The 71784-nt window shown below is 42.1% G+C and overlaps 2 protein-coding genes across 5 annotated transcripts; both read left to right on the top strand.

The window, feature by feature from the left end:
• Window positions 1-13844: 13844 nt before the first annotated feature.
• Window positions 13845-54266, top strand: LOC144681555 (interferon-related developmental regulator 2-like). 3 transcript variants are annotated; one of them, XM_078543228.1, is made up of 13 exons: window positions 13845-14161; window positions 22814-22873; window positions 34106-34216; window positions 35578-35662; window positions 35752-35876; window positions 36400-36557; window positions 42455-42505; window positions 44496-44674; window positions 45683-45791; window positions 46855-46989; window positions 49690-49818; window positions 50627-50722; window positions 51736-54266. In XM_078543228.1, exons 1-13 carry the CDS (start codon window positions 14125-14127, stop codon window positions 51814-51816), a joined length of 1356 nt encoding a protein of 451 aa, XP_078399354.1. In that variant the 5' UTR covers window positions 13845-14124; the 3' UTR covers window positions 51817-54266. The 3 variants fall into 3 exon arrangements, with proteins under 3 accessions (XP_078399354.1, XP_078399355.1, XP_078399356.1); XM_078543229.1 differs by lacking the exon at window positions 22814-22873 and having other exon boundaries at window positions 13849-14161; XM_078543230.1 differs by lacking the exons at window positions 13845-14161; window positions 22814-22873 and adding an exon at window positions 22931-23029.
• A 1943-nt stretch (window positions 54267-56209) lies between these two features.
• On the top strand, window positions 56210-71120 carry LOC144681301 (uncharacterized). Of its 2 annotated transcripts, XM_078542903.1 has the most exons (5): window positions 56210-56375; window positions 58949-59104; window positions 65666-65810; window positions 67676-67939; window positions 69742-71120. In XM_078542903.1, exons 2-5 carry the CDS (start codon window positions 58958-58960, stop codon window positions 69921-69923), a joined length of 738 nt encoding a protein of 245 aa, XP_078399029.1. In that variant the 5' UTR covers window positions 56210-56375; window positions 58949-58957; the 3' UTR covers window positions 69924-71120. The 2 variants fall into 2 exon arrangements, with proteins under 2 accessions (XP_078399029.1, XP_078399030.1); XM_078542904.1 differs by lacking the exon at window positions 58949-59104.
• Window positions 71121-71784: the final 664 nt, after the last annotated feature.

Below are 71784 nucleotides of genomic sequence, written 5' to 3'. Positions count from 1 at the left end.
AAACCATGGCAGATCTGATCGTAGTCTCTATTCCACTTTCCTGCCTGACCCCATAACACTTGAACCCCTTGTACATCAAAAATCTAATATATATTCAATGTCCCAGCCTCCACGAGGTACAGAATTCTGGAAATTCATGACCCTATGAGAAAAGAAATTCCTGCTTAGATGAGAGACTCTTTATTCTGAAACTGTGTCCCCTAGTTCTAGATTCCTGCACAAGGGGAAACATCTCTCAGCATCTACCCTGTCAAGTTCTCCCAGAATTTTAATTTGTTTCAATAAGATCACCTTTCATCTTCTAAACTCCAGTGAGTATCGGCCCAACCGGCTTAACATTTCCTCATAAGACAATCCCTTCATCCCTGAAGTCAGCCCAGTGAACCTTCTCTGAATTTCTTCTAATGGAATTACGTTCCTCCCTAAATAAGGAGACCAAAACTGTGTACAATACTCCAGGTGTGGTCTCCTCAATGGCCTGTACAGTTACAGCAAGACTTCCCTACTTTTATAGTACATCTCCCTCCCAGTCAAGGCCAATATTCCATTTGCTTTCCGAATTACTTGCTGAATCTGCATGCTACTTTTTTGTGAATCATGTTCAAGGATATCCAGATCCCTCTGTACTGCAACGTTCTGTAGTTGCTCCACATCTAAATAATATTCAGCTTCATGAGTCTTTTATGTCCACCTTAGAGGGTGTGTAGGTTCTCAGTCTCATCCAAAAGCTGGCACTTCTTATAGTGCAGCGCTCCCTCAGTATTGCACCAGTGTATTACCTTTGCTTTTGTACTCAAGTCCCCAGACTATGACTCTGAACCTACAATCTTCTGACTCAGAGGCAGGTTTGCTACTGCTGACCCATGGCTAAGGATAGCTTCAAGGGAGAAGGAACATTACAAAATACTTTGTGCCTTCAAACTGATCCAAAGTCTCATCAAGACAGCTTTTTGTATTCATTCATGGGATGTGGGCATTGCTGATTAGGCCAGCATTTACTGTCCATCTCTAATTGCCTTTGAGAAGGTGGTGGTGAACTGCTTTCTTGAACCACTGCAGTCCAGGTGGTGTAGGTACACCCACAGTGCTGTTGGGGAGGGAGTTCCAGGATTTTGACCCAGTGACAGTGAAGGAACAGTGATATATTTCCAAGTCAGGATGGTGAGTGATTTGGAGGGGAACTTCCAGGTGGTGGTGTTCCCATGTGTCTGCTGCTCTTGTCCTTCTAGATGGTAGTGGTTCTGGGTTTGGAAGTGCTGTCTAAGGAGCCTTGGTGAGTTCCCGCAGTGCATCTTATAGATGGTAACACTGCTGCCACTGCGTGTCGGTGGTGGAGGGAGTGGGATGCCAATCAAGCAGGCTATTTAATCCTGGATGGTGTCGAGCTTCTTGAGTGTTGTCGGAGCTGCACTCATCCAGGTAAGTGAAGAGTATTCCATTACACTCCAGACTTGAGCCTTGTAGATGGTGGACAGGCTCTGTCAGGAGATGAGTTGCTCGCTGCAGGATTCCTAGCCTTTGACCTGCTCTTGTAGCCACAGTACTTTTTTGGCTTGTCCAGTTCAGTTTCTAGTCAATGGTAACCCTCAGAATGTTGATGGTGTGGGAAATTCAACGATGGTAATGCCTTTGAATGTCAAAGGGCAATGGTTAGGTTCTCTCTTGTTGGAGATGGTAATTGCCTGGCACTTGTGTGGCACTAATATTACTTGCCACTTATCAACCCAAACCATAATGTTGTCCAGGTCTTGCTGCATTTGGACATGGACTTTTTCAGTGTCTGAGGAGTCGCAAATGGTGCTGAACATTGTGCAATCATCAGCGAACATCTCCACTTCTGACCTTATGATGGAAGGAAGGTCATTGATGATGCAGCTGAAGATGGTTGGGCCTAGGACACTACTCTGAGGAACTTGCAGGGAACATAAATGCAGACTGTAAAAGCTTTTATAAGCATGTATACAGTCTGAAACAGGAAAATTTATAATAGAAAACAAGGAACTGGCAGAGAAATTGAACAACCACTTTAGTTCTGTCTTTGCAGAGGAAGACACAAATAACTTTCCAGAATTACTAGGGAACCAAGGGTCTAGCGAAAAGGAGGAATTGAAGGAAATTAGTATTACTAAAATAATAGTGCTGGAGAAATTAATGGGACTGAAAGCCAATAAAATGCCAGGGCCCAATAATCTTCATCCCAGGGCACTAAAGGGGGTGGCCATGGAAACAGTGGATGTGTTCATTGTCATCCTCCACAATTCTGTAGATTCTGGAACAATCCCGGCAGATTGGAGGGTGGCAAATGTAACCCCACTATTTCAAAAGGGAGGGAGAGTGAAAACAGTGAATTACAGACTGGTTAGCCGAACCTCAGTAGTAGGGAATATGCTAGAGTGTATTATAAAGGATGTGATAACAGGACACTTAGAAAATATCAACAGAATTAGATAAAGTCAAATGTATTTATGAAAGGGAAATCATGTTTGACAAACCTTCTGGAGTTCTTTGAGGACGTAACTAGCAGAATAAATAAGGGAGAACCAGTGGATGTGGTGTATTTGGATTTTCAGAAAGCTTTTGATGAAGTCCCACCTAAGAGGTTTGTGTGTAAAATTAAAGCACATGGGATTGGGGGTAATATATTGTCATGGATTGAGAATTGGTTAGCAGATAGGAAACAGAGAGTAGGAATAAATGAGTCTTTCTCAGAGTAGCAGGCAGTGACTAGTGGGTACTGCAGGGTGTTATGACCCCGCAGTTGGTAAAGCTGACTTCTTTAAAAATCCCGGAGGGAAACTTTAAACAACTGTCATAACCTATATTTTAAGTGATATGTTTGAGATGCAACTCTAAATTCAGGGATCAGATCACCAGTTCTCAAGAAGTTTTATATGAAACTAAATGAAACATTTTATTAATTTACACAAGTTAAATATATACACATAGCTACAAATTACTGCAATCATAACTTTTAACAAATTCCCAAACTGATCTCCATTAAGGCAACAGCAACCCATTGACTTAACCAGACACCAGGCAAAGCATTTTCACCTTACAAATTCAAAATGAGGTTCCTTCCACTTTGGTTCCTGTGTAGATAGATGGAGGCTTACAGCTACTTTGATCTTACATTGCATCTGCCCTGCACACACAAAATTGCTGAAGTGATACTTTGCCCATCTCATTGAATGTAAATTCTCATTGTATCACCAGTCTCTTTGAACTCCACCTCTTCTAACAAAAAACCCCTTTCATTGTATCAATTTTATTAGTCTTCTTCTTATCGTGTCCACAGCCAAAACTGGACACACATTTTTGCGCCTTATTGTTGAATTCGGCAAGATCTGCAACAGTGCAGGGTTCCTCTAGCGATAGACATTGCAGGAGATGTTGCATAGTCTGTGGCTCAGTTCCACATTCACAAGTTGTCGGGCAGGTTATATATCCCCATTTGCTTAGTGACACCTTTGAACGACCTACACCAGTCCTAAGTCTGTTAAGGCACTTCCAGGTTGCCCAGTTGCAATTAGCTCCTGGGGAAGGCTTTCATCTGGTAGAATTTCCATCGCTGGGGGTTGTTCGAGACTGGCGAGCCGGTCTTTCCACAAGGTGATGCGGACTTCAGATGGGGTTGATTGTAATGGAACAACACTGTTCCCGAAGCTCTTCCCTGACTTTAGGCGGCTGGGTGTAGGTGTATGACCATGTAGAGGGTGCCTCTCATCTGATGTTTGACGGAGTTGCTCTTTCTTGCTGGCTACCGTTCTTCTTATATCAGGGGGAGCGATACCCGCCAGGATATATAGGCTGTTGGTGTTTGTTGGTTTTAAGCAACCTGTGACAAGTCGGCAGCTTGCATTCAGAACGGCATCCATCTTCTTAGCATGAGTAGATCTTTCCCATGCAGGGCAGGCGTATTCGGCAGTGGAATAGCAAAGAGCAAGTGCACTGGTTCGCAATATTTTCGAGCTTGCTCCCCATTTTGTGTTAGTGAGCTTATTCAGGATGTTGTTTCGTGCGCTCACTTTTGCCTTTGTCTTTTTGATGTGGTTCTTGAAGGTGAGGCATCTGTCAAGGGTGACTCCTAAGTAGATAGGGTGCTCGCAATGCGTCAGTGTTGCTCTGCACCAGGTTACTTTAAGCTGGCGTTTGGCTTCACGGTTTCTGAGGTGGAATGCACAAACTTGCGTCTTTGATGGGTTTGCGCGAAGGTGGTTTTCTTCATAGTAGGATCTTAGTCCCTCCAAGGCCACAGAAAGCGTTTTCTCCATGGTGTTAAAAGCAGTCCTTTGGGCAGTGACGCATAAGTCATCAGCATATATAAAACGGCATGTGACACCGTCTATAGGTTGGTCATTCGTGTAGATGTTGTACAGCAGCGGTGAAAGCACGCTTCCCTGAGGAAGACCATTCTTCTGAATATGCCACCTGCTGTGCTTCCCACCTAGTTCAACATAGAACCGGCGATTTTGAAGCATGCTTTCTAACAGCTCTGTTAAGTGAATATCTTTTGTCATCTCTAGGATCTTGCAGAGAAGACATCTATGGTTCACTGTATCGTATGCTACTGACAGGTCTACAAAATCAGCACCTGTTATCATCCCTTGCTCAAAATCATCTTCGATACATTGTGTGAGGTTGAGCAGTTGGCTTGTTGATTTGCCGGGGCGGAAACCTGCTTGCTCTGGAATGATCTTCTCATCTACAGTTGGTGCTATCCTATTGAGTATCAGGTGTTCAAACAGCTTATTGGTGTGGCAAAGCAGTGAAATTGGCCGAAAACTCTTAGGATCTGAGGGATCTTTTCCCGGCTTTAATAGTGCTATTACATGTGCCTTCTGCCAAATATTAGGTAGCTTGTGTGTTGCCAGACAGTGGTTGAACAATTGTAGGAGCCATTTCTTTGCTTGCTGTCCAAAATGCTTTATCTGCTCCGTTGCTGTGTTGTCAAGTCCAATTGCTTTCCCGTGTTTTAGACTACATATACCCGTTTCCAGCACTTCCATGGTGCATGGTCCAGTGAAGACAGGGTCATTGCTGTACTTCTTCCTATCTAGTTGTGCTCTTGGTTGTTTCTTGTTGATTTTTCCATTTAGGAGCAACTGGTGTGCAACTTGGTTTGCAGACACATTTGGATGTTGGGCAGCTTTCTTGGGATCGCTTCCAAGTTTGTGTATGAGAGACCATGCCTTCTTGCTGTTTTTTGTAAAATCTGTTGTCTCTATCAAGGTGTCCCAGGTGTTTTGATGCTCTTGAGAGATACTTAACATCACCCTCTCACCGGTAGATATTGTTTCCTCTGAGAAGGGGTCAGATTCAAACATTGAGACATACTCCCAGTAGAGTTCAGCATTCTCTTTGGTGAGACCAGAGATGTAGTGTGCTCTACAACCTCGGGGGATCTTCCTTCTGGCTGTTTTCTGGACAGCTTTTGCAAACAGGTTGTAGCACTCAGGTAATGGTTTAATGCATTTGAGCTTACGGTCAAGTGCTCATATGAACCCATTCCAATCGGCCTTCTTGAAGTTGAAGAGCCTTTTGAATGGTATGACGGTTGGTAACACTGCTGCATTTACCTGGATACCAATAGGACGGTGTTGTGTCTGTGGTATTGGGTCTGTGACAAGCTTCTTGCAGAGGTCAGCGATGTTGTTGCTGACAATGGCAAGATCTGGGTTATAACTACACTTCCAGCGGGCACTGTGGAAGGAGGCTGGCACTTTAGGATCGTGGATGAGACTAAGCTGGTTAGCGTCCATCCATTCTTCGACTGCTTCTCTGTCGTTGTTAGACTCCTTGTACCCCCATTGGGTACTGTGGCTATTAAAGTCTCCAATGATGATCTGCGGTTTACTGTGCAGGTTGGGTACAGGGTTAGAGAAGCTGAAACCTGTGCCAGGTGGCTTGTTCACTGAGGTCACTACTACTTTGCTCAGCTCTACAGTTAGAATTTTGATGTTGTCCTCCTCTGTTTTAGAAGTGGCTTCTACAACTGAACCAGCTCTAACAAATACAGCACTGCCATATTGTCGATGAGGTCTTTCAATAACCAGGAACATTCCTGGTATTTTTGGGCGGTTGTTCTCACTTCCTCTGTGTGTCTCCTGCAGGCAGAGGACATCACACTGCAACTTATTGCATAATGTAGCGAGGATGTTTTGTTTAGCTACAGAGAACCCTTCAACGTTAGCAGATATAACAGTCAACGCCGGTCTTGAAAAAGACCCGTGTTTCTGACATCGACGACTTCCGTCTTCAGGCATGATGTTGGTACTTGACCAAATCAGCGGTACGAAAATGTTGTATACACTACTTGCTGTGCGTGGTGGTGGTAGAATTGGTTGAAACAGGGCCGCGACGTGAACGCTTCTACCTTGACCCCAATTTTATTAGTAATCTAAACATATTGCTTGGTCTCTGCTAGCTAGGTGCCAGAATTCACCCCACTTCTTGAATACTGTATTCAGAAAATGCAAATGCACTTTAGCTCTCTTACATCTCAAAACTAGTACACATCAAAGCACCCAGACTAGCTGGCTTTAATCCAATTAAGACACACCCACAGACTAAACCTCTATTTTAAAAGAAAAATATTTTCCAATAATATATATATTAATAGCTTCATGACAAGGGATAAATGCTTGGGACCAGCTATTCACAATATATATCAATTATTTAGATGAGGGAACTAAATGTAATTTTTCCAAGATTGCTGACGACACGAAACTTGGTGGGACTGTGAGCAGTGAGGAGGGTGTTAAGAGGCTTCAAGGTGATTTAGACAGGTTAAGTAAGTGGCCAAATACATGGCAGATGCATTATAACGTGGATAAGTGTGAAGTTATCCACTTTGGTAGGAAAAACAGAATGGCAGAGTATTATTTAAATGATGATAGATTGAGAAGTGTTGATGTACAAAGGGACTTGGACGTCCTTGTACACCAATCACTGAAAGCAAGCATGCAGTTGCAGCAAGCAGTTAAGAAGGCAAATGGTATGTTGGCCTTCATTTTGAGAGGACATGAGTACAGGAGCAAGGATGTCTTACTGCAGCTGTACAGGGCCTTGGGGAGACCACACCTGGAGTATTGTGTGCAGTTTTGGTCTCCTTGCTTAAGAAAGAATATACTTGTCATAGAGGGAGTGCACCAAAGGTTCACCAGACTGATTCCGGGATGGCAGGATTGTCGTATGAGGAGAGATTGGGTTGACTAGGCCTGTATTTGCTGCAGTTTGGAAGAATGAGAGGACATCTCATTGAAACATATAAAATTCTGATAGGGCTGGACAGACTGGATGTAGGTATGATACTTCCTGTCTGAGGGGGTTCTAGAACAAGGGGTCACAGTCTCAGGATACAGGGTGGTCCATTTAGGACGAGATGAAGAGATACTTTTTCACTTTTGGGGATGGTGAACCTATGAAATTCTCTACCACAGAGGGCTGAGGAGGCTAAGTCACTGGATATATTTAAAAAGGAAATAGATAGATTTCTGGACTCTAAAGGTGTCAAGGGGTATGGGGAGAGTGCAGGAGTATGGCGTTGAGATAGAGGATCAGCCATGATCAGACTGAATGGCGGAGCAGGCTCAAAGGGCCAAATTACCTCCTCCTGCTCCGATTTTCTATGTTTCTCTGTTTCCTGCAGTGTTGTCCTGGGACTGGGAAGATTGACCTCCAACCAGCACAACATCTTCCTTTGTGCTAGATATGACTCCAACCAGTGGAAAGTTTTCTCCCTGATTCCCATTGACTCCAGTTTTGCGAGGGCTCCTTGATGCCACACTCTGTCAAATGCTGCCTTGATGTCAAGGGCAGTCACTCTCACCTCACCTCAGGAGTTCAGCTCTTTTGTCCACATTTGAACCAAGGCTGTAATAAGGTCAGGAGCTGGGTGGCCCTGGCGGAACCCAAAGTGAGCATCAGTGAGCAGGTTATTGCCAAGCAAGTGCCACTTAACAGCACTGTTGGTGACCTCTTCCATTACTTTACTGATGATCGAGAGTAGACTGATGGGGCGGTAATTGGCTGGGTTGGATTTGTCCTGCTTTTTGTGTACAGGACATACCTGGGCAATTTTTCACATATCTGGGTAGATGCCAGTGTTGTAGCTGTACTGGAACAGCTTGGTTAGGGGCGCAGCAACTTCTGGAGCACAAGTCTTCAGTACTATTGCCGGAATATTGTCAGGGTCCATAGCTTTTGCAGTATCCAGAGCCTTCAGCCGTTTTTTGATATCACATGGAGTGAATCGAATTGGCTGAAGGCTGGCATCTGTGATGCTGGGGACCTCTGGAGGAGGCTGAGATGGATCATCCACTCGGCACTTCTGGCTGAAGACTGTCTCAAATGCTTCAGCCTTATCTTTTGCACTGATATTCTGGGCTCCTCCATCATTGAGGATGGGAATATTTGTGGAGCCTCCTCCTGCACTGAGTTGTTTAATTGTCCACCACCATTCATGACTGGATGTGGCAGGACTGCAGAACTTAGATCTGATCAGTTCGTTGTGGAGTCGCTTAGCCCTGTCTAACACTTGCTGCTTATGCTGTTTGGCAGGCAAGTAGTCCTGTGTTATAGAATGACCAGGTTGACACCTCATTTTTAGGTATGCCTGATGCCGCTCCTGGCATGCCCTCCTGCACTTTTCATTGAACCACGCTTGATCCCCTGGCTTGATGGTAATGGTAGAGTGGGGGATATGCCGGGCCATGAGATTACAGATTGTGTTCGAGTACAACTCTGCTGCTGCTGATAACCCACAGCGCCTCATGGAGGCCCAGTCTTGAGTTGCTCGATCTGTTCGAAATCTATCCCATTTAGCATGGTGGTAGTGCCACCATTCTGCTTGAGGGTACATGAGGGTATCCTCAATGTGAAGCCAGGATTTCGTCTCCACAATGACTGTGCGATGGTCACTCCTACGATACTGTAATGGACAGATGCATTTGCAGCGGCTAGGTTGGTGAGAATGAGGTCATGTATGTTTTTTGCTCTTGTTGGTTCCCTCACCTCCTGCCGCAGACCCAGTCTAGCAGCTATGTTCTTTAGGACTTGGCCAGCTCGGTCAGTAGTGGTGCTACCGAGCCACTCGTGGTGATGGACATTGAAGTCTCCCACCCAGTGTACATTCTGCACCCTTGGCACCCTCAGTGCTTCCTCCATGTGGAGCACTGATTCATCAGCTGAGGGAGGGCAGTATGTGGTACAGCAGGAGGTTTCCTTGCCCATGTAATAATCTCAGGATTACTACCTGGGCCACGGGCAAACAGGCATAGGGGAAATAAAGTCAAGCAGTTAAATGTGTGGCTCAAAGATTGGTGTGGGAGGAATGAGTTTCAATTCATGGGGCACTGGCACCAGTACTGGGGTAGAAGGGAGCTGTTCCGGTGGGATGGGCTGCACTTGAACCATGCTGGGACCAGTGTCCTGGCGAATTGAATAATTATGGCTGTAGAGAGGGCTTTAAAATAAATAGAGGGGGGAGGGTTTTAGGGAGGGTTACATAGGCTTACAAAGCAAAGGGATATGGCAGTATTGCAGGGCAGCTATTTAAGTAATGATACCTAGAGTGTGACAGGAAGGGACAGAATGTACAAACATAGAAAACAGCAGCAAATAGAGTTAAAGGTGGAAAAAATGGTAAAAAAAAACTAAAATTAATGGCTCTATACTTAAATGCACGTAGCATTTGGAATAAAATAAATGAATTAACGGCACAAATAGAAGTTAATGGGTATGATCTTATCGCCATTATGGAGACATGGTTACAAGGAGATCTAAGCTGGGAACTAAATATTCAGGGGTATGACTTTTCAAAAGAACAGGCAGGAAGGAAAGGTTGGTGGGGTAGCTTTGTTAGTATGAGATGGAATAAGTATAATAGCAAGAAATGACCTTGGATTGGAAGATGTTGAATCCATATTGGTGGAGGTAAGAAATAACAAGGGGAAGAAGGTAGGAGTACTCTTTAGGCCTCCTAACAGTAGCTATACTGTAGGACAGAGAATAAACCAGGAGGTAATGAGGGTATGTATAAAAGGCAGTACATTAATCATGGGTGACTTTAATCTTCATGTAGATTAGGAAAATCAAATTAGCAGAGGTAGCCACAAGCGAGAATTCATAGCGTATTCGGGACAGTTTCCTGGAGCAACATGTTGTGGATCGAACCAGGGATCAGGCTATTTTGGATCTGGTAATGTGTAATGAGGCAGTTTAATAAATGATCTCAGAGTATAAGATCCCTTAGGAAAGAGTGGCCACAACATGGTAGAATTTAGCACTCAGTTTGAGAGTGGGAAACTTGGGTCGGAAACAATTGGGCTAAACTTAAATAAGGGAAATTACAAAGAAATGAGGGCAGAGTTGGCTGGAGTGGACGGAGAAAGGAGTTTAGCAGAAAATGGCAGACGTTTAAGAAAATAGTTCATGACTCACAACAAAGATGTATCCCAGTGAGGAAGAAGGATTTTAGGAAGGGGATAAATCAACCATGGTTAACCGAGGAAGTTAAAGATAGTATCAAATTGAAAGAAAAAAACATACAATGTAGCAAAGATTAGTGATAAGCCAGAGGATTGGGAAAGTTTTAAAAACCAACAAAAATTATCAAAAAAAATAAAGAGGGAGAAAATAAACTTTGAGGGTAAAGTAGCAAGCAATATGAATACAGACAGTAAGAGCTTCTTTAAATATATAAAAAGGAAGAGAGAGGCCAAAGTGAACATAGGCCTCTTAGAGAATGAGGTGGGGGAAATAATAATGGGGAACCACGAAATTGCAGAGGAGCTGAATAAATACTTTGCATCAGTCTGCATGGTCGGAGACACAAATAGCTTTCTAAAAATATTAAATAATCAAGGGGCAAAAGTGGGGCCGGGGAGGAAATAAACACAATAACTATCACTAGAAAAAAAGCATTAGGGAAACTATTGAGGCTAAAGGCCAATAAGTCCCCTGGACCTAATGGGTTGGTTGCATCCTAGGATATTAAAGGTAGTAGCTACAGAGATAGTGGATACACTGGTAGTAATCTTTCAAGAATCCTTAGATTCTGGAAAATTGCTAATGTAACACCCTTATTCAAAAAGGGAGGGAGATGAAAAACAGGTAACTATAGGGCAGTTAGCTTAACATATGTCATTGGAAAATGTTAGAGCCTATTATAAAGGATGTAATAACAGAGCATTTAGAAATGCATAATATAATCAGAGTCAACATGGCTTCATGAAAGGGAAATCATGCATGACAAATTTATTAGAATTATTTGAGGAGGTAACAAGCACAATAGATAAAGGGGAACCAATAGATGTTACCTATTTGGATTCCCAAAAGGCATTCGATAAGGTACCCCCTATAAGGCTATTTAATAAGATCCCATGGTACTGGGGGTAGTATATTAGTGTGGATAGGCGATTGGCTAATTAATCGAAGACGGAGAGTTGGGATAAGGGGGGCATTTTTAGGATGGCAACCTGTAACTAGTGGAGTGCCACGGGGATCAGTGCTGGGGCCACAATTATTTGCAATATATATTACGACTTGGATGAGGGAAGCGAATGTACTATCGCCAAGTTTGCAGAAGACACAAAAATAAGTGGGAAGGCAAGTGGTGAGGATGACACAAAGAGTCTACAGAGGGATATAGCCAGGTTAAGTGAGTGGGCAAAATTTGGCAGATGGAATATAAGATGGGAAAATGTGAGGTTATGTACTTTGGCAGGAAGAATAGAGGAGGCTAATACTATTTAAAAGGAGAAAGACTGCAGAAAGCTGCAACACAGAGGGATTTGGGTGTCCTAGTGCATGAATCACAAAAAGCTAACATACAAGTTCAACAGGTAATAGGGAAAGCAAATGGAATGTTAGCCTTTATTTCAAAGGGGATGATGTATAAAACTATACAAGGCATTTGTTAGAACACACCTAGAATACTGTGAACAGTTTTGGTTCCCTTATCTAAGGAAAGATATATTGGCATTGGAAGCAGTCCAGAGAAGGTTCACTAGGTTGATCCCGGGTATGGAGGGATTTTCTTATGAGGAGAGGCTGAATAGGTTGGACCTGTACTCATTGGAGTTTAGAAGAATGAGAGGTGACCTTATTGAAACATAAGATTCTTAGGGGGCTTGACAGGGTAGATGCTGAGAGGTTGTTCTCCTTGTGGGAGAGTCTAGGGCCAGAAGGCATAATCTCAGAGTAAGGGGTCACCCATTTAAGACAGGGATGAGGAGGAATTTCTTCTCTTAGAAGGTAGTGAATCTGTGGAATTCTTTACTGCAGAGGGCTGTAGAGGATGGGTCATTAGGTATATTCAAGGCTGAGATAGACAGATTTTTAATCAGTAAGGGTATCCAGGGTTATGGGGAAAAGGCCGGAAAGTGGAGTTGAGGATTATCAGATCAGCCATGATCTCATTGAATGATGGAGCAGATTCGATGGGCCGAATGGCTGACTTTGGCTCCTACATCTTATGGTCTTATGGCTTAATTGCACTGTTGATGTCCCCTTCCATCACTGTTCTGATGATCGCAAATATACTAATGGGGCGGTAATTGGCTGGGTTGGATTTGTCCTGCATTTTGTGTACAGGATGTGCCTGGGCAATTTTCCACATTGCCAGGTCGATGCTAATGTACTGGGACAGCTTGGCTGGGGGCACGGCTATTTCTGGAGCACAAGTCTTCAGTACTATTGCTGGAATGTTATCAGGACCCATAGCCTTTACAGTATCCAGTGCCTTCAGTCATTTCTTGATAACACATAGTGTAAATCGAACTGGCTGAAGACTGGCATCTGGGGACCTCAGGAGCAGGCCGAGATGGATCATCCACTCAGCAGTTCTGTTCGAAGATAATTGCAAATACTTCAGCCTTGTCTTTTGCACTGATGTGTTGGGCTGCTCCATCACTGAGGATGGGGGTATTTGTGGTGCTCCCTCCTCCAGTTAGTTGTCTGTCCACCACCATTCATGACTGACTTTTGTCTTGTAGATGGTGGACTGGCGCTGAGGAGTGAGAAGGTGAGTTATTCGCTGCAGAATTCCAAGCCTCTGACTCTTGTAGTTACAGGATTTATATGGCTGGTGGCCCAGTTAAGGGAGGCCTTGTGGCACAGTGGTAGTGTCCTTACCTCTAGGCCAGAAGCTTTGGGTTCAAGTCCCACATCAGGACTTGATCCTAAAGAAGGTGTGCTCATAGTGTGGCCAAACAGATTGATTATCAGACTGTAAGTCCTTCCAATATGCCTGATGTCAGGCAGTAAGAGTGGGAGAGTTGCTTATTCAGCTATACTGCAGAAGGCAAAGGCAAACCACTGCAGGAGTTTGCCAAGTATAATCATGGACCAATCCAATGGAAGTGTATAGTCACCAACACCCTGTTAGGGCATGGTGCCTGAAGGAAGAGGTTCAGTTAAGTTTATAGTCAATTGGGATATTGATGATGGGGGAATTGATGGTAATAATAATGAATGTTAAGGGGAGATGGTTAAATTCTACTTTGATGATGATGGCCATTGCCTGTTTCTGGACAGAAATGATGGGCAAAATGACAATAAGGGATAACAAGAGAAAAAGTTAGTTTAAAAAAAACAGGCAACAGGTGGGCGGAAACTACCAAAGTTTGGAATCCCACATAGTCCCCGGCACGTGACATGTTCCCGCCCTCGCTTGGCGCCGGGGGAGTCACGTGGTCCCGCTGCCCGCCAGGGCCGCGAGAGCGTCAGCCAGGATTGTGAGTCCGCGCCTGCGCCACGCGAGCGGGGCATGCCGGGTGATGTAGTTTCTCCCCGGGGCCGCGGCCGCTGTCCAGGTGGGAGTTCCGGCGCCGGCGCGGACTACAACTCCCGTCAGAGCCCGCGGCGCCGGCCGGCTGGAGAGCACAGTGTGGGAGTGAGAGGAAAGATGGTGGAGGTGTGTGCCTGGTTGTCCCGTCATCATAGCCAGAAATTCCGCAATATTAAGCATTGTAACCAGCGTGGCCGCTCATCTTTAACAGCTCTCGATCGTGTCAAGCCCACTAACCGGTCCCAGAGGCGTTTGCCTTCTGTTGGCTGATACAGGGCCCCGCCAGCGAGAGAACCGTCCCGGCCGAGTCAAAGCGCCAAACACCAAGAGCGGAGATGCCGAAATCCCGGGGCCGGACTGGCCACAAAAAGGGTGAGGGCCAGGCTCGGGGTTCATTAGGGATATAATTCAATGTGTACCAGGGCTGAAAGCTGGGGTCAGGTAGGTATGTTAACGGGGCGAGGGCTGGGATCAGGGGGTTCAGTAACTACGGGGTTGGGGGTGGGAGGTTGGGGGGTGGCGTGAGGGGTAAGATCCAAGCTCGGGGTTTGATATCAACTGTGGATGAGAAATCCCTGGTCTGGGTTAGATATTTACCGAGAGTGAGAGCTGGGGCCTGCGCTCCATGTGTGTGCACCTGGGGGGAGGGGAAGGGGGATGGGGTGAGAGCCAGGGACAGATTGGGCCATCACCCTCCCAAGTTCCCCTCCAAGCCACGTAGCATCCTGACTTGGAACTATATCGCTGTTCCTTCACTGTCACTGGGTCAGAGTCCTTGAACTCCCTCCCTATCAGCACGGTGGGTGTACCTATGCCACATGGTCTACGGTGGTTCAAGAAGGCAGCTCACTACTGCCTTCTCAGGAGCAATTGGGAATGGGTGAAAAACGCTGACCTAGGCAGTAATGCCCATATCCCAAGAAAGATATTTTAGAATCTGTATGTAATGGACTGAGAGCTGGGGTTAGACTTCAATATGAACTGGGGTCAAGGTTTGATACATACCAAGATGTCGGGGTGGTGAGAGCTGGGACCAGAGTTCAATAGGCACTCGTGGCAAATGCTGGGGCTAGTGTCGGTGTAGCATTATGGTCAGAGGTGAACTGGGGCCAACAACTGACTTGTAACAAGGTGATCAAAATATGCAAAGACTTGTATTATAGAGGTGGGAAGACGAGTCCTAAATGTCATTTAATATAGCCAATGCAGAGTCATGGAATAGGGAAAGGATTATTTTTAAAAAAGCAAAGTAAGGTAAAAGTATGACATTCTACTGGTCATAGGAAGAAACTTGCTTTTATGTAGCACTGTTTGGTTTTGAAGTGTAATCAGTGTTAGAGTCAAGGGAAACATGGTGTCCAATTTGCATATAGCAAGGTCCTACAAATGCAATCAAATAAGTAACCAGGTAATAAAAGCAAAATGCTGCTAATGCTGGAAATCTGAAATAAAAACAGAAGGTTCTGGAAAAACTCAAGGCCTGGCAGCATCTGTGGGGAGAGAAACAGAATTAATGTTTTGAGTTCCAATACCTTCGGAACTGGAAAGAGGTAGAAATGTGATGGATTTTGTGCTGTTGAAAAGGTGGGGAGGGGCAGGTGGAGCACAATAGAAGGTAAAGGGATAGGTTAGGTTAGAGGGCAGGAGAGATTAAATGACAAAGGTGCAATGGAACACAAGACAAAGGGAGTGGTAATGATAGTATTAAACAGTAAAGCTTTGGTCCAGAGTAGGTGTTAATAACAGGATAATGGTCAGCGCGGTCTGAAAGCAAAATAGCAGAATGTGTTAATAGCAGAAAAAGGGTCAGCACTGTAAATAACCAGATCGTCTGTTTTAAGGTGTTGGGTTCTTTCCCACACAGGGCCTCGGCTTAATGTCTCATCCAAAAGATAGCGCCTCTGACAGTGGAGCACTCCCTCAGTATTGTACTGCGCTGAAGTGTCAGTTTGTATGATGGGCATGACACTGGAAGGGAGTTTAGATTTACTATTGGAAGGGTAGACCACTGAAGCTATTAGCACAGTGCATGGTAGCAGTAAAGAGAGGACGTAGGTCCTTGGCAAGTACAGATAAAACACAGGAAAACCTCAGGAGGTAATTGTGTTGTATGGAACACTGCTTCAACACTACTTGTGAGCTACATGTACAATTCTGGTTCTTTACACTGAGAAGGTATGTACCCACACATTGAAGGTAGTGCAGTGAAGGGCTGTTAAATTACCTGGATATGGTACTTGAGTTATAATGAGATGTGTTTATATTTGAGAGGGCTTTAAGGGCAATATGATTGAACTATTCAAGATCCTCAGGGATATCGAGAAAATAAATGACTTTTAATACAGTCACATATTCTACAATAAGACCTCTAGCTAGAAGAGGAACATGATAATAAGTATTGACATTGAGCTAAGCAGAGGGCTGCGAATTCTTTGTAATTAATTCTAGGATAGATGCTTAGCTGGCAAGACCAGTATTTATTGCTAATCCCTAAATGTCCTTGAAATGATGTTTGAGTAGGTTTCTTGAACCACGGCAGTGTTGTGTGGTGAAGGTGTTTCCACAGTGCCATTAGGTAGGGACTTTTGTGATTTTGTCCCAGTGAAAACGATAGAATCGTGGAATATGACCACGTCAGGATGATATGTGGCTTGGAAGTACTGATGATTCCATGCACCTGCCTTGACCTTCTAAGTGGTGAGGATTTGGGAAGTCCTGCCATCTTAGTACAGATCGCAGTCGTACACTGGTGGTGGAGGGATTGGATGTTTAGGCTGGCAGATGAATTGGCAATCGAATGGAGTTTGTTGTCCTGAACGATGAGTGTTCTTGCAGCTGCCCATGTTGATGAGCCATTTACTGCAGCCTTTGACTTGTTTCAGTGATCATGCCATTTATGTGGCTGGTGCAGTTAAATTTCTGGGCATTGGTGACCTCAGGATGTTGAAAGTGTGAGTTTTGATGATGGTAATGTCATTGAATGTCTAGGGTAGGTGGTTAGGTGCCCTTTATGGCGATTATCATTGCCTGGTACTTGTGTGGCACAAATGCTCTTTTTCACTTATCTGCCTAGCCCTGGATGTTGATCAGGCTTTGCTGTATACAAGCATTGATTATCTCACAAGTAGAACTGAGTACTGTGCAATCATCAGCAAGCAGCCTCACTTCGTGCAATATTGGTGAGTACATGTCATTTGATCATTAGAAGCCATTATCATTATGATAATGGCTTCTTGCATCACTTGCTAATTAGAGCAGGCTTAAAGGGTGGTGATTGGCCGGTTGAATTTGTCCCGCTTTTTGTGGACAGGATGTACTTGGGCAATTATCCATATTGGGTAGATGCCAGTGTTGTAGCTGTATTAAAACAGTTTAGCAAGGGGCATCATTAGTTCTGGAGCACATAATATCAGCATTACTGCTAGGATGTTGTTGGGCATCCTAGCCTTTACAGTATGTAGTGCATTAGGAATACTGTCTGTACTTTAGGACATATAGTGACAGGAAGGAGATTAAAACGATGGTGTTTGATGTAGGTTCATCGAGTTGATCCCTGGATGAGAAACTAGTTATTAGGAGATGGTAGATTTAAAAACAGAAAGAAATATCACTTGCACAGCAACTGTTTGTATATGCAGGACATCCCAAAGTGCCTATTAACTTTTTTGTGTATTACTGTTGCCACAGCCAATTGTGAGCAGTGAGATCTCAGAAACAGCAAATGAAATAGATGACCAGGTAGCCTGTCTTATAAAAACAAAAAACTACTGCGGATGCTGGAAATCCAAAACAAAAACAGAATTATCTGGAAAAATTCAGCAGGTCTGGCAGCATCGGCGGAGAAGAAAAGAGTTGACGTTTCGAGTCCTCATGACCCTTCAGCAGAACTTCAGCAGTTCTGCTGAAGGGTCATGAGGACTCGAAACGTCAACTCTTTTCTTCTCCGCCGATGCTGCCAGACCTGCTGAGTTTTTCCAGGTAATTCTGTTTTTGTTTTAGTCTGTCTTATAATGTTGGTTGAGTGATCATTGCTACCTGGGACAATAGAAAGACTCTGTACTCTTCCAGTATTTCATGGGACCCATCTGAACAGGCAAAATCAGCCTCTGGGCCATCTGACCATAGGAACAGGGGCAGAACTGTTCAAATTACCCAACAAAAACCCATCAATCTCAGGCTTGTGAGTCAGTTGACCCAGCATTCACAGTCTTTTAGTGAGAAATTTCAGATTTCCAACGCTGTATGAAAAGGTGCTTCCTGATTTCAATCCCAAATGGCCTGATTTTAAGATTATACCTATTTGTTTTGAGCTCCTCTACCAGAGGAAATAATTTGCTTGTGGCTTATTCTCTTTAAACAGCTCGATTAGATCACTTCCCAACCATATCTCAAAGATACACAGTAAATTTTGTGGCACTTCACCAACTGGAATTCTTTCATAACTGGAATTTCTAACAGCTTGATTTTTTTAAAAAGCCGATCACTTTCAGTGTTCAGAAAATGCGTACTTTTTAAAAAAAAACTAATGATACTAACATAGTAAATCTGCAGAAGTTGTTCTTAGCCTTTACATTGAAATTATTAAATTATTGGGTCATTTTTGGTTATTGTGCCTGAACAAAGATATACCACACCTTACTTTGTGTCTGGAGTAATGTAACTCTCCGTTAACTGACACCACCTATTCCCTGAGCATGCTGGATAACAAAGATTTTACTGTATTGGGCTTCAAGGGGGTACAACACAGATTAGCCAGAATGATGCGTGGATGTAATGGTTTAAATTATGACAGATTGCATAGTGTTGCCTTGTATTCCTTGAATGTGGAAGATTACGGCGTGATCTAATTGAGGAATTTAAGGTGATTTAACCAAATAGATTGAGAGAATATAAGAAATAGAGTAGGCAATTTGACACATTGAATCTGCTCTGCTATTGAGCAAGATAGTGACTGAACTTCTGCTTCAACTCCACCTTCCTGTATTTCTCAATTCCCTTTACACCCAAAAATCTAACAACCTCTGTCTTGAATATCCTCAATGGCTGAGCATCTGCAGCTGTCTGGGGTAGAGAATCCCAGAGATTTACAACCCTTTGAGTGAAAAAAATATCTCCTCCTCAGTGCCAAATGGCTGTCCCCCTTTTCCGAGACTATAACCCTGTGTTCTAGATTCCCCAACAAGGGGAAACATTTTCTCAGCATCTGTCAAGCCAGTTAAGAATTTTATATGTTCCAATGCGATCACCTCTAACTATTCTAAACCTTGAGAAATACAGACCTATTCTAGGTAATTTGTCCTTAAAGGGCAATCCCCTCATTCCAGGAACCAGTCTGACGAGCCTTTGTTGCACTCTCTGAGGCAACTATGCAATTCCTTAGATAAGGAGACCAAAACTGCACACACTATTCCAGGTGTTGCCTCACTGTTACAGTTTCTTGTTATCCAAGCTCTGTGTAACAAAAGCTAACATGCTATTTACCTTCCTAACTGCTTGCTGTTATTACAATTGAGATTATGAACATGCATTCGAATTAGGAGCAGGAGTAGGCCACTCGAGTCTGCTCTGCCATTCAATAAGATTATGGCTGATCTGATTTTAGCCTAAACTCCACATTTCCTCCTATCCCTGATAACCTTTCACCCCCTTGCTTATCAAGAATCTATACCTCTGCCTTAAAAATATTCAAAGATTCTACTTCCACCGCCTTTTGAGGAAGACCGTTCCAAAGGCTCATGAACCTCAGAAAAAATTTCTCCTCATCTCAGTCTTAAATGGGCGACCCCTTATTTTTAAATAGTGACCCCTAGTTCTAGATTCTCCCACAAGAAGAAACGTCCTTCCCACATCCACCCTGTCAGGATCTTATATGTTTCAATCAAGTTGCCTTTTGCCCTTCTGAACTCCAGCGGATACAAGTCTGTGATGTAAGCTTGGATACAAACTTATCCAATCTTTCCCAGTAAGACAACCCTCCCATTCCAGGCTATGGCCTAGTAAACCTTCTTTGAACTGCTCTCAACGCATTTACATCCTTCCTTAAATGAGGAGACCAATACTGTGCGCAGTACTCCAGATGTGGTCTCACGAATGCCCTGTATAACTGAAGTATAACCTCCCTACTTTTATTTCCAATTCCCCTCACAACAAACAATAACATTCTGTTAGCTTTCCTAATTACATGCTGTACTTGCATACTAACCTTTGGCAATTCATGCACTGGGGCACCCAGATCCCTCTGAATCTCGGAGCTCTGCAATCTCTCACTATTTAGATAATATGCTTTTTTTATTCTTCCCTCCAAAATGGATAATTTCATATTTTCCCACATTATACTCCATTTGCCAGACCTTTGCCCACTCACTTAACTTATCTATATGCATTTGTAGCCTCCTTATTAATTGGTTTATAAGATTATATTTTGGAACTATGTCTTTAATTTAGGGTAAAATGAAGGGGTTCATGTGATTTGTGCTGAAGTCTGTCTGACATCTGTCTGGGTGGTTTGATTGTTAGAGATTAAAGGGGACCCAAATTGTTTTACTGGGAAAAGGGTACAAGGTGTTTACACTTGGAGACAATGGCAGCAGACTGCATGCTAATAGACCGTGAATCTCCAAAGTCCTAGAAAAGTGCTGAGAATGTCGGGCTGTAAACAGTTGTGCTTTAAACTATACATTTAGTTCCAAGATGTAAGAGAGTTGGACTCTTGTGGATAGTTAAATCAGTATTTTTACCTGGATACAAGGCCGATGTGATTCATGTTGCCATACAGATGGGGTTTGAGAGGGTAAGAGTTTCTAAGATATCCCTGAACACTCACAGACATGGATATTCTGCCAAGGTCCAAGAGCAAGAGTGCAGCATACCTCTATGGTTCACGGCACTGGAAAAATGAAATTGAAAGATTCACCCAGCTTGCACTAGAGGAAGGATTTCCTGTAATGCTATCACTGTGAAGGACAGTTCTGGTGTTAGAAGTTCCCAGGCTGAGAAAGGAAAAGAACAGAAATAAACCCTCAGGAGCTAAGAATCATTTTAGACTGATTTCAGAATATCTCTTTGAAGGACAGTGTAATGTGTACCTATGAGGTGTGTTTTTTTTTTGGTTGTGCTAAAATAACGAGGGTATTCTGTTCTGGGGTTTAAAGTACAAAATACCTGCAAAGATAATCAGTGAATAACTTCACACTCGTCGCATTGTATTCCATCTGCTATTCTCTTTCCCACTCATCTAGCCTGCCTGCTTCTGTTGCCTCTTTGTCCTCCTCACCATTTACTATGCCAGCTAACTTTGTATTGTCAGCAAACTTGGATATATGATACTTAGTCCCTCTCCTCTAAGTCATTAATTACTTCATAGATTAAAAATACGTGAGGCCCAAGTTCTGATCCTTGCGGTACTGCACACGTCAGAGCCTGCCAACCTGAAAATATCCCCATTTATTCCTACTCTTGTTTCCTGCCCTTTAACCAATCCTCAATCCATGCTATTATCCCCAATCCATTAAATCCTGATCTTGTATAACAAGCTCTTGTGTGGCACCTTATCAAATACTTTTGGAAATCCAAATACACTACATCCACTGGTTCCCCTTATCCATTTTATTATTTACATCCTCGGAAACCTTAACAGGTTTGTCAAACACTCTTTCCTTTCATAAATCTGTGCTAACTCTGCTTAATCTGGATGGAAAGTGGCAAACCTGAACGTTTAACATCCGGCTCTTCAGAGGTAATATGACGAAGCACTTCTTCACACAAAGGATATGGAAATGTGCAACTCCTTCCACCCACTCCTGCCCTCCCCCCCCACCCCCTCAAAAAAAAAGCTTTTGTAAATTTTAAAACTGAGATTAATAAATATTTGTTAGGCAAAGGGTATTAAAAGTGGCTAGATGGAAATGAGGTCCTGGCCTAACAGAATGGTAGAACAGGTTAGAGGGATTGAATTATTCAATTTCATTGAACCCTGTTCTCCTCTGATTGTTGTGCTGTCCTGATCAAACCAAGCTACGAGGCATTCCTTCACCACGGTTGAGAATGAAAGCTAATATTTCCTGCTCATGTGCAACTGACTGGCTGGTTGCTGAGGTCCACTGAAGAAACTTTGGCACACCGCAGTCAGAGTGGGGGGTGGGGGCGTTGTTAAAAACAAGGACAAAATCAACTTGAAATGGTCATTCTAATGCGGTGGTATTTGCCTTTTATTCACACACAAAACCATATGCACATTTGGTCACCTTAAAAATGTACTTGTCTTTTTCAGGTAGAAAGCAAGGCAGATAGATATTGCTGCTGGCTTATGCCAGTGAAGCTCCCTTTAAAATTAACTTTGTGAAATGACTGCATAAAGGAATAATGTAACGAGGTGTCACTTACTGACATTTTTGTTCCTGAAAAGTTACTATCACTGAGTTTCTTGAAAGATGAAGTGTAAAACAATGCAAAATTAATGGAAATGGCCTCGGTTGTAAGACTACATTTTGCTGGATGCCAAAACACCAGGTGTTTGGCAGGACTTTATCCCAATTCATATGGCAGTGTGCTGGGAACCTCCGTACTTGCCCTCTGTCTTATGTATAATCTGCTTGATGACAGCAATAGTGTGTGGAGATGGGTAACCTTAAATGATGTGCTCTAACAGACAGTCACCCCAATCCAGAGAGGAATAGCATTGAGATTCAAGGATAAGGATAATCTGATGTCAGTGGTAATGTTTATTTGATAGAAATCTAAGGGATAGATAAGTTGGCATGAGTAAGAATAAGTCGATTATCATTGGACAATTGCCTGGAATTTTTATTAACATCTGTGTTTGCATGGCATGTATCGTAACTGGTAGAAAAAAAAAATGAGTTCTGTACTGCATTGAGGTTTTGTAAAAAAAAAGTCAGTTAACATTTAGAAATAGTATTTTAATGAAATTGTTATTTAGCTAAATAGTGAACATTTTGGCAGTGAGGGGAAGAGTCACAAAATGTTTGACTTTTAAAGTGGTTTTCCAACTTTGTTTCTTAACAGGTTCTTTAAGACATGAACTACTACAGCTGAAGGTTTCAGCCAGAGTAGCTCAGCAGAAAGGTACTTGTCATCATCTGTAGTCTGCATGATGCATGGCCACTGTTGCTTCCTTCACCATTTTGCGGGTTTGGAAGAATTGGTGCTCCTGCTCTCTTGGATTTACAGCAAATATTAAAATATAAAGCTGCACAAATCCCAGTGGCCTAGTGTGTCAAGGTACGATTCAGTGTAATACTAAGTTCAGTTCGTATTCTGTTATCTGATCTCAACCCAGCATGTAGTTGAGTGTGATAATTGACCTTGGGGCTGGAAAAGGGTAAAATCAGCTAGAATTCCTGAGAACAATCATTATCCACTGACATCAGCTGGTAAATGTGCCCATGTGCACAATGATTTCAAATAGGATTGATGTCCTCCTAAATAATCTGCTGATGTTTGCACTCTAGGCTTTCATGAAGGATGGGTGTTTGGATGAAGTACCGCAATGGGGGGTTGATAATAGTGGTACAATATTGTTTGTATGAAGTGGACAGGGGTGCAAGTATAAAACCTTTTTGGATTATTTTGCTGCCTTTCCTGTTTTATTAATCAGGCTCAAACTTCATCTGGCTTCTTGGCCCGTTTTTGCTGTCTTGTGTGCTCATTCTGGTTAAGGTGTTGTTAATGTCATCTTGCTGAAGCTGTTATGTATTGTTAACAAGCCAATTCACAAATGCCACTCCTCCATTAACTGAGCTGTAGCCCACCGCTCGAACATCAAGAAGAACAAAATAAAACTAGAGAGAGCAAATGAGGAAAGTGGTATGTGGAGTATGATGGAGAAGCACAGAAAACCAAAACTTATGCAGGACTTAGTTCCTGATCTCGAAAGCAAAGTCAATGATTAGAGGTGTTTAGTTCTCAATATTATTTGCCCTGTTGTGGGACAGCGCATGAGGAAACCAGTTCATTTTCCTCCTCCTTTGTGCCCCCTCTCAGGACAGAGGGAATATTGTAGGAGAATCATTCTGGATGATTTTTCTCACCTGTCATCTGCATGTTCAGCAGCATTGGTTTAGGCCAACAGCAGGTTGTCATCTTACCAGCAGATGGTGTGTAACATCAATGCCCAAGAGAAACTGGGAGATACTTTTCTCCTAAATTGGTAATGTAGGGGGAGTTCTATGGACATGAAGAAGGGTCTCAGCAGGGGAGCCAGTGAGAGACCAGCATTTGCTCCTTTGGGAAAGGCCTGCTGAATTACAAGTCAATCAGGGCAACTAACAGGCCATTGGCAGACCTTCCAGAAGATCAACACCTCAGGCGGAAAGTCCTGCCTGCCAAGATAGCTGGCAGCCTTTTTCCTGGGCAGTGCCTCCAGGGAGGAGTGACCTAGCCAAGAGGGAAGTGACGGCAGGAGATGTTTCACGGGATTTGGGTTGTGGAGGGGTGAAGGGGGTTGGCAGCAAAGGCAGGGGATGGGTCTCAGTGGGCACCTCCTCCTCAATGCTGGGCCCCTCAAGCACTGAGTGACTTTGAATGAGGGCCCTCTGCCCCGGGAGACCACAAGCAATTCGCATAGACCAATCGCTCCCCACATGGCAGCAGGATGAGGCTCTTAGGTTGGCATTAATTTCTCATTTAAGAGCCTCAATTGGTAGTAGTAATGCAGGAAGGCCATGGGCGGTAGTCCAAGGGCCTTCCTGCCATAGACTTGATTGGTGGGAAGGTGGCAGGGTACCCACCTGCCACACTCCCCGATTAAATGCTTTCCTGCCTCCAAACTCACCACAGGGAGGGCATAAAATACTGCCCATAGTGCATGAAAATAGTGGAGTTTAAATCTGCATCTGTAGTGCTCTATGCAGGAACATTCAGTGTTTGCTCTGCTGACTAACTAGGGGAGGGCCTCGTAAGAGCCACATTGCAGCCAAATCCTCCTCCTCCACCCAAAACTAAGTCCAGACTACTCCCCACCCCACCCCACTGCCTGCTATTATACAAGCCTGGCAAAACCCCAGGAGTGAGTTGTAAGAGAACCATCCAGGCTTGCCCTGTCATTTACTATCTATTGGAACGTAATGGATTATTCCGTGTACTGTGCAAACTTATGTTTCACTTTTGTTAGTTAATTTTGCCTGTTCCCAAACAATGATGATATTCCCAAATAATGTGACAACATACGATCTATGGACTTTAAATACAAATGCAGAGTGCAATAGACCTTTCATTCTTATTCTGTAAATTAAGGAGACCTGTATTTTGCAACGTAATGTAATTATCTGTGTGCTGAAATGTTCATAATTGTGCAACCCTTTTATTATTTTGTACTTTACTTTAATTGTCTACAATTATTTTATGAATTATGATTAATGATTTTATTCGTGTCGCCATCACCTTTCGGCATGTGCCACCATAGTGATTTTTTTCAATTAACCTATCAATGTTCTGTATTCACCTATTTAAAGTACCTTTCATATGCTGGCGCCTTATCTGTTATCTCCATGGCAATGTGCTGAATTAATTTTATTTGGAGATTTTATGCTGTCGGTATTTTTAATATAAAGCTGCTTCTGGTCCCCCATTTAGTATGGAGTGTAGATTGTTTTTGATCTGAGAAAACAAGAAATGCATATCTCCTAGGTCCAAACCTGTGAAGATGCTCTTAGATCTCCTTTGTGCATGATGTGGCTCACTAGACGGAGTGTTTCCATATATGTAAAGGCCCTCAGTTTTTTCAAATTGTTTGGCTTGTCCATGAGGGAGGAGGACAATGGAGATTTTGCAGTCTTTCCTTCCTGCTTACGTGTATTTATATCAGAAATGCGCGGGTCAATTAAGGTATTGTTAGCTTAGAATTTTTGCTGCACTGCTCGGAACTGAAGGCCGTATCTGTTCCACAGCCATGGGATGCAGCAGTTATCAAATACTCAGTTTTTGATGTCAGACTATGTTGTGATGGAACAGGACCAAATTGAAAGGTTGGAGCAGGCAGTTCCATTCAGCTGTGTGCAGAAACCTTCTAGTTATCACAACTCACGTTCCATATCATCCACCATGATGTGAAAACTGTAGGTTAATGTTTTACACTGCAATAACTCAGAATTGCTGCTGATTGAATGAATATACAGTATCAAAACCAAACTATGCCGCCTCCTGATCAGGTGGCAATTTATTTCTGTACTCTGCAGTGGGAAATTGAAGGTATATTGGTTGATTAAAATAACATCTGCAAATCTCTACTGTATAACAAATACAAATAAATTATGGAATAAACCTCACCTTTATCTGCTAGCCTGCAAGGTGCTTCATGTACTTGAGTAAGAGAAGGTACTTGATGTGCTAGAGATAAATATTTGAGAGATTGAGTGCTGTTCAGTGAAAATATTTGTGGTGTTAGGTGAACTGATTTTTCTTTAGTTCTCACCAACAACATATACATGTTTTTGTCAAAAAGCTACCGGGTATGGGAAGTCTCCGTGTTGCTGGTCTTTAACCTTGACAGAATGATTTTCTGCTTATTTATTACAAGGTTGCCTGTGTTACTTTTTAAAATGTTGCGTACATCCAGTGCAATTCTGGAATGTTTGTTTTCTTTATAGATCAGTGCTACAAAGCCTGGCTTGTTAAGGAAACAGGAAAATTTATAAAGATTGAGTTAAAACCTTCTCTGTGTGCAAATCCAGACTCCCCATTGTGCCTTTTAAGCTGTGGTGTATACACATGTAATGTGTTCCCTAAACATAGTATGAACGAGCCAAACCACTCTCTAATAGTGTCCATCGAATTGCTCTGGAGAGAATACAGAGATTTACAAGAATGTTGCCAGGACTGGAAAATTGCAGGTATGAGGAAAGATTGGATAGGCTAGGGTTGTTTTCCTTAGAACAGAAGAGGCTGAGGGGTAACCTAATTGAGGCGTACGAAATTATGAGGGACTTACATAGGGTAGACAGGAAAGACCTGTTTCCCCTAGCTGAGGGGTCAATTACCAGAGAGCAGCGATTTAAGGTGATTGGTAGAAGGATTAGAGAGGATATAAGGAAAACTTTGTCACCCAGAGGCTGGTGGGTGTCTGGAATTCACTACCCAAATTGATAGTTGAGGCTGAAAAGCTCAACTCATTTAGAAGGTGGATCCTGTATCTGTACCTAAAGTGCTGTAACCTGCAAGGCCTCAGACCAGGTGCTAGAGAGTGGGAATAAACATGAGCTGCTAGTTTCTTTTTTCTCTCTTTTGGGTTGAATAGCCTCCTTCTGCACCATAACCTTTCTATGGTTAATTATATCTTTGAGGAATATCTCTGGATTTTGATCTGATACTGAAGCAAATATTGATTTTTTTTTTTTGGCATGAATTTCCAGCCCAGCAGTTTTTTTTCTATGCTTACAGGAACATAGGAGTAGGCCATTTGGCCCATCAAGGCTGCTTTGCCTTTCAAATAGATCATGGCTGATCATCTACCCACTTTCCTGCGCTATCCCCATATCCCTTGCTGTCATTAGTATCCAGAAATCTATTGATTTCTATCCTGAAAAATGCTCAATGATTGAGCTCTCTCAGCCCTTGGAGTAGAGAATTCCAAAGATTCTCCACCCTCTGAGTGAAGAAATTCCTCCTCATCTCAGTTCTAAATGGCCTGTCCCTTTTTCTGAGACTGTTCCCTCTGGTTCTAGACTCATCAGCCAGTGGAAACATCCTATCTACACATACCCTTTATGCCCTGTAAGAAGTTTCTAAGTTTCAATGCGATCACCTCTTCGGAATGAGCGCAAAAGAGCGCACTCTGACAGTTGGGGAATTCCTCCCCCCGCCCCCCGCACAGGAAGTGCATAGTGCTTCCCGCTGGGCGGGCCTTAATTGGCCCACCCACTTAAAATGGTGGTGGGGCCCGTTTTGACGGTGGTGATTGGCTGCCCGTCTGCCGCCGAGCCGGTGGGGCCCGCCACCCATCAAGGGCAAAATTCTGCCCCTTGAGTTTGATAACATTCTAGTAAGTCTGCGCAACATTGCTCCCAAGGCTTGCGTATCCTTTCTGCAGATGTGGTCTCACCACAACTTTGTATTTATATTGCAAAGCTTTCTCCCTTTTATAATCTAACCCCCTAGATATAAAGGCTAACATTTCATTAGCCTTTTTGATTATATTTGGTATCTGGCCAGCAGCTGTACGAAACAGCAAAGTGAACATGAACTTCATTTGGTACGATTTATCATTATTCACAAAGCACTTTTCTCCTTCCTGTCATCCTTCCTGCTGCTCATTTTAGTTTTTCTGTATTCTAGGCTACATTTGAGATAAGCTCCCAGTTATGAAAGGGGTTATTGTTCCAGTTCACTATTTCAAAGCTCCTTATTAATGCCAGAGATTTAATTTTCAAAAGAGAATTGTAAGCCAAATGTATGGTGCCATGAATATTTTAAACACTAATATTGCCTGTTTTTGTTATGAAGTTGTGCAGGACAAGTACGTTTGTATAGTGGGGATAGGCTCCATAAGTTGATAGGCAGCACCCTTGCAGACTATCAGGATTTAGAATGGCATTGGTGAAGGCCTTAGAACTAGTCATGCATTGTAGATGAAATGATGTATACTCTGATAAAAGAATGAATATGTTTCATAACATAAGGTTTGATTCAAAATCACATGGTGGGAAAAGGTTATCAAATGATTGTTTTGAATATTGCAGGAAGAGTGAATTATTGTAGCACAGAATAGAAGGGATTGTTATTTAGGTGTAGATCACAAACTTGCTGCCTTGGCATTGTCGAATCTGAACCTGAGATAATGCAGGCTTTTTCCACCTCTACTAATAAGAATATAGGAAATAGGAACAGGAATAGGCCATTCAGCCATAAGACATAGGAGCAGAAGTAGGCCATTTGGCCCATCAAGTCTGCTCTGCCATTCAATGAGATCATGGCTGATCTGATAATTCTTAACTCCACTTTCCATTATCCTTAATTCCCTTACTGATTAAAAATCTATCTCTGTCTTGAATATACTTAACGACCCAGCTTCTACAGCCCTCTGCAGTAAGGAATTCCACAGATTCACTATCTTCTGAGAAAAATTCTTCCTCATCTCTGTCTTAAATGGGCGACCTCTTATGCTGAGATTATGCCTTCTGGTCGTAGACTCTCCCTAAGAATCTTATGTTTCAATAAGGTTGCCCCTCATTCTTCTAAACTCCAATGAGCACAGGTCCAACCTACTCAACCTCTCCCATAAGAAAATCCCTCCATCCCCGGGATCAACCTCGTGAACCTTCTCTGGATTGCCTCCAATGCCAGAATATCTCCCCTTAGATAAGGGGACCAAAACTGGTCACAGTATTCTAGGTGTGGTCTAATGAGTGCATTGTATAGTTTTAGCAATTATTTTTATACTCCATTCCCTTTGAAATAAGGCTAACATTCCATTTGCCTTCCCTATTACCTGTTAAACTTGTATGTTAGCTTTTTGTGATTCATGCACAAGGACTCCCAAATCTCTCTGTGCTGCAGCCTTTCTCCATTTAAATAATATTCAGCTCCTCTATTCCTGCCAAAGTGCATAACATGACATTTTCCCACATTATATTCCATCTGTCAAGTTTTTGCCCACCCACTTAACCTGTCTATATCCCTCTGTAGACTCTTTGCGTCATCCTCACCACTTGCCTTCCCACTTATTTTTGTCATCTGCAAACGTGGCGATAGTACATTCACTTCCCTCATCTAAGTCATTAATATATATTGTAAATAATTGTGGCCCCAGCACTGACCCCTGTGGCACTCCACTAGTTACAGGTTGCCACCCTGAAAATGCCCCCCTTACCCCAACTCTCTGTCTTCTATTGGTTAGCTCATCCTCTATCCATGCTAATATACTACCCCCAACACCATGGGCACTTATCTTAAGTAGCCTCACGTGCGGTACCTTATCAAACGCCTTTCATATTACATCTACTGGTTGCACTTTATCTATCCTGCTTGTTACCTCCTCAGAGAATTTTAATAAGTTTGTCAGGTATGATTTCCCCTTCATGAAGCTGTGCTGACTCTACTTGATTAGATTGTAATTCTAACTGCTCTATTACATCCTTTATAATAGACCCTAACATTTTCCCAAGGACAGATGTTAAGCTAACTGGCCTTTCGTTACCTGTTTTTTTGTCTCCCTCCCGTTTTGAATAATGGCGTTATATTGGCAGTTTTCCAATCCTCTGGGACTTTTCCAGAATCTAAGCATTCTTGGAAGATTACTACCAGTGCATCCACTATCTCTGAGATTATGCCTTCTGGTCCTGGACTCTCCCACAAGGGGAAACAACCTCTCAGCATCTATCTTGTCAAGCTCCCTAAGAATCTTATGTTTCAATAAGGTTGCATCTCATTTTTCTAAACTTCAATGAGTACAATCCCAACCTACTTATCCTCTCCTCATGAGAAAATCTCTGTAGCTACTTCCTTTAATATCCTAGGATGCAACCCATCAGGTCCCCTCGGGCCCCTCGTGTCTGATAATCTGATCTGATTGTAGCCTTGACTCCACTTTCCTGCCTGACACCCAATAACCCTTGACTTTCTTGTTGGTCAAAAAATCTGTCAGACTCAGCCTTGAATATATTCAGCCTCCATTGCTGTCTGTGGAAGAGAATTCCAAAGACTAATGACCCTCTGAGAGAAGAAATTCCTCTTCATCTGTCTTAAATGGGTGACCCTTATTTTTAAGCTGTGTCCCCTAGTTCTAGATTTTCCCATGAGGAAACATCCTCTCAGCATCTACCATAGCAAGCTCCCTCAGAATCTTATGCTTCAATAAGATCACACCTCATTTTTCTAAACGCCAATGAGTGTATGTCCAACCTGCTAAACCTTTCCTCATGACAACCCCTTCATCCCAGGAAACTGCCAAGTGAACCTTCTCTGAACAGCCTCCAATGCATGTGCATCCCACCTTAAGTAAGGAGAGCAAAATTGCACACAATTACTCTAGGTGTGGCCTCACCAATGCCCTGTACAGTTGTAGCAAGAACTCCCTACTTTTATCCTCCATCTTCCTTGCAATAAAGGCCAACATTCAATTTGTCTTTCTAATTACTTGCTGTACCTGCATGCTATCTTTTTGTGGTTCATATACGAGGACACCCAGATCTTTCTCTACCACTGCATTCTGCTGTCTCTCTCCATTTAAATAATATTTTGCATTTCTATTCTTTCTGCCAAAGTGAATAACAATGCCCACTCACCCAACCTATCTACATCACTTTGCAGACTCTTTGTATCCTCCTTGTAACTTGCTTTCCTACCTATTTTTGTATCGTCAGAAAATTTGGTTGCAAAACAGTCAGCCCCTTCACCCAAGTCATTAATGTAGAATGTAAATAGTTGAGGCCCCAGAACTGATCCCTGTGGCACTCTATTGGTTACAGTTTGCCACGTTGAAACTGACTCCTTCATCCCAACTCTGTTTCATCTTAGTTAGCCAATCCCCTGGCCACACCAATATATCACCGCCAACGCTATGAGCCCTTACCTTGTATAGCACCTAATCGAATGCCTTATAGCAATCCAAATACACTACACCTACTGGTTTCCCCTTTATCCACCCTGCTTGTTACATCCTCAAAGAAATTTCATAAATTTGTCAAACATAATTTTCCTTTCAGAAAAGCATGTTGACTCTGCCTGATTGTATTATGATTTTCTAAGTGTTCCAGTACTACTTCCTTAATACTGGTTTCTAGCATTTTCCCAATGACAGGTATTAGGCAAACTAGCCTATAGCTTCCTGCTTTCTGTCTCCCTCTTTTCTTGAATAGAGGTGTTACATTTGCTGTTTTCCAGTCCACTGGGAATTTTGCAGAATCCAGGGAAGTTTGGAAGATTACCACTAATGCAGCCACTGTCTTTGCAGCCATCTCTTTTAAGATCCTCAGATGCAGGCCATCATATCTAGGAGATTGGGCAGCCTTTAATCCTATAGTTTTCCCCAGAAGCTTTTCCCGTGTTATCCTGATTGTTCCTTCTTCCCTTTTGCCTCTTGATTTTTCTATTGTTCTTGTGCTTTTTGTGTCTACTGTGATACTTGTTCAAGTTTCTGCCAACGCTTTGTTTCCCATTATTATTTCCCCAGCCTAATCCTCTAAGGGATCAACACTTACTTTTGCTGTTCTTTTCCTTTTTCTATATTTGTAGGAGTTTTTACTGTCTGTTATATTTCTTGCTAGTTTTCTTTCATACTCTAATTTTTCCCTTTTTTCTTTTAGTCATCCTTTGCTGGCTTCTAAAAATTTCCCAGTCTCCTGGCCAACCACTAATCTTCGCAGCATTGTAAGACTTTTCTTTCAATTTGATTCCATTCTTAACTTCCTTAGTTAGCCACAGATGGTGCATCCTTCTCATAACACTATGCTATTTTAATGCGAGTTAGATCTAAGAATTTGATAAAAATATTAAAAGCATTGTTAAATTAAATCTATTTATATATAGATGTATTGATTCAGTACAGGTTATTTTTATTAATGTTTAAACTCTTGTAAATTACACAAGTGGTTGCCAGCACATTTAACAAGACATTCAAACATTCAATTCATATTGAGTGGGTGTTAGACAATGGCTGTGGCTTACCTCACGCCTCAACTGATTGGATGTAACAGGAATGAGGAAATGGTTGATAAGTAAGCTCTATGATTTATGGGGCTGCTTTCCTTGCCAGTATGGGCAGTAAATTGATGAGCCCCAGAGGCAGTTTCAGAGATTGAGTGTCCTGATTGGCAGAAAGATCTATAGGCAATTCAGGAGTTATCCAGCAAAGGAGCAATGCTGAGAATATTCAACAGGACTGGCAGAATCTGTGTAGAGAAAAATAGCGTTAACGTTTCGGATCAATGACCTTTCATCAGAACTGGGAAATTTGGGAGAGGTAGTAAAATAAAAGGAAAACCCAAAACCAGTGGCAAAAAAAGAAACAAATTGGGGCAGAGGTTATGGTCTGCAATTTTTGCACACTTTGGTTTGGAATGGTAACTGTTTGTAATTCTGCCATTTACACTTCCTCTAGGCATATTGTTTGTTTCTCTACTTGCCCCCTTACCGCTTCATTTTCCTTGCACACCAACCCTTTTGCCATCTATCTCTCAGCTGCGTTTGCTGCCAGTGCGGTGCATGCGCAGTTGTACTGTTTTACTCCATGGCATCATTGTGAGCGACAGAGATCAGAATTAACATCAAATATACTTTGAAGTTCCTTAGATCCTCATGGGCCAAAAATTTTTATTTGTGATGAAAAATAAATTAACATAGTGTGTTTTTAAATTAAAATGGTGGTGGTCATCCATCTCGTAAAGTAAATCTCTATGTAATCTCATCACTTTCTAAATATTAAAGCATCAATGTACTTTTCCATGAAACAATTCAAAAAAACTTGCAGATCAATTTGAAAGCCTTCAGATATTGAATAAACAATCCTCCAATTCAGCATATAATGCTGTGTTGGCTTAACTATAGGTTATCTGGGAAGTTCGTGCATAACCAGATGGTAAAGAACCTAAAAACAAGAATGTATAAATTTAGGTTCTTAAAGATTTGAATGTAATAGTTTCTGGACTGAAATTGTTCAGTTTGAAAATCTCCACAATAGTTTTTTTTTAAATGGTTTGGCTGGCATTGTCTCTCCGGCCAGTGGGCTGTACATGTGCGGCCAAATGCGCGTGCTCAGCTGGGTATCAGCAGCCATCTTACAGAGAGAGACAGTGTTATCTCTCCTGCCCTCCAACCAATCACAGCCCTTCTCTTCTGTTCTTTCCTCCATCCCCTCCTCCACTTCATTGACTGTATGCCTTTAAAGCCTATTACATCTTCTACTTTTCCCGTTCTGCTGAAAGGTCATCGACTTGAAGCATTAACTCTTTTTCTCCTGCTATAGATGCTGCCAGATCTTCTGAGTATTTCCATCATTTTCTGTTTTGGGTTTAGATTTCCAACATCGGCAGTATTTTGCTTTTGTCATCTAGCAAAAGTTCCCCTCCCACACTCAAAAGTTTGCTAGTTACGAGTTGCTATCTAAGTGTCATCTTGGGTCTCCTGGTCTTGTATGATGGAACTTATATTTTCAAAGATATTAAAAGGAAGAAAAACATAGTTCAATATAGCGTTTTACGTGTGCATCTCAAATGTCTGAAAGGTTTTTGCATGCCATGGATTGCAAATTCATGTATGGTACCACACAAAGCAGTGCTTGCACAGATACAAATTGAAGTTAGTCACACTACAGCACTGTTACCTTGGTGCAGGAGCATAATTCACTTTACTATACTTTGTCTGCAGGAGGACGGAATGGAATTAAAGGGGAGACTCCGGCCAGCGATGATGATCTCGCCAGTGAAGTGCTCAGCCATTGCAGCAGTACCAGTGAGTCGGCCAGTGTGCCCGAAGAAGGTAATAATGAGATGCATTACCTACAGTGTTTGAAATTCCAAGACCCGGTACATAACTTAGATTTGAAGCAAGGTCTGAGCCCTTAAGGTTTAGGAGTGTGCAAGTGCACCATCTGTATGCCTGGGACTTTGCAAAATCAGATGCAGGTTGATAACTTTGCTTTTATGCTTAATTATCATTGAGAAGAGGAAGAATTATCCCCTTCCCCTTTAGAAGTGCTAACTAGAGTTGCATTTGTTTCAGGAGATTAGAAAAACTGGAGAAACGTTAATTGTGGTTAACCTACATGACGTTTTAGAAGTGCTCCAGAACTCACTGCATCCCTAGCCACGCATGTATGGCAAATTTCCCAGGTGTGACTTGTTTACAGAAAGCAGGATAGATTTCTATTTGATCAATTACTGCCCTATTAGTCTACCTTTAATCATCAGGGAAGTGACAGTAGGAGTTGGTGATTGTACTATCAAGCAACTCTTATTCAGCAATAGCCTGCCCACTGATACACAGTTTGTGTTCCACCAGGGCCACTTGACTCCAGACCTCATTGTAGCCTTTGTCCAAACATGGTCAAAAGAGCTGAATTCCAGAGATGACGTGAAAGACGTTAAAGTAGCGTCACGGAGCCCTGGCAAAATTGAAGTCACTGTGAATCAGGGGGAAAACTTTCCACTGATTGGAATCATATCTAGCACAAAGGAAGGTAGTTGTTGTGGTTGTTGGAAGGCAAGTCATCTCAGGCCCAGGACATCACTTGCCAGTATAAAAACAAAATACTGCGGATGCTGGAAATTGGGGGAAAAAAACCCAGAAATTTCTGGAAAGACTCAGCAGGCCTGGCAGCATCTGCAGAGAGAAAAGCAGTCAAAGTTTCGAGTCCGTACGTGCTGAATCTTTCTGGCGTTTTCTGTTTTTTTTTTCAACACTTGCCAATGTTACTTGCTGCTCATCAGCCCAAACCCTGAATGTTGTTCAGACCTTGCTGAATCAGGGCATGGGCTGCTTCATTATCTGATGAGTTGCAAATGGAATTGAACAATTGAACATCAGCAAGCATCCACTTATGACGGAGGGAAGATCATCTGTCGAAATACTTCCATGTTATTTGTCTCAACCACTCTTTTTGGTAATGAGTTCCACATCCTGAGCACTGTGATATTTTGCAATTGTGTGCTGCACTGCCCTTGAGAGTCAAATATCCTGCATAGTATCATCTAAGTGATGATCAACTTTCAGTGGCAGGTTCTGTAATATGTTCTTTTGTTGTTGAAAATTTTGTGTGTTTCTCTTTCACGTTTTTTCTCGCTAATGTCCCAGAAGATGGGGAAAAATTGGCAAATAACTGTTTTCTTTTTATTTTTTAGGAAATGAAGCCATTAATGAACAAATGGCCCAAGACGAAGCTGAAGATAAACTGAAGGAATGTATTGATAAAACAATGGATAAAAGGTAAGGCAGGTTTGAGAGCATTGCATTTGGCTTTCATAGCTAAGAGTTATTTTTCTTTTTTGTTACATTAATCCATTTTTTATTTTTAGTGCAAAAACAAGACAAAATGCCCTTGAAAGCCTCAAGTTAGCATTTTCTTCCAAAATCCTGACAGACTTTTTGGTGGAATGGAGAGTCACCCTCACTGACTGCTTGGAACGCTGCTTAAAGAAAGGTGCGTGTATCTTGATAAACTGAAGTAGAAGGTTCAGAGATATTCAGCTTGAAGAGATGGCTGATAGATCCTTACCTTGCAGGACTGACCTTGAATACGATGAAATGCTTGTAGCTCTTCATCCTCACCAGAAGAGCTCAAATTTCGCCATGGTGAACTACAGTTAGATTTGAAATAAAAGTGAATGTACTGGACACACTCAGTAGGTCAAGCAGCGTTTGTGGAGAGAGCAATGAAGGTAGCATTTTGCAATAATAATCAGAACTGGAAGATGTTGGCAATGAGCAGTTCTTAAACAAGTACAGGGCCAGGAAAAGAAGAGAAGCGAAAGGTCTGTGATAGGGTGGATGGCAAGAGGAATTAAATGACAAAAGGGACAGAGGTGCAAGACAGAAGGAACTGATAATGGGACAAACATGGAAGAGGCTCAGAAGTGGTGTAAATGGTTACATAAGTATCCACGGGGAAAGACTGATTAAGTTCTAAAACAACTTTAGTTTTGTATTTACTTTTATTTTTAAAGGAAAGGGTGAAGAACAAGCCATTGCAGCTCCTGTCATATCCTTACTATGTATTCAGCTGGGATCGTGCAAAGAAGGTGAAGATGTTTTCAAAACGCTGAAGTCTGTCCTGATTAATATCTTTACTGACAAATCATCTAGTTTGGCTGCCAGACACAGTGTAAGTACTTTATTTTCCAAGTGATGCACGTCCAAACTTCAGTACTCAGCCCTTTAGGCCTGAATGAGATCGGAAACCTGTTAGGATCTGCAAAACTGTTCCTAAATATTTTTAAAATAAACACTAAATTACATTTTTGACATTAGACCTGCGCTAATGAAGTATCTTTAGGAAGTGGGAGTGCCTCATATTGTGGGAATATAACCATGCCATAAGAAATTTTGGGTGACAAGACAGATATTTGTGGTATTGTGCATAAACAGTGCTGCATTTGGTCTTCAACCCCCATGTTCCCTTAAAGTCTAGGACCGATCAGTCGATCCATATCCAAAGGTTCTTTTCCTCTCATTGCCAAAGTTGGGACAAAGACATCGGCCTCTCTATAGCAGTAGACAGGATTAGGCAAATGGAACCAAACATTCTGTTTAATTTGACTTTCCCAGATTTTTGTTTCTGTTTAGGGTTCCCAGGAGACAGGTACCAGCACGAATCGACAGAATTCCAGAAAATGCTAAAGGGCTGAATTTTCTGGATGACGTGCGGGTGGTGGGCCCCGCAACGTCAGTGCTTAAAATGGTGCGCGCTCACGTTGGGCGAGTGTCCCGACGTCATCACGATATTTATCTGGGCAGGCGCACGATGAAGTGCGACGCGCACCCACCATTAATTAAAGGGCTTGTTAAGGCCCTTGACTCGGCAATCAATGACTATTTTGAGGCGCCCGTGCGATCTTCAGCTCAGCGCACGGGCACAGCAGGCAGCCGGGTAATTGGCTTTTTAACAAAACTCATCCACGGGCGGGGTAGGTGGGCTCAGTGGGGTTGTCAATGTTTTATGTGAAGTATTTATTGCAGCAAGTGTTTTAAACTTGCCTGTGTGATCGGTAGCAGTTCAGATCGATTTCCAGCAGCGTCCTCTGTACTTTGAAGCTTCAGCTCAGCAGTCAGTAATCTTTATCGGGCCTGCAGCTTTCCGGAGGCCTCCATTTAGCCTGGGTATGGGTTCTGACATCTCCACTGGAGGCAGCTCCTCTGAGGATGAAGAGAGGGCTAGAATAAGGAGGAGGCCAGGAGTGGACAATCAGCCTCCAGGGGAGCCACCTTTGGGAGGCCAGGCACAAGGGGTGCAGGCTCAAGAGGTTGTCCAAGGTGGAAGGGGCCGCAGAAGACGCCACTATCCTGCTGCCAGGGTATACAGGTGGTGAAGCAGCTACCTCAATATAACTGAGGTGCAGTGCCGAAGGAGGCTCCGACTGTCAAGGGAAACAATCAACTACATCTATCAGATGATTGGCCCTGAGATATCTCCTAACTGTGTGGGCGGACACCCCATGCCAGCACCTCTGAAGGTCACAGTTGCCCTCCACTTCTATGCACCTGGCTCCTTCTAGGGCCCGGTGGGTGATCTTTGCGGTGTCTCCCAATCAGCTGTCCACACTTGTGTTAAGCAGGTTACAGATGCTCTGTTCAGACGTGCATTGACCTTTATCCACTTCCGCTGCAACCAGGCAAGTCAGGCACAGCGAGCCAGATGCTTCATGGCCATTGCTGGCTTCCCCCGTGTCCAGGGTGCTATAGACTGCACACGTGGCCATCAAGGCGCCAGCAGGTGAGCCTGGTGCCTTCGTAAACAGGAAGGGCTTCCACTCCATGAACGTTCAAATAGTGTGTGATCACAGGATGCAGATTCTGCAAGTTTGCAAGGTACCCAGGCAGCTCCCACGACGCCTACATCCTCAGACACTCCCAGGTGCCGGGGCTCTTCAGGGCTCTGGCTCGGCTGGATGGTTGGCTGGTGGGTGATGAGGGCTATTCCCTCAGAAGGTGGCTCATGACGCCTCTCCGCTATCCAAGAACAGAAGCTGAGGAGCACTACAATAGGAGCCACGGCTCCACAAGGGCTGTGGTGGAGAGAGCCATTGGTCTTCTCAAGATGCGCTTCTGATGCCTGGACCGCTCAGGGGGTGCACTTCAGTACCCCCAGATCGCATCTGTGATAGTGGTAGCATGCTGTGCTCTGCATAATCGCTGGAAAGGGGGGATGCAGTTGACGATGAAGACCTTGACGCAGTGGATGCAGCTGCACACAATGAATCCAGCAGTGGCTCAGAGGATGAGGAAGCACAGGGCGATGATATGGGGCAGCGCGCCGACCTGCAACTACACCAAGGAGGCAGGGACACCCGGGACAATTTAATTCAACGAACTGTCAGCTAGCACCACGCACATGGATCAGCAGGACCAGCATTGCCTGGCGCATCCATACGCGGCACTTAAGTGCTACATCTTCCACTTCTTCAGCTGCAACTAAGGGCTTAGTACATAAACATCAATGTCCACTCAAACACTCATAATATGCCTGTGAAACAGACAAATGCAGCACAAAAGAGACACCCTCAGCCATGGTCACAAATGTGGACTTTATTGCCATCCATCAGATGGTGTCACCAAAACATGACAAAACGTTGCTCTGACGTTCACAAAAATAAATTTCCCTAATCTAGGGGAAACAGAAAAGCACCATTGAGAAACCCATGGAGTGCCTAACGTGCCTTATGCTTACGTTTGCGGGTGCCTCGTCTTGGTGCCGCCCCATCGCTCGGAGTGGCTGGTGAGACAGCCTGCTGACTGTGCTGACCCCGCCTGGGAGGGAGTGGCCAGTTCCAAAACTGGCACCTCCCCAGTTGTCGCAGCCTCAACGGATACAATGGTCACTGGCAGACGGGCGGAGGAGCTGCTGCCCTCATCTGGAGCGCCCTGAGAGGAGCTCGTGGAGACGAGAGGCAGCTGCTGCGCTGATGTGAGGTCACTTTGGACCTCCCTGGATGGGCATTGAGCTGGGACACTTGGTGCCCAGAACATCTCCCACATTGCCAATGACCACCTGTGGCCATGAGCGCTGAGAGGGCTTGCAGGTCCGAGCGTAACCCATTCAGATGCTGATCAATCTGTTGGAAGCTCCTCTCCATGAGAGTCGCCAATCTCTCTATGGAGGAAGCCTGATGCTCTGACATGAGGTTCATGCCATCGCTGACATCGCCTGGATTCCTCCACCACAGAGATCAAGTGAAGCATACACTCATGCAACTCGGCCGCATGTCCTGCAGTTGCTGCATGGTGGACATCTCCAAAGGCATATCATCACGGCCCAACTCAGCATGTGCCTGGTCCCCCGCAGTCATCTGGCTGCTGGCGCCATCGGCACTCTGTCCGTGCCATCTCCTCCAGCGATTGTGAAGTGCCCTCTCCACAGTGCCCTGGGACACCAGCCGGCATCATAATCCCTGCCGATGTGGTAGTCGCGCTGGTGCCTAGCTCGCTGAAATGATGTGACGTTCGTGACAATTGATGCCCCTCGGGTGTGGAAGGGGGACTCTGGACGTCCTCCTGTTGGTCATGCGGTGGTGATGCTGAAATTAACAAGGACAGTGCATCAGTTAGTGTTCAGTCAGTAACACAATTCATCCCTTTCCCCCCCCAGGCTCATAATGCGCTCAACCTTCAAGAACCTAAGGAGACGAACATTTGTGGGGTGGTAAATGGATAAGTGAGAGGTTAAGCACTTAGGCAAGACAAACAAGGTATGGGAATACAGGAGAAATGGTAGGACCGTGGAAAGTAAGGACGATTACAGGGACCTTGCTGGGCAGACCCGTTAAGGTAGTAGAACAGAAGCATAAGGCGTTTAACAAGGTAAAAACCAGACTTGCCTTTATTAGCCGAGGAATAGAATGTAGGAAAAGGGAGATTATATTGCAAGTGCAGGAAACACTGTCGAGGCCACAGCTACACTTCTGCGTTCAGTTGTGACCTGTGCTTCATGGGAGGGATGGCATTGGAGTGGAGAGAGTGCAGAGGCTCCTGACCAGGATGCATGCTGGCCTGGAGAGTTGGGAGTTATGAGGAAACATTGCATACACTTGTGACATTTGCCATGGAGCACAGGAGATTGACAGGTCACGTTATTGACCTTCATGCCGTTATGAGGGGCATAGACCGGGTAGACAGAAGGCAACATTTCCCCTTGGTGGAGGGATGACTAACATGGTGGCATTATTTAAGTTGAGTGCCATGAGGTTGACAGATGAGGTGCTGAGGACCTTTTGGACAGAGTAATGTGGGGCTTCAAAAGCTACGGCTACCTGCTGGGTTAAATGGCCAAGGCCGACATGGTACTCACCCTTCCAGAGCGCACCAAATCATTGAAGTGCTTGCGGCACTGGGCCCTTATTCGATAGACAGCATGTTGGGAGCTGACCACCTCCTGCCAGGCCTGCTTGGTGACGTGGGGGGCCCTCCTCCTCCCTTCCTCAGGAAACAGGACCTCTCGACGTGCTGCCACCTCCTCGAGAAGGGCAGCAAGGCAGGCATCAGAGAAGCGAGGGGTACATTGGCCCCCCGCTGGCCTACCCTGCAGCCTGCCCTCCTTCTCTGGCCTGCCCTCCTCCGGAGCCTGCTGTGCAGACCCCCTGCAGCTGTAGCTGGCTGTGGTCATCAGCCTAAAGAAGGCTGCCTGGCCTTTCTTTATACAGACTGCCGGTTCCCCATTGGAACCGGCGGTCTGTACACGCCCCCCGCAAATTTGAAAATCCCGCTCTCCATGGGAGTGTGAAATGCGCTAGGTGGGCCTTAATTGGCCCGCCCGCGCACAATGGCGATGGGCGATTGGTTCAGGCCCACTCACCCAACGAGCGGAAAATTCTGCCCAAAGTTGTTTTTGTCATGGGCATACAAAAAAAATAAAAAGCTGAGCATGTCTTATTATTTGGTACCTGCAGTGACCAATCCCATGGTCATCAGCAGCCGTGTACAATGCAAGCAAAACAGGATCAGAGGACAAAGCACAAATTGAATTTTAATTTAACTCAGACTCATCTGTACCCTATCCATCTACATCAACCTATGGAGTGTATCATGTGAATCAAAATCAAATTAAGTGCCTCACACGTGGGCCACCATAACTGCATCAACATCAGCTAAACCTATAAATGTACAAAATGCAATAGAACAATATCTGATGCTTTTGATTGATTTACAAAATTCTTGTTCCTGACCATGAAACCGTGATTGCGCAAACATGCCTCTTATCAAGCATACATAAAGAATAGCTTATAATAAGGTAGCTGAACACAAAGTTAAAACTTCCAGTTGGATTTTGTAGAGCAAATATCAGCATCAATCTGTACTAATAAAGCATGAGTCCTACATGGCTCAAAGGACCAAATGATTTTGTATGAAGCTAGGAACGAACTGCACTGAACTGCCAAGATAATGCAACCTGGCACCCTTTTATGCCCGAGTGACTGATTTTTAAAAAATAGATATCAGAAGAATGACAACAGATACTGACACTACATGTATGTAAAGGAAAGAAGATGAAATATAATTGATTCAAGGATATAGCTATCATTCCCCAGTAGCACAGGTTCCCCTTGACTTATTTTTAAAATGGCTGGAAATAGAGTTTGGTGCCAATATGGAATCGGGCTTGTTCTGCTTTATGGTATAGAACTGTTGATATATTAAAAATGGCAAAGGCCCATTTGATCAATGCTGTTTGGCTGAATTAGTATGTTTAGTCAGCTAGTGTTTTACAACTTTCAGAATCGGCTATGGCTGTAAAACTGTTACTGTACAACCATTGTTAAATATGTAATTGGTCCAAAGCAGTAAAATTATTGAAAGCTTAAATATTTTTCCTCCGTTGCTCTACATATGGTGAATCTTTTGCATAGCTCTAAATGTAAAGGTTTCAAAGCATCTAAGCTAAGGTACAGTTTTACTAATTTCGACAGATACTAAAATGAGTATTGGGCTAAACCTTCACCCATCCAGCCTTTCGGTTGGGAAATATGTTTGGCTAAGTGTAGCTTAATGTCTGTTTTTGCTTCTGTTTAGTGCGCCACTGCTCTGGGAATATGCTGTTACATTGCTGCTAATGAAGCAGAGGTGAGTCTTGATTTGCTGGTTAACTTTCTTTTTCTAAAAGAGTAGACACTTGTTTTGGCATTTGTTCAATGAAACTGATGGCATACTAAATCAATTTGTTAATGTATAGTACTGTGCTGTGGTGCTCATTTTGAGGCTCAAGGCCCACTGCTGATCCTAAAAGAAATTAATTCCTGTATGTGTGAACCTCGGACCGTAGTAGAGCCAGTTACTTTATCCAGCTATGGAAGTGGCATCTGTGGAATGCAGTTAATCAGGGTTATTATAGACTGTGTTAAATTTGTTATCCTAGAGTTTTGCCAGATTATTCTGGGGATCAGAGAAATTTTATAGCACTTTGGCTTGTTCCTGCTAAATTGAGTAGAGCCCACCTTGGGGCAAATTGTATATGGTCTGTAAAAGGAATTGATTTAAATAATAAAGTCTGAACCATACGCATAAAATGTTGGAAATACACAGGGCTGTTGGCATCGATATCGGGGAAGATAATTTAACTTGGTCTGCTTATCTCAGTCATGAATGTAGGTTGCAAATAGTTGGGGTCCCAACACTAATCTTTACAGCACCCCACTAATAACAGTCTACCAACTGAAAATAACCTGTTTTATTCCTACGTTGTTTTCTGCCCTTTAAACAATCCTTGATCCATGCTATCATATTACTTCCAAACCAATGAATTATCACCCTCTGTGACACCTTGTCAAATGCCTTTTGAAAATCCAAATATATACATCCACTATTTCCCCTTTCTCTACCCTGCTCATTACTTCAAGAACGTCTAATAGAATCGTCAAACCCGATTCCCTTTTCATAAACCATTTTGACTTTTCCTGGTAATGTTGTGATTTTCTAAGTGCCCTGTTGCCACTTTCTTAATAATCAATCCAGCAGTTTGCTGATAGCTGATCTCAGGCTGACTGGTCTGTAGCTCTTTGTTTTCTCTCTCCCTCCTTTCTTGAATAATGGTGTTAGATTTCCTACTTCGTAGTTCACTGTAATTGTTCCAGAATCTAGGAAAGTTTGGAAGATCACAAGCAGTGTAGATGTGTCTTTTAGAACCCTAGGATGTAGGCCATCAGGTCAAGAAATTTGTTGGCTTTTAGTCTAATTTCTCCAGTATTTCTTACTTAATATTGCTTTAAGTTCCCCATTTTCATTAAATCCTTGGTTTCCGACTATTTCTGGTACTTGCTTTGTATCTTCCACTGTGAAGCAATAAGCAAATGACTTCTAATTTTGTGAGCTCTGTGATAGTCTGACTGAATGCTGCATGTAATCCTTTGGTTGGATTTGCTGAGGAGGTATCCTACATCAACGCTGATTAGTTTGAAGTAGCTATATGTTGAAGAGCATTAGTTACTATACACAACATGAGACATCTAATTCCTATCAATCCACCATGAAAGATGTTTACTCTTATTCCTATATATACTCCTATTTCAGGATATAGTTGGAATCCAAATTGCATTATTGAGATGCATCAGTGCATCATAGCTGAAATTAATCAATACTTGGCTAGTTTAGTGGCTTGTATAAGTTGCTAGTGATTAGAAGAAGTAATTCATGAATATATTAATCTGTAATAAAGATTTGTTCAAAACTGCAGTTAATCATTGAGTGTTCTATTTGTGGATTTTTAATACTTCACAAATGGCTAACACTGAAATTCTGTTATTGTGCAGGAATTGTCAGTGATTTCAGCTGATCTTTGCTACTATCAGCTTTTAAATATTTGGCTTCTGTAAGACTACAGGAGATGATCAAAAATATGAAAAGTATTGAACAACCAATTGTATGAGCTAAACTTTGGGTTGGGTTGTGAAAAGCAGAACCTTTAAAGATTGAAAGTGCTCCCTACACCAGAGTTCCCCTTTATGATATATGGTTTGTGCATTCACATCAGAAATGGACATATCACACTATAAATGTGTTTCATAAGCCTCCTTGTTTACCTCTAACTTTTTTTTACATGTGTGTTTATCAACTTCAGGACCTTGTATCTTGCCTGACATGTTTGGAGAGTGTCTTTAGTGCTTCATATATAAAGGGGGATGGATCAGTGCCCTCCCACAATTCACAGACTCAAGTCCTTCACTGCAATGCTCTCCAGTCCTGGTCCTTACTAGTTACTCTCTGTCCACCCTCCAGAATTCAAAAGCTGTTGGAAAAGTAAGTGTAAATGATTACTGATATAGGTCTGTTACCTGTAGTTGCTTCTTAATGTTTTATTTTAGTACCTGTTTATGGTAAAGACAAGTTAAGTGCCTGCAGATTGATCAGTAATACAACTGTAAAGGTTTTAAAGGAAAAATACCATTCTGTGACTTTGTAAGGAGCTCTTTTGAGGCTGCTCAGAAAATGCTGTCAAATCACCCTTTCACATATTTTATTCTAGGGGGAAGTAATTTCAGTGTAAATCAAACTCTTTCTCTCCCCTCCCCCCCAAGACCTAAACTCCCATCCTTAGTTAGTGAACCAAAACTAATTAAGATCTCTACAACACCTTGATAGACATCAGAATTTGGATTGTTTATTGCAGCCTTATGACATTGTGAAAAGATCCAAATAGCTGATGTTACAGGCAGCCAACTGCTCAGTAATTTTTAATTGAATTCTTGTCAAATATGCTCTTTCCAGCCTGAGCAACTTGTCACTGTTTAACTATGTAAATGAGAGCCCAGTCCAGGTTTTTACCAATGCTGCAGTACAGCTAGCCATTAGAAAGTGAGAGGGGAATGCCAAGGGTGAGTCACCATCATTTTGGTAACCATCAGGCACTGACACGAACTTACCTTGCCAAAAATACCTCAATGGTTAATACAGTTGTCCAGGAGGGATTGCCAATTTCAGAAAGAAAAGATGAAACAACCTCGGATCACTTCAGAAACTTGAAATTAAAATGCTGCTTTTGATTTACCTGCCTGCTCGCATCTGATCTGCCACCCTCCCCAATCCCCATGAGAAGATGCATAAGCTCAGCTGTTACCTCAAGCTGAAATTAGAACATCGCCCTGTTGAGTCTGAACTTGTGTCCTGTTACTCCTATGGCAAAGCCCATTGTGGCCAAGATGAGCTGTATGTTCAAAGAAAATCGGATTTCATTACATTTAACATAACTTTCCTTTTAATGTTGATCTGACAGAAATGTACTAATGAATTGTTAACTATATTTTCCAGTCATCTGCCCAAATTACCTGACCTCCTGTGTAGTGATAATGTGACCTTGCGAATAGCAGCTGGGGAAGCGATAGCACTTCTGTTTGAGTTGGCACGCAAGACTGATCAAGTAAGAAGCCCTTTGTGTTGTGCACTTTCCTGCAGAGAAATGACACTATCACTTCTCAATGCAAAGAATTCGCTATTTATTTGCACAGAAACGTATTAAATTTTCAAAGATTCAGGAGTTATTCTTGTCACTATTCTCATCCTTCTCCCCATTGCGTATCTTCGATTGACAAACGTGTCTTTGAGGGAATTGAAGTCCAACCTTTGCGATTTGAGTTTTTAGATGAAGTAACACTCTGCCTATCTGCTACTCTTAGCTTATTTACTTTCCTGCCCTTAATTTTAAGTCAAAAATAGTGACATGACTGTTTCCTTTGTCATTGATTTAATATTATGTAAGCAATCGCACAGGTAAAAGTCCTCTTGATTGATGTCACTGGAGCATTAGCCAGTCTTCATGTTTGTCCTACAGATAATTATTGAATTGGGCACACCTTTGTGTTAAAATCAGGCTTTCTTATACCTCTGGATTGAATGCATGTTTGCTCTTTTGAAAGCTATTTATTAAGCGAGACCTAGGTTGCGCTCCTAGGTTTGAATGTCAAAAAAAATCTGCGGTGCAGCAAAGTGTAAATTACCGACTTGGATTTTATGATCATTCCCATTGGAAACATATAAATGTTCTGAATGGTTCTGTTTGGTCTGGTGCTGGCTGGAAGTTCCCAGGTTCAATGCCCCATCTGCATGTGTCATCATAATCATGATCCTTATCCTTATTTAAAGCTAATTGAAAAAAACTGAACTGGACAGTTATTGCAGACTTGTGTAAACTAGCAGTTAGACTGTGCAGCCTCAATATATCAAATTGATGTATGTTTGGAGTGCTTCTCTCTCTCTTTGTGATAAATGTGTTAAGTGAATCTGAGAACTCTGCACTTGAATCTGGTAATAACTGATCCAGGTAGCGTTGAGTCCTATTACGAGAAAAAAGTTTTTAACAACCATCTACTCTGTCAAAATTGAATCTTGATGACGATGTACGTAAAATCCACTTCGTTTTGCTCTGAAGGAATTAGAAGTTTTCTGTTATCTGATCTCGTATGTCTTGCTGTTTTATTTCAAAGGAGTTTTTGTATGATGACACTGATCAACTTTGTGAAAAGCTGAAAGCATTGGCAACTGACAGTAACAAATACAGGGCAAAAAATGATCGGCGAAAGCAGCGCTCCATTTTCCGAGATGTCATGCATTTCATTGAGGTATGTTATGTTCAAATTGTCTTGAAGACAGAAAGATAAGTTCAACGTTTTACAACCAACAAGAATGAGTGCAACACAAAATTAATGGAAAACTTGTAGAAGCTTAGACTTCTCACCATCAAGATACTCATGCCAAAACTTTATTGTCTGATTACGTTAATGCCTTTGTATGGATGAATTAAGAGAGGCAGTGTTGAAGCTTCAGTGAAATTTGGTGGGGAGGAATTAGCTTTGTACAATCTTAGGCAGTAAAATGTCTATTAGTTTTTTAAAAAATTCCATAAATCATCCCAATTTTTTTTTTTAAATACTCACTGATACCTTCATGGATAAATATGCCATGTGCAGTGGTACTAGGCTGTGGAAACCATTTTAGCCAGAAGGCAAGTTCTGTGCTCACTGACAACAGGAAATCTGGAAGAATGGATTTCCCAAATGATCTGCTCCTCCTAGCCCACCAGCAGTGTTGTAAAGACACTTTGTAGATTCAGAACCCTTCTCGCCCCCCCTTTCACCTGCCAGGTTTCCTGAGGCCTGGGAAACCCAGCTGAGGTGAGTTAAAAATAGAATTACTCTTCAAATACTCTTTAATGTCTGTCTTCCCATTTTATGATAGTTAGATGACCAAGCCACCTCCCTAAGCAGGTTGCCCACCTCTGTTAAAACTGGAAGCAGACGAGCTGGGTTCCTGTTGATTTTTTAAAAATGTTAATCTTTGACCTAACTTATCTGTTTTTAGGAGTTAAAATTCGGCCCACAGTGGCGGTTGTTAGAGCTTTCCTGAGTTAGAGAATTGTGGCGGGTTCAAGTAAAAATTGTGCTTGTAATCCAGAGATAAAATAAACTGGTGTGTCCCATACTAGCTTGCATGCTAGGTCTTCCTTCAGAACATGGGAGGCTTGAACTTGCCTAAGAGGTGTCCCAAGTTAAAGATACCCAGATAGTCCAGAAACATAACTATACAATTCAGTTCTGTCCTAAGTTAGGTGCTGTAAGTGCGCTGCAGTTTGTCTTGAGCATTTTATATAAATATAAACCAGTACTGAATGAGCACTACACCGTTGAGTGCCAACCCACAGATGGGGTATTAAATCAGATAATGTGCCTGAGATAAACAGAATATAAATATGTTTTCTTTCTGAACTGCATACCTTAGCTTATATAGGTTCACTTTACCACTTTAAAATGCTCTAGAACTGTATGCTGAAAAATGGCTATAATTTGATTTACTGCATGAAGTATAAACAAATAAAAAGCCAGTCATGATAATACCACTGATTACTAAACGATGAATGCATCTGAGTGGGTGATCACCAACAAAATCCTGGTGCTAATTATTTACAGCTTGCGTTATCAGACCATTAATCATTACATAATTTAACCAGAATAACCAAACAACACTGGTAGGCATAAGCATACTTCACGTATACCTGCTTTGGAGGTTGCAGTCCATTATTAAAGTACCTGTGCCTCCCAGACTGACTGCTGAAAACATTTTATGAGTACAAAAATCCATTTTTGATGGCTGGTTTTGGCTGACCCATATTGCCTCAGTAGCTAGCTTTCAATGCACTCTGATGGAAAACTGTAACTGACAAGAAAGTAAATAGAAACCAGATGGTGGGTGTTGCTCATAATCCTTTTAAGGAACTGGCTCAAAACTACTGGTATTTGGGCTTGAGGGTGGTTGTGGTTGTCCACTTGGTTGTCCTGCGTTAGCCTGTTTGAACTTGGTTGTGTGTAATTTCTTAATTACAAAACTGAGTTGACTTTTTCATGGGGCATTAAATCGAACTATGTTGCAAATGAATTCACTGTTGAGCAAAACAGATATTTGCTTCAGATCTAGTTGTCCTGTACTTGAATCGATAACACAAGGTCCTGAAAAGGCCTAGGAAAAATGTTCAGTAGTCATGAATTTGATACCTGTGTGATCAGTTGTGTAAAGCATTTTTGAAGATGCAAATTCAAATAGACCTCTTGAACAAGCTGATTTATTTCTTGGTGTGATCACAAACTATGTGCATAGCTAACTGATTGGGGATTTATTTGTTTCTTGAATATAAAATGTTTATTGGAGTGATAAGAGTGATTAGAAAAACTCCTGACTGAGCTATGGTAGCCAACTGGAAAAACTTAGAGCTTTCCATGCTAGTGAGATTTTTTTTTTTAGGACTAATCACACTCAAATGTCGCTGAGTGACATTATAACTCGGCCAAATTGGATGATAGATGTCAGGAACTTAGTTACAAGCTTATAATTCTGTAAAATGGCTTTGAACACATACTACATGAAGCTAAGTTTGATTGACTTCTGAACCCCAGTAGGAGTCAGAATTTATATTAAACACTACTGAATACTTGGACTATGTTTCTGCTATCTGCAGGTGTGTTGAGCTTTTTTGCACTGAAGAAGCAATGCACTTTAAAAGATGTTGACTAATTCATCTTAAACATAAAGTAACCATGACAAGCTTGTCACTTAATTGATCATTTGCCAGAAAAACGGTTTACCTCAAGTAGTATTTTAATTTTAGAATATGTCTCGGTAATTGCTGTTCTCGGGGAAATTATTGTAAGTCATTTGTAGAAGGACAGGACAGTTATGCATATGCAAACCTGATCCATGTGCTGCATTGATTGTACTTTAATATGGAATCAAAAGTAATTTATAAATGACTAGTTTCTATTTCTTTGTAGGATAAAGTGTGTCCAGAGGAAACAATCAAGTTTGGGATTGAGTGCCTTTACATAGATACTTGGGTCAAAAGAAGAGTCTATGATGCCTTCAAGGAGATTCTTGGATCTGGTATCAGACACCATTTGCAGGTAAAAAAGAAAGGTACATGCAGAACAAATTAAGTAAAGCTGACTTGTTTGAAACAACTCGCTATGATCAATAACTATTGGGATATGCATTTTGACATGGATATATGTGCAGTTTCAAGCAAAGAATTATAAGCAGGAACATGCTAACTTTTCTCTTCCATACTCCTGCCAACAGACCTAAAGGCTGCAACACAGTTTAACAGCCCTTTGAGATTAGAAATTTTGACCCCTCTGCTGCTCTAGCTGGTATCATCTGACTTAGCACTGGCCAAGTCAGACTCAGGACCTTTCTACTCTGTCTGGTTCAGGACTATATCATTCTGACATTGTGGGGAGAACGCCACCAATTTTTTTGCTAGTTGAGACTTGATAGTAGGTGTAAGAAATTTTCTCTTGGGCCTTTGACACTGGTGCCATTGAATTGGCTGCTGAGACTGCTGTAAGCAGCAATAGTCAGGAAGCTTTTTTTTTGTCAGGAGCAGGTGGGTTCTCCTGAATGGTGGGAAATCACACAATCTTTGTCTTGCCTTCTCTTCTTTTCCCTTCTAAAAAAAATCCCAAAGCTTTTCCACCTCAAACTGTTTGAACACAGAGGTCAGCGGTTTGTTCCATAGTGGTGTTCTCAGAGATGATCCTGAAGCTTGAAAACTGCTGAACCAATATGCAAAAATACACAACACATTATTCCAAAGGCACTCTGTACATGTCACATTATAGTGTACCAATTTTTAATTTTAGAATCTCTTTTTGACAAGTTTTTGATTTCAACTCCTCATTCAATTTTGGTTATTTTTTTTTGCTTCCAAAGCATAATGAATTACTGCGGGATATCTTTGAACTGGGTCCTCCTCTAATGCTAGATACTGCTGCTATCAGGGCCAATAAAATTTCAAGATTTGAAAAGGTAAGCACTTTGGATTTCTCTCTTGATATTTAAATATAACACATCCCACATATTTAAGTATATGGATCCAATTTGAAATGCTTATAGTATTGGGTTTTTTTCTCATTCTCCCTCTTATCCGATTTGCAAAGTAGATAAGAGATGAGCATGAATGAGTCATATTTCCCTTACCTTGGGGAATGGATTCACTGTGATCTAGAACTGATCATACTGGGAATTTTGGCCAGTAAATAGTTGACCAGGTGGTCTTGAGACTTGAAATTTGATTCAAATTTAGAAATATTCTCATGGATTAGAAATTGCATGCGAGAACCATAGTGATTTTCTGACTGCTCTTCCTCTCCTCTCCCCCTCTTTGTGTGGAGGTGCCTCCTATGCATTCGTTGTTCAACAATTTAAGGGCTGCATCTTAAGTTACTACCCTCTGCATCTAATTTGCAAGGTTTATAATTGGGATGTAGTTTGAATTATTAGCTTATGGTTTCCTTTTGTCTTTTATATTTTAAAGTGTTGTAATTAATTAGGCCACTCCACACCTTTATTGAAGCTAATTGTCTTTGTGAACCTGTTTATTGTAAATTCTTGTTCTTGCCCCAAAGGGGTTTGATGCTGGAACACAGTAAGAATTACTTAATTATGCATCCATATCCATGTTTGCATTATTTTAAGATGTTTCCATTCTGGTAGAGTCCTATTCAGTTGAGGTCTGCCCCATACAAATGTGTTGACTAGGTGAATGTACAAACTTGCTGTTGGGGTTTCTGCCACTCCTGCATGAAATTGACCTTGAAAGGTGTGCTGGTTTTGTGGCAAACTTGGGAAATGAAGTGTCTTACAGGGCATGCTTATACCACCTGTTGCCATCTTCTGATGAGTTTTGGCGGCTGCTAGCATGAACCTGTCATTTAAGGTTTTCTTTTACTCATAATGCTATCGCAATTTTTATTATATTTATTTGTGTCTGTTGTTAGAGAGTAAGAGTAATTTGTTGATTTACATCTTTCCTGAAACAGCATCTGTACAACTCTGCGGCATTCAAAGCAAGGACTAAGGCAAGAAGCAAAGTCCGGGATAAAAGAGCTGATGTACTTTGAGAAACCAAAACAGGCATCATGTCAGAACTCTTTCTGTAAATTTAATGTCCCTTGTCACTGTGATATAAAGTACACTCAACAGGGTTTTCTGAATTGTGTAAACAATCATGGGGCCTTTTAATTTTGCGTACATGCACAGTTCCCCTTGCTGTGTTTGCTTTTTATTTGATTGTTATTTTGCAAAATCAGCATTTTAAATTGTATAAAAAGTATATAATTTGTAGGGTCGGTTCAGAAAAAATGTGTTACAATGGATTGATCCAGCCATCAGATTAAGGAAATTAACGTGATTGTCTCCACTTGACCTTTGCCTTGCAGAGTGAACTTGTAAATTTAGTCACTTCATTCAAAATATATTATGGTGAAATTGATTAAATATTTCAAATTAATTTAATTTTGCAAAAAAAAAAGAAAAGCACAAAAATAAGTGGGTAGTCTTTTGTAATTTTCTACCTACATTTTGTACCACTATGTTTCTCCTTTTTAAATAAGAATGAGTAGTCACAGTGAGAGCTGGGACTGGAGTTGGGTTTGGAAAAGACTGAGTGTATAGACTCACCTCTTTGGATGTGGTAACCAGACATTATATAATACCTAGGATTTTGATTTTGAAATGGAAAATCATTCCCCTCTGGCTGCCTTCTATTACACACCGAGTCAGTACAACTGATGTCCTGCAAATTTAACCTCACCTCCAGATTTTCCACTTTTCATGCCATTTAAAGTAGATGAGACCATGCAAATGATCTCTGACATTGTAATTCCTAGGGCCTCTCTAGATAGTTGAAATCACATGGTACAGTAGAGACCATTTACAGCTGAATGTACGTCATTTTGAAAGTACATGGTTTTGGTATTTGTGGGACTTGTCATGACTCCATGCATCCCTTTTAGATTTGTGCTCTTTCTTACCAATACGTATTTGCAGTACAACATTTCCACACTAGGTCTGTGACACTTCAGTCTTAAAATTATTTATTCAGGGCATACATTTACAATAGACTTGAAGCTGAAATATTGTAAATTCAATTTATATGAAAGAATTGTTGAAAAAAAATGTTTTCTTAAACCCCAAACATTTCAGTTTAATTTAAACCAAAGGATGAAACAACGTTGCTTTAATATGATTGCTCTCTTTTTAATTTTATTTTTATGAATCACTGAAACTTCCTGGAGCCTCTATCCCAGCCTCTGGCTGGGAGAATTCCACAGGTTTTTCCAGTGTTGCTCCGTGGCCATAAGGATTTTCTGAGTGCTGACTGAAGTTGATTCTCCTCTTCCCCTTGGTTCGTCACATGTTTAATCTCAGTTCAGTGCTGCACTCAAGCACCCAGCTGGCAGTGGTGTTCTTTCTTTGGGCAGTGTGGGTATGAGAAGGAGAAAAACGGAGAAGAGTTATGTTACACCAATGCTGAGATTAACTATATGCTATTATAACTATTGATCCTGGGACTCCAAATCTGTGATATAGTATACTCACATATGAAATCAGTCAGTCTCTTTGCTTATGCTTTTGTCTATTAACCCCATATTTTCTATAAACATACTATGGAATTACTATTACTGACATTTGGATGTTGATCTTGAGAGTTTGTTTTCACTCTGTCTGACAAACTAGCTGCAAATGTTTTGACCTTGGAAGCCGTCTTACCCTGATGCAGATGGCATTGAGTTATTGCCTGACAATTCTCAGCTGATGACTATAATTTTGTACTTTTGCTCAGGAAACAGAATTGGCATACTAATTTTGTACAATTTTTTTTCTCTACCTTGCATGTTTGGTGCTGCCCAGTTGTAGGCTAGAGCACATTCTATGTCCCATCACCCTCATTTCTCCCATTGCCAACTTGAAAATGCCCATTAAAAAAGTTTTTTGTTACCATAAACCAATATTCATGAAAAGAAACAGGTTCATTTTCACACATTGGCAACTAATCAGAAAGAGGGATGGAGATTATTGCTCTCAAATCAAACAGTGGACCCAGAAGATGTCATAGATGTCGCATTTTTAAGCCTTTTTAATTCCATTGTGTCTGTAAATGGCTATGTTTGACAGTGATGCATGTAAGCTTCAAACTTATTCTTGATTTGGCAACACCCAAATGTCAGATGGAACAAATGTTAAAAATGAATCTCTCCTCTGCCCCAGTAGATTGGAATCTAGGTAGTTGGCCTTTATCTCCCCATCCTGGAGGATTGGATTTGGAGTTCCTTGGTGCCATCCCCCTCAGCCATCCTGGGTAGATTGAATCTGAGCTACTTGGTTTCCACCAAATTTGATGAGTCTGTCTCTAGCTGCTTCAGACAAGTCATACTTTTATGCAAACAGTTTTTAATAACTAAATCCTTTTCCAAGTCCCTCTCTCAAGAATAAAGAAGGATTTTTGTGTATGTGCCTTTGCATCATGTATGCTGTATCTAGAAGAGCTTATTAAATATTGCAAAAGTAATGACGTTTTCTTTATCTTATTGCTTGGGTGTTGGGTGGAGGCTTTGGAAGCATGGGAGGGTGGCAAGAGGCTGGCAATAAAAATAGTTTGGAAAAGGGATTTTTAAAGAAATTGTCTTTTAAATCAAAATAGAGGGGAAGCCTTTCAATTATCAACATGGATAGTAGTCATTCCAAAATTCAAAACCTCATTTTCCAATTGGGTTTAAATCACTTGGAAAAAGCAAACTGAGATCAAGTTCAACTGAGAAAAATGTGTTCCTGATAATTTTTTTGCCAACAGATAAACTGCAGCTGCTGCTAATCACAGGTGTTCCTCAGTCAACCATTTATAACAACATGAGCAGTAATTAACATTTCAAATGCAAGATTTGCTTGAAAGTATGCTTTGAGAATTCAACCTGCTTCAAAATATTTTTGAGTCAAACTCAAATCCTCAGGATTTTAACATTTATATCAGCTCAGATACCTAAGCAAGGCAAAACTGCTCATGCACAGATATGATAGGCAACTCTCATGAGACCTTGAAGCTTTAGTGAAAGGCACTAGTACACTCAATTCACTGGGTGAACTAGACTAATTTAATTGTTTTCCCTTTTTTTCGGTTCTAACTATTCATTTAGGATTAATTGTTTTCATAAGGTCTTAGTTGCACACAAGGCAGGAGCCTTACTTTTGATTTATAAATTCTGTAGCTCTAGGTCGGATTTGCTGTTGTTTTACTACGACCAGCAAAGTGTGATTGTGAAGTACTGGCATACAAAGCATGACACTATGCAATGCCAATGTTTATGCACAGTACGTTTGCTGTATGAGTATGACCCTGAGGGGTCTTGACAAGGTGGATGTGGAGAGGATGTTTCCCCTCGTGGGAGAATCTAGAACTAGGGGCCACTGTTTAAAAATAAGAGGTTGTCCATTTAAAACAGAGATGAGGCGAAATTATTTTTTCTCAGAGGGTTGAGAGTCTTTGGAACTCTCCCTGAAAAGACGGTGGAAGCAAAGTCTTTGAATATTTTTAAGGCAGAGGTGTATAGATTCTTGGTAAGCGTGGGGATGATAGGTTATCGGAGGTAGGTGGGATGCAGATTTGAGGTTACTATCAAATCAACCATGATCATCTTAAATGGCGGAGCAGGCTCGAGGGGCCAATTGGCCTACTCCTGCTGCTTATTCATTTGCTCAAGCAATTTTCTCATGATGTTAAAAATGAATCAGAAGTGAACTTCATAACTTAGTGGATAGAAAACCATGCCGAAACACTGATTCCATGTGCAGTTGGAACCGGTATTGCATCACATTGAATTTTCAGAAACCTTTGAGTTGGCTTATTTTTGACTGAAAACTGTTCAAAAATAATTTTAAAATGTGTAATTGTTGTCAAACGCCAATTAGAAAAATGTAACTACAAATCAAACGCATCATGCAGTCGACCAATAACTAGTAACCTGACCATAGCAAAAGTGAAAGTATTCGGCCCATCGTGGCTATGCCTGCTGTTCGAAAGGCCCCCATTCAATGACCACTCCACCACACTTTACCTGTAGCCCTGCACATTTGTTTTTTTTTTCCTTTTCAAGTATAAATCGACTTCCTTTTTGATATTGTGGTTTCAAATGCAGCTGTCGATCTTCGCTCTTGCTATTTATGATTTCCCCCTCAGCTCTTCCTTTGGGTCGTTGTTGCTGAAGGGTCGGCTGGTATTTTCTACCTGTTCAGCTGCCCAGTGAAAATGTGCTGCTTGGCAGGATGGCGGCAGCTGTCTTACTGCCTCAACCCTGCGCTATTCACAGCTGCACCATTATCTGAAGTGCCTTCAGTGTAAACTAACGGGCTATTTTTAACTCGTTATGTTCGGATCACTCCTATTTTAGAAGAGAATTTATTTAGTAAGTGAATGTGAGTGCTGACAGCAGACCTTTGTCACACAAAAAAAAAAGCTCTGAAAGATCCCAGGCGAGTTTCATTCCATGGGCTGCTTCTGGGTCTGTTCCTTCCATTCTGTTAGCATTGCAGAACTACACAGTCGACGAGGGGAAGAAAATGTAAAAGAACGCCGTCTCTGATCGCTGGTCGTGAGAATAGATTTATCCTGGCGCTTTTAATCCAGGTAAGTGATTTTGAGTTTGCAAATGGGAGTTTGCAAGATGAATTGTTTCATAACAGCAATTTAGACTTTTACATATGGACATAGGAGCAGAAGTAGGTCAGGAATTGATAATGCAGCACCCACATCAATTGCACGCGTGTTTACATATATAATTTGGTAAATAATTTAGAACCAGATTCAGTGGCATGCCAGCACATGTTGATTCACATGTAAATTGTGAAATTCTCTTTTGTAACATGGGAGATCTCTTTAATTGTTGCTACGGAGTGGCTAAATAAGTACACGTGTACTGAATAGACCATGCGGCGTGGTCCAGTCCAAAACTACACAAACCACTGAACCAGTGAGTGATTAAATTCTTTCTCCGTGCTGTGTTAGCTGATCTGAGCCAGTGACAGTGCCTGGGGGCCACAACTGGGGCCCTAAAGGTAGCAAATATATATTTAAAAAGGCTGGTATTTATAAATCATTTTAAAATCCTCCCTAGTTCCATATTGTTAGACAGAGACGCTGGTGTTAGGTGAGGCTGGGATCTTACTCTTGTGCCGCGATCAGAAACCAGGTTTAAATTGTAAATTGACCGCTTAATACTTGTATTTATATGCATCCCTGTCAAACTGGCTATTCTGCAACCCAACGTGTTACAAACAACAATGAGCCAAGTACTGAAGGAGCATTGAAACCGTACCCCTGGGATAAGCCAGCACCTTAAGGAGAGGAAAGGAGAAAATAAGAAAAAAAATCCAAAACTTTAAATACCTTTTATTTCAGGTCTTGTACTCAAAGGTTTAAAGCCCCATTGGCTGTTACCTTGAGTGTGAAAATATAAAAAAGGACATATAAGAATGACTCTGTAATTAAGCTCACTGTGCATAATAAGCATGTGATTCGCTATCACCTTGGATCAATCTTTTAATATACTTACATGGTTCTTTAATACGCTTATTAAGAAACCTTTTTAACCGGGCTTTTTAGTCCTGCCTCCTAATATCTCTACCTTTGGCTCATTGTCACTTCTCGTTGAATCACACTTTTGTGAAGCACTTTAAAGACACCGTGTTTTATCCCGTGCATTTATGATTAGATTTTACCGAAGGCTTTATTTTCTTCTGTTTCCCCACGTCTCAAGCTTGGTTCCATTTCTATTTTGCCTCGTTTATTCGTCTGTTTCTGGCTCGCGCCAACATGGTTAGTTTCAACGTAGACCCGGGTGAACGAAGCGCAGAAGTACACAATTCTTCATAAAATGGGTAGACTGATTCGTAACATATTAATACTGCAGAGCAGTTCATAATTTCGTATCTGAGCTAAATTCCGTTCAGTGTGTGAGAGCCATTGCCAATGAGCAGAGAGGCACTCGTGCAAATCAGTAAACCTGGCTGTGTCTATTGGCAGGGAGATTACTTCCTCTGGGGCCCCCTCTAAGCAAACAGAAGGAGCAGTTCTACCTCATTAAGATCACTGTTGTTGCAACAGCAAAGCTAAATGCATTATATATATATATATATATATATATATACATATCAAGGCCCATTCAGATGAAGTAACAATCCTACGATCTTCCAATTCCAGCTTCTAGTTTTCAGGATGTTGGCCTTAGTCATGTTCTGACACCCCGATCTAGTTTCCTCTGGATAAAGAACGACCTCTAGATCTGCATCCTACGTTTATCTTCACGTCATTGGGTGTGAGGAATGGAAATATGAACTTTCTGGTACAGTAGAAGATTCTCTTTTGAGACAGGAGTTAAAGGTATATTGTTGGGGTAAAGTGGCGATGACTTTACACTGCACCTGAGCTGCAATCCGTTATTGGTTCTGATTCCTCAAAGTAGTCTCCCCTCGCCCAGCCCCTTTAAATCTGTGATAAAAACAAAAAGCTAAAAGCTACTGTGGATGCTGGAAATCCAAAACAAAAACATAATTACCTGGAAAAACTCAGCAGGTCTGGCAGCATCGGTGGAGAAGAAAACAGTTGACGTTTCGAGTCCTCACGACCCTTGGGTGCTGAGTTTTTCCAGGTAATTCTGTTTCCCTTTAAATCTGTCTCCGTCACCACTTCCAAAAAACAATCCATAGCCCTCTGACCTTGCAAACTGCTTCCCTGCCTCCTACCTTCCATTCCTCTCCAAATTCCTGAATGTGTTGTCACCTTCCAAATCCTTGATATCTTTCCCGGAACTCCATTTTTGAATCCCTCCAATCAGGTTTCTGCCTCTACAGTATCACAAAGGCTTATTAAATGACATTCTATGTGACTGTGACAAAGGTAAGTTATTCGCCTTTATCCTTCTTGACCTGTGACCACATCCTCCTCCAACGCCACTCCACCATTTTCCAGCTGAGTGGGACTGCATTCTCCTCGTTCCATTCTTACCTATCCAGCCATAGCTAGACAATCACCTGAAGAAGACTCATACAGACTTGAAACGTTATCTCTGTTTTTCTCTCCACAGATGCTGTGTTAGACCTGCTGAGTTTTTCCAGCATTTTCTGTTTTTGTTTCAGATTTCCAGCATCCGCAGTATTTTGTTTTTATCGCCTGCAATGGTTTCTCTTCCCGCTCCCGCACAGTTACTTCTGATGTCCTCCAAGAATCTATCCTTGGTCCCCTTCTATTTCTCATCTATATGCTACCCCTCAGCAGCATCACCTGAAAACAGAGTCTGTTTCCACATGTACACTGATGACACTCGGCTCTATTTCACCACCACCTGTCTCATATCAAAGGTACCATGTAAATACAAGTTATTGTGTGGATGGGATATTCCCATGTGCTGTAGTATTTGGGTATTATTGGCACTTAATGGAAAATAGTTTTTAGCTGTGAAATGTACTTTGGATTGGTGAATTCTTCGATGGCTTAGTTGGTAAGTTCTACACCGTACAGCGCACTTATCTGTAGAGTGAGTTAACTGATCAGAACTGGATAGCAGCAATACAATTAACCTCAGTGCCCCTGGATTAGGGGGAAAGAAAACAGCACTGAAGTTAGCTCACTACAAACCAGCGAGCTAAGCTGGAAGGAATAGTAGTCAGATGAGGAGACGTATAGGCTGGGCTATGTTACTTCCCATTCTCAGTCTGGGCTCGTTCATCAAGATTGGCTGTTTGGGTGAGTTATAGAAGGACGGCTAGCAGCTGTGAAATTGCACCCAATCATAGGTCGGAGAGATGGGGGAAAACAGGAATTCAAAACACGGAGTATTTGTTACCACTAATTTAGCACTGATTTAATCATCACTTTTAGGCATTGCAGACTATAAATATAAAATATTCTCTTACATAGGTAGGCAATGATTTGCAAAATAAAACTTTATCACATATTTGGAAAATGAGGAGAGTGTTGATTAGCAATAATATGAGAATTCTCCACTGTGTATTACATCACATGTACAGCATAGAAACAGGCCATTTGGCCCAATGTGCTGGTGTTTATATTCCACACAAGTCTCATCCCAGTCTTACAGCTTATTTTCAATTCTTTACCTCTCATGTACTCATCTAGTTTCCTTTCAAAAACACCTGAGCTATTTGTCTCAACCACTTCTGTTGTAGTGCGTTCCACTTTCTAACCACACCAAATAATGAAATTTCTCTTTATTTCCCTAATGAATTTATGAAGAACTGCCTTGTATTTATGGCCCCTAGTTTTGGATTCCCCCACAAGTGGGAACAATTTCTCCACTTTTGCCCTGTTCAACACATTAATCATTTTGAAGCATTCTATCATGTTACCTCGAAACCAAGTTTTTCTAAAGAAAAGAGCCCAACCTGTTCAGTTACTATAATCTCTCGATTCTTGCACCATCCTTGTAAATCCTTTTTTGCATTTTTTTTTCCCCAATGCTTCTGTCTTTTTTGTGATATTGAGAATTCCAATGCATAAACCAGGCAAGTGAGTGCAGCACATTAAAATCTGGTTTAACCTAACTAAATAAAGTGCTCTACTCCATATGAGGATTAGAGAATGGATGGAGAAAATTTCACCAGCTACATCATGCTTGTGTAGTGATGACAAAAAGGGGACAATTTGAGTTTATTTGAAAGGAATTATCAACCCTCTACTTTGTTTCAAATGTGGTTTAGGTTAAAAATTGGTACCACGTTTCTTTCCCCTCCTTTAACTGCCATTGTTTCTCTCTTCCTCTCGAAGGTCACTGATCCTTTGCAGCTGTATCGCTCTACAACTGCTTGTTAACCTCTGCTAATTTTTGCAAATGAACATTTTCTGTGCATAAACCCAGATAGTTAAGGTTGTTTGAGCACCGGAGCCATCATAGCCAAGTCCAGTCCTGTCTTCACCTTGTGGTGTCTACGCACATTCAATTCTAGCCAGAGTCAGGAATTTGGAATTCTGTTGACTTGCTTTCTATTCTTTCAAGGGATGGGAACATCGCTATCTAGGCCAGCGTTTGTTGCCCATTCCTAAATGCCCATGAGAAAGTGGTGGAGGTGCCTTCTTGAACAGCTGCAGCCCATGTGTTGTAGGTACACACATAGTGTTGTTAGGAAGGGAGTTTTGACCCAGGAAGAGTGAAGGAAACAGCGAAATAGTTCCAAGTTAGAAATGCTCTTTTGAGAAGGAAATCTGCCACCTTGTGACTACATGTGAGTCCAGACTCAATTATGTGACTGGCTCTTAAATGCCTTCTGAACAAGGGCAATCAGGTTGTGCAATAAATGCTGACCTAGCCAGCCACTCCCACATCTCATGAAATGAAAAAAAGGATTTGAAGGTGCTGTTATAGGAGCCTTGGCCAGTTGCTGCGGTGTATCTTAGATCGTGCATATGAATATCACTGGTGGTGGAGCAAATGAATGTTTAAGGTAATGGCTGAACTGCTGGTGTGGTGGGCTTCTTTGTCCTGAATGATGCCGAGCTTCTAGAGTGTCGTTGGGGCTGCAATCATCCAGGAAAATGGAGAGTATTTGATCACACCTGACTTGTTCCTTGTAGATGGTGGACAGGCTTTGAGGAGTCAGGAGGTGAGTTACTCGCCACATAATTCCCATTCTCTGACTGGCTCTTCTAGCCACTAGCTGGTCTATACAGTCATCATGGCACAGAAGGAGATCATTCAGTTCATCGAGAATGTGCTCACTCTCTGTAGAGCAATCCAGTCAGACCCATTCCCCAGCTCTATCACTATAGCCCTGCAAGTTTATTTAACTAGTGCCTATGCAATTTCCTCTTAATCATTGACTGTCTCTGTTTTTACCACCATCACAGGCAGCAAATTCAATATCATTACTACTCGCTTCTCACATTCCCCTTTATCTCTTGCCCAACACATTAAATCTGCCTTTTAAATCTGCCTCCTCTCGTCCATGTGTCATCAGCTAATGGGAACTGCTCTTCTTTGTCTACCTTTATCTAAACCTATCATAATCTTATACACCTATATCAGATCTCTCCCCAACCTCCTTTTCTCCAAGGAGAACAATCTTAGCTTCACCAACCTAACCTGGTAGCTAAAATCCCTTTTCTCTAGAACCACCCTGACAAATCTCCTCTGCACCGTCTAAAGAACCTTCACATCCTTCTTAAAGTGAGATGACCAGATCAGGACACAATACTCTAGTTGTGGCCTAACCAGAGCTTGAAAAAAGGTTCAGCTTTTGTATTCAATAGTGTTATTTATGAAGCCAAAGACCTCTTATGCTTTGCTGGCTACTCTTTCGATATGTCCTACCACATGAACCCCAGGTCCTCTGCCCCTGCATACTCTTTAGAACTATGCTATTAAGTCTATATTCCCTCTCCCCTTTCCTTCTGACAAAATGCATCACCTCACACTTCCCTGTATTAAATTTCATCTGGCACTTTAATGCCCATTCCATGGTGTCCTGTTGCAGTCGATTGATATCATCCTCACTGTTTGCCACACTTCCAAATTATATATCAATCAAGACAGTGATCCTAACACTGACTCTTGTGGAACACCGTTACCCTCCTCTGGTCTGAAAAACAACCATTTACTCTGGCCTTCTGTCCTTAAGCCAATTTTTTGTCCAAGCTGACATTGATCCTCCTATACAAGAGCCTCAATTTTGTTAACTAGCTTTTTATGCTACTTTCTCAAATGCTTTCTGAAAATCCAGTTCAACACCATCCACTGCATTCCCTTCATCAACCTTCTCTGTTATTTAATTTAAAAATTCAATTAGATTTTTCAAATATAATCTGACTTTTTACAAATCCACACTGGCTCTCCTTAATTAACTCCAACCTCTCCAGGTGCCTGTAATTTTCTCCCTGATTATTTTCTCTAAATCCTTACCCACCACTGACATTAAACTGGCCAGCATGTTGTTAGTAAGAATGTCCTTGCACAATTTCTTGAACTAGGATGTCACATTTGCCACATTCCAATCCTTTGGCACCTTCCCCATATCTAGGGAAGATTGGAAGATCATGGCAAGCCCTTCTGCTATCTCTACCCTCACTCCCCTTAGCGACCTGGGGTGCAAGCCATCTGGACCATAAACCTAGCATAAACCACTCTAAACATAGCCAGTCTTTCTAGTACATCCTCCCTATCAGTTCTCACTCCATCCATTACCTCTACCATTTTTGCTTCTACTGATATTTTGTTAGCTCCTTTTCCTCAGTAAACGCTGATTCAAAGCACTCAGTGAGCATTCTAACCTTGCCCTTTGCCCCTAAGCATACATCACCAGTTAAGTTTATTCTTTGCCCAAAGATTTACTTTATTCGTAAGATTTGTAAAAGTATATTACAAAACATTGTGAATTGAAAGTGCAATAAAATTCAACTTTCCTGAACGGCCTTGACAAGGTGGACACGGAAAGGATGTTTCCTCTTGCGGGTGAGTCCAGAACTAGGGGGCACTGTTTTAAAATGCCCTTTTAGGACAGAGATGAGAATTTTTTTCTCTCAGAGGTTTGTGCGACTTTGGAACTCTGCCTCAGAAGGTGGTGGAAGCGGGGTCATTGAATATTTTTAAGGCAGAGGTAGATAGATTCTTGTTAGGCAAGGGAATCAAACGTTACCGGGGTTAGATGGGAATGCGGAAATCGAAACACAAGAAGATCAGCCATGATCTTATTGAATGGTGGAGCAGGCTCGAGGGGCCGAATGGTCTACTCCTGTTCCTATTTCTTATGTTCTTATGTACTCCACAAAGCATGTTCCATCTGAGGTGTCTGAACACAATTTCCATATACTTGATATTCACAATGTACATTCCATGGTAGGCATACAGCCAGAGTGATTCTACACAGTTTCTAGCCCCCAAGTGCACCATGATTGAAAGACCTTAGACAGTGACCTTTCCCCATTGTGCTTCTGTGGCGGCTGCTCCAAGCTTTAGTGTATGCCCCTCCACATAGTCCTAGACCTTGACCAAGGCTGGAACTTGGTCGAGGATGACTCTTTGCACAGGAAGACCAAGGAGTGTCATTCACCGAGTTGATGGTCCTCTAGACACAATTGATGTTTATCTCGGTCTGCATCCCTGGGAACAGATTGTGGAGTACAGAGTCCTGCTTGAGATGAACCTCGACGAAAACCACTACATCTCTCTCCAGACCCTCTTTGTAAAGGTACATTCCAGAAGGAGATAGACAATGGCCTCTTCACCAATGCAGCCACCACAAGGGCAACCTGCAGAGGGGGTGAGACTAAGTTTCTGGTCACCCCAGACTGTTGATGGTGGGGGATTCAGTGATGATAAAGTTGTTGATCATCAAAGGGAAATGATTAGATCCTCTCTTGTTGGAGACACTTACTACCTGACACTTGTGTGGCATGAATGTTACTTGCCACTTACCAGGCCAAGCTTGAATGTTGTCCAGGTCTTGCTGCACATGGGCATGGACTGCTTCAGTATCTGAGGATTTGTGAATGGTACTGTATACTGTACAATCATCAGTGACCATCCCCACCTCTGACCTCATGATGGAGGGAAGCAGCTGAAGTTGCTTGGGCCTAAGACACTACCCTGAGGAACACCTGCAATGACTTACCCCTCCTAGATCCATTGTTAGAGAACTCTGCATTGACTGGGGATCTAACCTGAACTGTTCATGATAGTTTTTGTGTATTGAAACTATTCATTACTTTAGCTGAGTCACGAGGGCAGACTTATTGATCTTCTGTTCGTTGTTAGAAATAATATTGAGACATATAACCACATTTTTGATTAAACATAGTATTAATATTAAAAAATATTGTTATAAATTATAGCATTCAGTGGTCTTCACCTCCTTAAATTCACACATACACCTAAATAACTTTAACAGCCAATAACCTTCATCTCCCTCCCAGCAACTGCCAGGAAATATACAAAACCATACAAACTAAGAAAGCAAATGAAAAGTTATTTTTAGCTCTAACTAGGAGAGACAGCAACTAACATTGGTATACCAGCAATAAGGTAGAAAAAATAAATCCCCAACTTCCTTCACTCCACCATTGTTGGCCTTGCCTTCAGCTGAATTAAATTCCCTTTCTAAACCTCTCCACCACTTACTTTAAGACACTACTTAAAACTTTTCTCTTTGTCCAAGTTTTGGATCACCTGTCCTGATGTCTCCTCCTTTGACTCAATTTTTATTTGATTACACTCCAGTGACCATTGGAACATTTCACTACATCAAAGGCTCTATATAAATGTAAATTCTTGTTGGTATAAGTGGAAAGATGAATGCCAGGGCAGAGAAGGAGAGACTAGAAGGGGGTGACCAGTGTTTGGTCAACGAGACGGATCTTAAGGATAGTCTTAAGGGAGAAGTGGGAGGTTGAAGGGTTTAAACAGCAAATTTAAACAGCAACAAGGTCCAGTGAACTGAAGACATGGCCAATAGTCGAGAATCCTCTTTGAATGCAGAAAACAATGGAGTCAGAGATTACCTTTCCCACCGAAGATCTTTTCTGCCTCCCTTACCGCCATCGCAACCAGCCCCCCTCCCCATCCCGCCCATACCATCCTGCCCACTACCCGCCAAAGTTGACTATCTGGATTTGTGCATACAAAACCATATGTGACTAGTGATGATGGTCTTGGACTTGTTCCAACTAGTGCAATATGTGGGAGGTGAGAGTGACTATGGCTAGGTTATGAAGTGGCAAGCTTGGTGTCATGTTGGAGAGCTGCTTCATCCACTCCTGTCTGCTGGTCCAACAGCAGCCCCTCAATCATCTGGATCAAGCACTGAGCTCCTTCGCGTAAGCTCAGTAAAGACTCTCTGCTGTGCAAGCAGCTTTCACTGTGCTTTAATCCCTTTGTGAATGACAATGGTGTTTTTGCTCTTGTTTTAATGCAGATATTGAAAGTGGCACCTTCCAGTTCAGTTAGATCCTCAATGCAGAGCGACAGTGACCCGCAAGAGATTGTACTCCATGTTGTGGGGTCTATTAATGACTTACATCGCACCAACTCCAGCCTCGAGGTCACTAAGTCTTATTCAGGTAACTGCTGTGTTGACAATCTGTGTTTTAAATATGTCATCAATTCAAATCAATGCATCTGTAATAAAGTGCTGGATAAAAGAATTTGCTTCAGAGATTAAGACATGCGTTAAAGGAATGGCTACAGACAGTAAGGTTGACAAAATGTAGCTCTGAGACATAAAAAAACTCTGAGGGGAATTGCAAGTGGACAGAGACAGGTTAGGGGAGTGGGCAGGTATATGATCAATGTAGATAAACAGATACTACTTTTTGAGAGAAATGAAATATATCCAAAATGGTGCTCTCAAATGTTTCATATAAATTTCAATGGAGTGATGGAAAAAAGTGCTCTAAGGATACAAAAACCTATATTTTAAAAAAGGGTAAATAGCACTGTAGACTTTACATAAATTAGCACCGAGTGTGAAAGCAAGGAAGTGATGTGCAAAAAATTGTGCAAACTGTTGATGAGATCACAGTTGCAGCATCAGATTTTAGACTGGATATCGGAAGCAAGGGCAAGGAACATTAATGATCTACTGGAGTGATAACAGGGATTAAAGGAAATAGTTACCTGAAAGACCTGAAAAACAGTGACCATGTTTTCCAGAGCACGGTGGGGTGGGTGATCTAATTAAAATATTCAAACGTTTGAAAAGGCTTAAGCGTTTATGTGTTTTATATAGTGTGTTTCAGAAACTCAGGTGTGTTCCAAAGTGCTTTATGAAGCATCTTTGAAGTTTAGTCACTGTTGTAATGAAGAAAATTTGTAAGCAAATTTAAGCACTGCACAGTCACACAAACAGCAATATGATAATAACCAGATAACTTGCTTTTAGTGATGTTGTTTGAGGGATAAATATTGACCATGGTACCAGGGATAGCTTCCCCGCTTTCCTTCAATATTGTGCCATGGGGTCTTTTATGTAACCTGGGAAAGCAGATGGAGCCTTGTTTAATATCTCAACTGAAAGACAGCACTTGTGCCATTGTAGCTCTTCCTTTGTACTGCACTGACATGTCAGCCTAGACTATGTGCTCTGGTGTAGAACTTGAACCTACAACCATTTGGCTTAGGTGCCCTCTGTTTTGGTGACTCTGGATAACTGTGCAGCCCATCTGCCTCCATTTCGCTTCTGTGTTGGAGCCTTCAGCTTACTTGGCCCTGTGAACTGGATTCCCTCTGTCTTTCTACCTTTCTCACTTTCAAAAGCCTGTCTCTCTGACCATTCCTTTGGTTACTTCCCTTGATGCTACTCAAGGGGAGACGGTGGCATAATGATAATGTCACTGGACTAGTAATCCAGGGGCCCAGGCTAATGCTCTCGGGACACGGGTTCAAGTCCCACCATGGCAGCTGGTGGAATTTAAACTCAATTTGAATGTAAATCTAATCTTAGTGATGGCGACCACGAAACTACCATCAATTGTTGTAAAAATCCATCTGATTCACTAATGCCCTTTAGCAAAGGAAATCTGCAATCCTTACCTGGTCTGGCCTACATTTGACTCCAGACCCACAGCAATGCAGTTGACAGTTAACTGCCCTCTGAAAGCCACTCAGTTCAAGGCATCGGCAACAAATACTGGCCTTGCCAGTGACACCCACATCCTATGAAAAAATTTTAAAAACTAATAAAAATCAGCATTCCCTTTCTCTCCTTTGTTTAGCACCTTGACACGTTTACAATGTTGAAGGAGCTGTGTAAAGACAAGGTGGCACTTTATTATTTCCAAAGAAATCGCCCGAAATGTCTGTTGGAAACCATTCCATTCAACAGGTAGATTTCGTACAGAAGCATCGCTCAGCTGTTTGGAGAAAAGGATCGCTATTTTTAAATATTGTTGCATTATTCACTATTATTGCATTATCATTATTGCAGGTCAAACCAGTTCGAGGCCTTCAACCATCTTGATTGCTCAGGAGACCTCGGCAAATGGGCTGGTGACTGCTTCTTTGCTGGAAGAGAGAGAGCGTGATCCAGCCTTCAGTCATTTGGCCGATTCAGTCCGAGAGTCCCGAGATCAATGCGAGTGCAGCTGCGTTTGCTGCCAGTCTACCAGCTGTGATAAAGTTTTCTATGCAGTATTAATCACGCTGGTGCTGGTCAGCATTGCCATTGGAATGTTCACTGTTTACTATACAGGTAAGTTTGAATTGTCTGATCATTTCTCTTCAAACTTGATCCATGTCTTGGCCATTATTGGAAGCTGTGTGTCACCTTGCTTTGCACCTCTGAAGGATTGTGCTTGTTTTTGATTCAGCCTTCAAGAAATCACTCCTCTTCTCCTTCTTAGGCAGCCCCTCAGTATCAAGGGTGACTTTCTTTCACTCTGGTTTGGTGGGTTCTGAGATGGCTGATTTAGTCCAATGTGTGATCTGCAGACTCTGCCACATGTGGGGCAGGTGGTGCTTGAAGGTTTGGATAGTTGAGTTGTTTGGAGGTTTGTGCACCCTCTCCCACGCCTCTGCTGTTCCCGATTAAGATCCCCAGTGTGTTCGCTGCCTTCCCGAATGAACCTTCTGCATTTTGGTCGGTCACAAGTCAGGGCCCCCCACGAGTCGACAGGGATGCTTGAGCTCTTCAGAGAGGCTTTGAGGACATCCCAAAAGCATTTCCACTGTCTTCCTGAGAGTCTTTGAATATTTTTTGAGGCAGAGGTGGATAGATTCTTGGCAAGCAAGCGGGTGATAGGTTATCAGGCGTAGGTGGGATGCAGATTTCAGGTTACTATCAGATCAGCCATGATCTTACTAAATGGCGGAGCAGGTCAGGAGGCTGAATGGCCTACTCCTGCTCCTTGACCGTATGACTGAGTTCCAAGCAGAGCAGTTGCTTTGGGAGTCTGGTGTCAGGCATCCGAATGACCTGACCACCCAGCAGAGCAGGTTTTGAGTGATTAGCACTCGAGCACCTACCAGTACTGTAATCAGACTGAAGCTCTTGTTTTTTCTCCCCCCATGACCAGGTCCCCAGCTATCCTCCATCTCAATGAAGTCAAACACATAATTTCAAGTCAGAAGGTGTGTTTTGATGCAAGATTCAGTGACATAGAGTTTCTGAAACAAATAGTGTGCTTCTGGGTGGCTTTAGACCTACTACCTGTGAAATAGAGAGGTTATTTTTTTACTGGACACAAGTTGCTTTGCTTTAAAAAGCTGCAGATTCCATTTTAAAAAAAAGCTTTCCCAAATTTGTATTTGAAGTGAAAACAATGTAAACTGGGTGCGGAGCATAGACAGTGGCGTGTGCATGATGGTCACAAACTAATGACATGAAGAAAGTGTTAGGTTTCTGACACCCCCACATGCTCTACCGGGAGCTGTTAGCACTCATATTGAACTCCAAGCCCTGGGCTTAAAATATGCTTCTCCAGTGGGAGTTGCACATTTGACACTGGAGCCTAATTAGTACTGTGGATCGCTAGCGATACTCGCTTCAGTATCGCATCCTAATTGGAAATAGTGTCAGCATTTGGTGTCAGCATTTACGTCGGAATGAAAAGTGTTGCAGCCTCTGCGGGTAGATGCAGACAAAATATTCTTAACGAGGGTCAGCATGTTGGTTTTTAAGTTTCAATGGCCCAGTGTGATAGGATGTTGGGTTTGTGCTAGCAATTCCCCATAAGGCTCAGTTCCTCAACTCAGCTCTTGGCAACGAGGAAGAATCTAACAAACGATTAGCTACTTTCTTCCAAGAAGGGAGGAAAAGTTCAGGAGAGGAGTGACTCCAGCCCACTCCCACACATCATCTACCCAACAGTATCAAGTAACATTAGCAAAGTCTGGGGAGCTGTTTGGCCAGTTCGTCCTTTATGCTAAGTGCAGGAGTGCACGTAGTCCAGGAGAACTCCACAAAGGAACGGAAGAACTTTTCTAATTTCCAAGAGAAAATTCTGAATATGCGATATCTGATCGAAGCTAATTTTTTTTTATTAACCTAAACAGAAAAAATGAACAAAGAGCTCGCAGAGATTTCCCATCAGTTGGATTCCTTGGACCAGAGTGTGAGGCAGGTGAAATTTACAAACTACCTACTACGAAATCCAATGAATGTGACAGAGAGCATGGACGCAGCAAGAATACATGGGTTACATTTCGAAGAGAGCACAACTCCCTTGAAAACATAATTATGATGTGAATTGATTGCAACAAGGGGTTCCTCTAATAAATGCTTTGGCTATAGATTGTGTGCTGAAGCTGCACATTAAATAAACACAAACATTAGACGGATATCTCTCCATCTCCATGTCCATCACACGCTCTGTCTGAGAGGTTGGTGAATATAAGTGGAACATAGAAACGTCATTGGCTTCAATAATAAAAACAGAAAAGGCTGGAAGTACACAGCAGGCCTGGCAGCATCGGTGGAGCGAGAAACAGAGTTAACATTTCAGCTCTGTGACCTTTCATCAGAACTTCACTTTGTTTCCCATTTAACATGGAAAGCAGGACCATTGACTGCTTCTCCACACACATTACACATGATTCCCACATGCATAGATATTAAAAATAAAAACAGAAATTGCTGGAAATACTCAGCAGATCAGGCAGCCTCTGTGGAGACAAACAGGAGTTTGTCCTTCAGGTCAATGACCTTTCTTCAGAAGTGGAGATGTCAAAAGATTAACAATTTTTAAGCAAGTACAGTTAGGGGTGGGAGGAGGTAGGGTTGGGGTGGGGCGGGGGGTGTTGGAGAACAAAGGGGAAGGTCCATGAAAAGGTAGAGTTTGGAAGTGCCTAAATGACAAAGAGATCAAACCATATGGCAAAAGATGGTGATATGGCACTTGCAAAGAAACAAACAATAGGTGCAAAGGAGGTGTAGATGATTATGACAAAGTGGCCGCGGAGGAGGGAAACAAGGAAAATCTAGCACAGATTATTCTCCCCCCACTCCACCCCATCCACCTTTTTACTGTCTCGTTACTTGCTTATTAACTGTTGCATCATTAACGTTTTCCAGTTCTAATGAAAATTTACAGATCTGAAACCTTAACCCGGTTCCTCTCTTCACAGATTCCGCTGAACATTTGTAGCATTTTATGTTTTTATTTCAGATTTCCAGCAAATCGGTATTTTGTTTTCGGTTCTAGATTATTAAACACGCGTATGACATCTGTTTAGAATTTATTAACATTTTTGTCAAAAGTAACCTTTTGTTAATGGTTAACAGTGTTTTGCAAATAAAGTGCAGAAATTGCACATTGTAGTGTCCAGTTTTGAATCTTGCAGGAGCAGAGGAAGTTCTTCAATGTGACCCTATGACAGGGCAACTCTTTTTGTAATTCAAAACTTCTTTTAAATAAATTGAACATTCCCACTGATCACTGCTCTGTTGCCATGAGTACTATGGCATGTTTCATAGTGATGCAGCATATAGAAATGCATGGTACATTTTAATAATAAAACAGGGGGTCCAAGTTGGAAGTCAGTTACACCCACATGCAACTTACACGCTGAATGTTATAGCACTTCATGTTGCAAATGACGTAAGGCAGTGAATGGACCGGTCATTTAAGAGATGCTATTGTAGGAACATTGGAAACTTTTTATCTTTGTGGACCATCTATTGGAATAGCACTGAGTCTCATGGGTCATGTATAAAGTTTACAGCAATGTTTCCATTGATTTGCATATATCTCAAACACCATATCTGCTACCAGGTCCTAGTTTTCTGATTCAGGGCATGTTGAGGTCCTAATGTTGTGAACAGTCATTTTGGACCTGTAAAATTAAACACAACAAACCAGATAATAATAAATATCTATACAAATAGAACTGAATTGCCAGGGATTCATGTACCAGGTTACTAAGGTATGCAGGCTGCAGGTGACTATGCGCTGTAGTTTGGACATCCCTGACTCATTGTATGTAAAATGGAGATGTTAATGGATCAGTGTAAGGAACTTTGTCACCGTAGTTCATACTTGTGTGGAATATTGTGCCCTGTGAATTTTTGCATTTAGAATGGTTGGTTTATCAACAGTT

Source organism: Cetorhinus maximus, chromosome 6, assembly GCF_964194155.1.
Source record: "Cetorhinus maximus chromosome 6, sCetMax3.hap1.1, whole genome shotgun sequence".
Lineage (NCBI taxonomy): Eukaryota > Metazoa > Chordata > Chondrichthyes > Lamniformes > Cetorhinidae > Cetorhinus > Cetorhinus maximus.
The sequence above is the reverse complement of the archived record's forward strand: the minus strand, read 5'-3'. Positions and strand labels throughout refer to the sequence as shown.

What these genes read in the sequence shown, in the direction of transcription:
- LOC144681555 (XM_078543228.1), top strand. Translation starts at nt 14,125, where the DNA reads ATGCCGAAATCCCGGGGCCGGACTGGCCACAAAAAGG. An exon ending in CCGGACTGGCCACAAAAAGG is followed by an intron (nt 14,162 to 22,813) that starts GTGAGGGCCAGG and finishes GTTTCTTAACAG; the next exon opens with GTTCTTTAAGACATGAACTA. An exon ending in AAATTTCAAGATTTGAAAAG is followed by an intron (nt 50,723 to 51,735) that starts GTAAGCACTTTG and finishes TTCCTGAAACAG; the next exon opens with CATCTGTACAACTCTGCGGC.
- LOC144681301 (XM_078542903.1), top strand. Translation starts at nt 58,958, where the DNA reads ATGTCCTCCAAGAATCTATCCTTGGTCCCCTTCTATTTCTCATCTATA. An exon ending in CCACCTGTCTCATATCAAAG is followed by an intron (nt 59,105 to 65,665) that starts GTACCATGTAAA and finishes GTTTTAATGCAG; the next exon opens with ATATTGAAAGTGGCACCTTC. An exon ending in GTTCACTGTTTACTATACAG is followed by an intron (nt 67,940 to 69,741) that starts GTAAGTTTGAAT and finishes TAACCTAAACAG; the next exon opens with AAAAAATGAACAAAGAGCTC.